This window comes from Centruroides sculpturatus, unplaced genomic scaffold (genome assembly GCF_000671375.1).
Source record: "Centruroides sculpturatus isolate CEXI.00-Female unplaced genomic scaffold, Cexi_2.0 scaffold284, whole genome shotgun sequence".
NCBI classification, from domain to species: Eukaryota; Metazoa; Arthropoda; class Arachnida; order Scorpiones; family Buthidae; genus Centruroides; species Centruroides sculpturatus.
Genome location: NW_019384469.1, coordinates 412139 through 484227, shown reverse-complemented (window position 1 = coordinate 484227; position 72089 = coordinate 412139). Strand labels below are relative to the sequence as shown.

The window sequence follows — 72089 nt, the reverse complement described above, 5'->3', positions numbered from 1 at the left end:
TAAAACAAATAAAATGGAAAATTATAAAAAAATGTTTTAAAAAATATTTGATATATATAGGAAAATATTAAATATATTAGTTTTATTGTTTGTGAACGTAACAAAATGTAAACAGTTGTTTTACATCTGTAATACATTATATTTAACAAATGATTTCCAAAGTTTAAAGTTGCATTCCAAATCCAATTAGAATAATAGAACCAAATGTAATAGTTTGAAAAGCATGCTGTTTCAAGCCTCAACTGTCTGCTAGTAGCAGTTTATTTATCTGCATAGTAGCAGTTTATTACAGGAAATTGATTTAATTTTTATCGTAGATTTTTTCCTAACAAACTTCGTTATTGCTATTTGCTATGCTATGTCATAAACATAATATTTATAGTATGACATGCAGGTTGTACACATTATTGCATATGAGCATTTGTTTGTTAACAAGCATGTTGTTTGGTGATCAAGAAGTATTGCTTTTGTCATTTTACATTCTAACATGATTACTTTTTCATTAACTTAAACACAATAAAATGCCTATATTTGTGCTGTAGAATATTAGAGATGTTGCAGTGCATTATAATGGTTCCAATTTAAAATAATGGGAAAATAAGCTGTTGATGTTTTTTCACAAAATGTTTGATTTTCAGGAATGAAATACTGATGTCAAGTAGACTGTGGTATTGTTTTTTGATAAATCTTAGTGTTTTACTTATATTTGCTTGTCTTTATAAATATGCTTTTATCTACACAAATATAAAAATAATAAAGTTTATTCTAAAGTTTAAGATATATATTTCAGAATAGTCTATCAAATTTTACAATATTTTAAAAATTTCACATTGATGTAAAGATATTGATATCCTTTATCTTATTGTCAAAATAATTTACCTTTATCTTGCAGCAAAATTATTAATGATTTTTAATTAATATCATTTTTAATAAAATATTGACTTATTAGAAATGATGTTCTGTCTAAATGTTATAGAAGTAAAAATCTACAATAATTGTTTTAAAATATGTATGTATAATATGTATTAAGTTTAAAATGTAGGACAAATATATCAAAATTTGAATCTAACATCATTGATGTTAAGAAAAAATATAAATATTAATTCTCAAATTATTTTATTAGATTATTTGCCATTGCAACTCAACTTTCTCCAGAACCTAAATCTTCAGGGATTGAAGTACTTGAAACTGATACTTTTAAACTCTACTGTTTTCAAACAATAACAGGTAATATAATCATAAATCATAATATAGATATTCTATGTAGGTATTAATAATAATAATGTATTAGTAAACCATCTGTAATAAGGGATTATATCAATTGAAAACACTTTAACTAATCTTCAATTATTATTTTAATTTTCTTTCAAAAGTTAAATATTAATATAAATTATTGATAAATTTCTACATAATATTTTATATGACAATAGTTTTCAAACTGGCTTTCACAATATTCCAGCATGTCTTATAAAGCTTCTGGGAATGTTGTGATTCTTAGATAACTAATACGTTATTTGAAATTTAAATAAATTTTTGGATATAGGGTGTGTCATACCAATCAAAGTAAGCCAGTTATGGTTTTTAATTTCATTCGAACCTTACTCTAAGAAATGTATATTTTTCAAGTGCATTTTGATTCATAATGTTTAATTATTCTATCAAATGTGTGTGATTTCAATTACATGTATAATATATTATGTAATTAAAATTGTTCACTCAGATTCTTTTCCATGTGTATTTATTGTCTTTACTCATGCAAATTTACTAATAATAAGAAATAATTCATTTTCAGTTTCTCTCTCCAGCATTTCAACATTATTAAAATACATATACTGAAATAATATAAAACATTATTTATCAAATCACATTTATTTGTACAAAAATCCATTTTATTCTCATTCCTATTACATGTATTGTAGTTATTTAGACATTTTTTTTAATATAAATTTATTCTTTAATTCCTTCAAAAATTATAATAAACATTTGAACTCATTTTATTTATCCAGTCTTATAAATAAAAATGAATAATTGACAGTTATTTATTTGCTGACCATTAAACATTTTTGTAACATTTTATTCTATGTTCTCAATAATTAATATGAATGAGCTTTCAACTTAAATTACTTTTTGTAAATTTTAAAGCATGATGAAAAGATAGCATAACAAGCTGTAGAAAACTTTGAAATTTATTTGAAAAGATGAATTCTTTTTAGAGTATTTTTGAATTGAAAATCAAGATACTTTATTTATTAAACTGATCATGAAAAAAGATAAATCATAAAATTTATTTTTATTTATATTGAGTATTTCATAATAGAAATAATGAAATACTCTTAATAATTTATAAATAAATGAAATAATTTATCTGATAATAATTGTAATAATAAATAAATAATAAGCATGAGCATAGCATAAATTATTTTTATTTATATATTTATTACAATGCTAATTCTAGCCAATAATAATTTTGTACACACATGTACCATACATATATACATTATTTAATTAAATAATAGAATTTTTTGTCTGTTGATGCTTTGAACCTAAAAATGTTTAATATGTAAAATTTAATAATTTTTGTAATGTTAATCTTAATGGTTTTTACAATTTTATTCTCTATCAGCTCTTTAATAATAAAACTGTAACATAATTATTTTCAGTTCTTTTAAAAACTTTTTAAAGTCATTCATTTTTGAATGATTTTGGAAACATTATTCTCTTATTGTTGCAATATTTTAGGATTTTTCTGAATGGTTCAAAATTTGTTTTGTAAATTCAATTAAAACTTTGTTATATAGGAATTATAAATAGAAATACATAGGGACAGACATACAATATCTTAAACATTTTCACTCAGTGTGATTGTGTGTAAATTACATTTTCACTCAATGAGACTTCAAAACTGTGTTATAAAAAATGTTTTTTTTTTTAGGTTGGATCAAAATAAATGAATAGAAACATGTGAATAGTCTAATCTACTAACACTATGATATGCAGTTAATACACAACAAATATGACCATGTTTCAAAATTATATGTTCTAATTTAATGCTAATTTTTATTTTACGATGATAATTCATAAAATAAAAATAAACCTTTAAATATCCAGCAATAAAAATGTTTAATAAAAACGTTTTCAATTGTTTTAAACGGCCATCTTCAGTTGAAAAAGAACACTAAAAAAGAACGCATGAAATATGAATTAAATAGAAACCGAAGTGCGCATGCGCAACTTATCGGACCTTATATAAAGATAATTCATATTTTGCAGTTCTGCTAATTAAAGCATTCGATATATTAATGAAAGATATGGATATGTATTTATATTCTGTAATATGATTTATAAAAAGAAATTTGTGGATATTCAATTTAAAAGCTTTATTATTATAACTTTTAAAAATTTAATAGCTGAGAATAGCTTCTGTTTTATTTTAAATGTGTAGGCATGTTAATTTTAATAATCAGTTATAATAATTTTGTATAAAATAGCATTTATTTTTTTTAATACTTGCTGCTTTATTTTTCAGGAGTAAAATTTATTATTGTAGCTGATCCTAAACAAGCAGGAATAGAAAACCTTTTAAGAAAAATTTATGAAATTTATTCAGATTTTGCTCTAAAAAATCCATTTTATTCTCTGGAGATGCCAATTAGGTAATTTTGATCAATTTGAGTTTGTTTTAAGTATGATATATTTGATTATGTTGATTTTTGACATACAGGAAAATAATTTTAAAATTGATTCAAACTTAAACATAACACACATCAAATTAACTGTATAGTTTTTATTACAGTATTCTATTTTTAAAAAATTTTAAATAATTATCAATTTATGATGATTATTTGCAGGATAATTTGCTCTTATTTTATTGTTTAAGTAATGAAATTTACATAATCGAAACCACATCTGACATTTTGCTTTTTATTAACTCAAATTCATTGTTCTGCTCAAAATTTTTTACAAATTTTCTGTACTAAGATATTGTAACATCATGTTATATAAAGAATACAAATCATTGTAAAGAATATGATGATAGATTGTGGTTTTATATTATTGAAATTTTATAACTTAAAATAAACTGTGAATTATTCTTACTAACTAGTTTAATGCATTATACTGATACTATATATAGTTTAATATCTTATACTTAATTTTTCTGATATTTTTATATTTATAGATCTTTTTAGCTTAGGGGCTGTCCATAAATGATGTCATGCTAAAATTCCACAGTTTTACTTCCTATCCTCTCATGTCATTCATTGTCATATTATGACAAATCCTCCTCATAAATCATGTTACATCAGTTATCATCCACAAAGTTTTTGCATTAGTACAATGTAAATACACTGTGTCAATTACATAATAGATCTATACTAATATTATAAAGAGGTAATNATAGTTTTACACAAGAGTATAGTTTTATTCAATCATCTGTAGCAAGTGACAACTACTTAAGCTTTATCGATATTAAATATTTTAAAGATAAAATCTCTTATTGTTTTGAAAGTAAACAGGATATTTTATAGCGTTAAACAAGCGTAGATTTAGTACATGCAAAATTTATTATCTAAGAATATGCTTAAGTTACTTACCTCCTTTCATATCAGATTTAAGATAAATTACAATAAATTCTTATCGTTTTAATAATTTTAAATGATTAAAATTTTATTTCCTTATTTGTTTTTCTCATGCTTAAAAATATTTATTTTAAGAATTTATTTAAGAATTTCAAGTTGAAAGTGTAACTCCATTCTTATAATCTTTAATTATTTTAAATTTCTATTCTTTCTTCTAAAGAACATGCCTTGATTATTCAATAAAAATAATACTATTAGTAATAGTATAATTACTACTACTTAAGTAAGAATTAATACTAGTTCTAATGCTAATATTGGCATATTTCTAGTATTAATTTAATGTAGTGATATTAATTTTATTGATTGTAAAGTGTTTTATAATCAATAATTGAATTTAATTTTCATAATTTTGAAATAAATTTAGAACTTCCCCCAGGAACTCTTTACATTTAACAAAAATGTATACAAAATAACCTGCGAACGACGGACATTTTTTATGTTTTCGTCAGTGGCCGTTGTTCGGAGGTTTGATTGTATTAATAAAAATTTTTATTTTTGCTATACCTTATGAGCAAGTTATTTCACTCATAGATTTATAAGGTATTCTTCAATTGACACAATGGAAATGCTGTCTTGTGTCATGTCTACTTCATCAACATTCATCCACTCAACATTATCTGCATTAAACTTCCAAATAAAGCATTTAAACAAATTCAAAAGCATTTCCTCCAATCCATGAGAGATACTGCAGTTTACATTTAGAAAATATCAAGAGTTACTTTTCTGTATTTCCTGTTTCTTTGGTAATATTCTGAAAATAAACTTCTTCAAATTTTTAGGAAAATTTAGTAAACATTTTTAACAAGTCTAGCACAGTAAATAACTGCTTAAACTTTTAAATAAAGTAATGTGCTGCATCTCAGTCCTGTGCTGTGACTTATATTGCTGTTCTTTGTTTATACGAAATTACCTTAATATGAAGTTAAAATTAGTAATAATTGCCAGAAATAATCAGTTATAACCCAAATTACCTTTTTTAACTTAACAGATCTTAGAAACAAAGATGACTTCATGGTAACAGCAAAATAATTCCATATTATTTATCTTAAAATTCTTTTAACTTCAGACTTCTAAAACATTGAACAGATGAGTCATTTTTAACATACAAATAGTGATAAATTACTTAGTCACAGAAATTGTGCCAATCATTTTATGGTGGTTGTAACAGACTGTGTTAGTAGCCATAGTAAAGTAGCCATAGTAAAATAACTCTGGTACACATTTACTTTTTGCTATCTTTTAGAATTCTTATATAAATTCATATATTAAACAAATTTTTAAAGAATGTTTTAAATGTCACCTGTTGTGTTAAAAGAATGTATGATACAAGTTAATATTAGATATGAAATGTGATGTAACAAGGTAATGTTCCCTCCTTCCCTTAGTATATTGTGTCACATTCTGAATTATCCTCCTCTCCCCATGAAGTGTGACATTGTTTATGAACAGTCAATAAGACTGTTATTGGTTATCAAAATGTGTTAAAAATGTTAAGTTGCCATTTATTTATATCTTATTCATGCAAAGTATATTTCAATGATAGGGAAGTATAACATTAATGTTATTGTTATATTTGTCTCTGCTTAAAACTATTACACTGGAATAATACTCTAAAATTAAATCAGCTTATATAAATCTATATGAGGATGTTTGTTTGCTATACACTACTAACCAATTGCTACGAAACTTTGCAGTTAAATTGAAATTCTTCTAACTTAGATTATTGCATACATTTCATCCCAAATTATCAATTGGATTTTTATATATCAATTAATTTCTATCTACATTTGATTTGCTGGCTTTACATGTAGCGCCATCTATTGGAAAAAATTTAACAAAATAATTAACTAAATATAATTCTTACATAAAAGGATATAATTTTTAAAAATATATATTATATTCACTGAATTACTGGAACAATGATATAGTGTGAAATAGATGCAGCATTACGCCATTAATTACTGCAACAGATAGCATGTGCCTGCATTGAGTGTAATAGCGTTTTGCTCCTGTATATTATACTTTTCCTGTTCATAATAGAGTCGTGCCAGTTATGTATCTCTGTTCAGGGGGAAATTTTTGAATCGAAATAACGTGACTTGCGGTAAAAATTGGAAGTTTGTATAATATAATTAATCTGGTCCTCTTTCTCTTACGATTTCCATGTCTGGTCTTAACTTTCATGTTTCTGATTCTGTTCTCGAGATTAAGGAAGGACAGAGATGGAACAGATGAACAGATGGATAACAGTGGGAATTTATAGGTCTACAATTTTTTCAAATTGCAGCCCAATAATTTTTATATAAATTCAACAATATTTACAAGAATGTACTTCTCACACTGTTTATACAATCTGTTTACCAAAATTTGAATACTATTATCACATAAAAGGAATTATTCTAGCATTTATACAAGATTTTTTTATTTAAACAAATTTTATATGAAGTTTTTCAGATATTATGGTTAGCAACTTTGATCACATGCGAGGCCATCACAGTCTGTTTAACATAGATCACTTTTCAAATATTAATAGTAGACCAGTATTAATTAGTAGTTGTTGACCATCCTCTATTCCAGGAGGAGGTCAACAACTACTTTGGTCAAATTACTTCAAACCCCTTCTGCAACAGTCCCTTCTTTCATCAGACTGGCGGTTTGGTGGCATTCGAACATGAAAATTGCATAATACACGGTTATTAGCGAGCAAAATATATGATTTAAATGGTTTTCTAGGGGTACTAAGTTTAAATATTTGGTCCGTTTTTGCGAAGTTTGATTCGTTGGCAGATTACCATTTGATATTCGACTGTGAATGGTACAGTTTCTTAGAGTTAACATTAGGAAAAAAATATGATATCTGAAAAAATTTAAGATATTGTATTTTCAAGTGGTGTCTATTTGACCAATGAAATTGTGCCATTTCGTACCATCCAAGTATCGTGATAAACATGACAATGGTAGGTTGAAATAACCAAACTCTATATGGTTTTTGTTTTAACCTTTCAACAGTGGGATATTCAGGTATGATGCTATTCCTAAGTAGTGGAGAATAAACGTGGAAAATTTTAAAAGTATTTTTCCACATTTTTTTTTTCTCATTTCCCTTTTGGAAAAAGATTTTGTAAACAGTTATGTCTAGTAAAGAAAACTCTTTTTTTATTGTTACATAATTCATTTTTTATGTGAATTTTTTTTCGCGGTAGTTTTTGGCGATACCCCCAAAAGAATTTAACGGATATATCTGTCCCTCACTGTCGAGTGGTTAATGTTCATTATATTATAGTATTTGATTTATATAACTACAAAGGTTATCTTATGGAAGGGTTTATCACACCGAGTGACCAATATAACACATTTTAAAAATTCTTTATTCCTGTACTGTACACAATTTAACCAATTTTTAAAATTGTTAGATTGGTCACTTGGTGTGATAAACTCTTACATAAGATAACCTTTGTAAATATAAATCAAAAACTATAATATAATAGAAGGGTTAGAAATACAAAATAATCTAATAATCTTAATCTTTGCTGCTGTTATTTTTTGCCTGAGCAATGTTAAGCTCATCTGTTTGTATACTATAAATAGAAATATATAAGCATTTTCTTCACCAAAAAATCTTGAGAGATGCAGTTTTATTGACAATACAAATTAATATCATTGATAAAACTGTCTGTTAATCAAATTTTATAGTACCATAAGCATATCTGTAATCTTTTTAATTAATGTTTAATATTAATCCTAATAGCAACTTTATCACATTTTTCTATTAAAATAAATTAATTTATGTAAATATTCATTATGTAAACTGACTAAAAATCATTTTTACATTATTTTTATTAAATATGTATATTTTTTTTAAAAAATCAATTATTTAAAAAATCTTGTTAAAAGATTAAAAGCTTCAAATGTTGATACAGAAGACAACCGTTGTTTTTTAGCTATAACCGCATTTTATCAAAGACAAAACTACTAAGGATTAGAACTGTTAGCTTTTACGTAGTACGATCCAAAAGTTCGGGGACTTAGCTTAAAATTCCTTACCTTAAAAAGTTTATATTGCCGATGCACAACCACCTTCAAAATAATCACCTTGGGCAACGATACACTTTTGCCAGCGCTAATATAACTTCTGGAAGCACTGCTGGAAGCCATTTTTTGAAACCTCCTGTAAGGCCTCTTGCAATGCTGCTCTCACCTCATCTGATGACACAAAACGGCGTCCCTGCAAATGCTTTTTCATTGATGGAAACAAATAAAAATCACACGGGGCTAAGTCCGGTGAATAGGCGGGGTGTGGAAGCACATTAATTTGAGTTTTGGCGAGAAACTGTGTGACCATTTGGGACCGATGTGCAGGTGCGTTGTCATGCAGAAGGTACCAGTCTCCACTTTGCCAGATCTGTGGCCATTTACGACGAATGGATTCCCTCAAACGACATAAAATGTCTAGATAATGCTCCTTGTTTACTGTTCTGCCTTCGGGAATAAATTCTGAATGAACAATTCCTTGAGAATCAAAAAACACCTCCATCATGACTTTTCCTTTGCTCGGTGCATGTTAAGATCTTCCGTTAAAATACGCTGGCAACTAGTCTTTGATAAGTGAGTAGCCGCAGCGATTTTTTCAAGGGTTTGGCGACGATCTTTGCGAACACATTGAGAGACCAACTCAACATTTTCCTCGTTCCGTGAAGTCGAAGGTCGGCCAGAGCGTTCATCGTCTGCGATGGATTCTCGGCCCTCTTTAAACCTTTGATTTCACCATGGTAGAATCACCGTACACCTTTCTTAGCAATTTTAAAGTCTTCATAGATGTTTTACCTAAACGCTGACAAAATTTAATGATGCAGCGCTGTTCTTGAAACTCCATTTTTATTACGTCGCAAAACAAAAGTAACTATCTCTGAAAAAAAACAACAGCACTCGCTGTTTAATCATGTGACATGGGCAAAATCAACCTGAACACGTAGGGGTGGTTTGATAGAATCCATTTCATACACTGTAACTTTAAATACATGCTTTTGTTGTCATACATTACTGCAGTTCCCGAACTTTTGGATCGTACCATGTATTACAATACAATGCATTTTGGGTGCAAAATGTTTGTTACACATGCACCTCTCTTCAGGTAATACATAACTACAATAAAGAAACATGTAGTTGTTACAAAATTATTACAAATTACATTCAAATGATTATATTTATATATCATAGATCAGTTACTGATTTTGTATAAGCTGTGACAAATTGTAATTCTTTTCCTGGAATTAACTTTGAACCATACATTATCATACTGAATTGGAAAATAAAAAAAGCAATACTAAATTTGACATTTTATATAACATGAAATTTATACTAGTCATAAAAGTAGAGTATTATAAAAATAGGCAGTCATAGTCATAAATTAGTCATAAAAGCAAAGGTTAATCATATGGAAGTAAAATTATACATACTTATATAAGTAACAGATATATATTCCAGGAAAAGAATTACATTTCGTCACAGCTTATACAAAATCAGTAACTGATCTATGATTGCTTACATAATGATGATTCTTCATTAAATGAGACATTATAATGCAGTTGATTACTATCAACTATATTAAATATCTATTATGTAGGATCTATCATATTTGAAATTTATAAAATAAAAGGTAATTTTTAATTACAAAGTTTTCAATAAGGAGTTTTATTGCTAATTTGCTGTAATAGTGAACAAAGCAACATACAGGGAAAAAAATACATGTAATTAAATTCAATGTAATAATTATATGTTATGAATTTTATATTTTTCTACAAGTACCAGGTAGTTAAACTTAATTTCAGAATTATATAATGTTTTTCTTAATACTAGTTAAAGTTGGAATTTTTGAATAAAAATTTAAGTGTTTTTTAAAAAATAAATAGCCCAATATCTGATAAACTTGTGACAGAATTTTTACAAAATTCCATTTATCAAATGATTGAGTAATTTTTGAAATATAACAAAATTCTCATAACTTCCAAAAAGATTATAAAAATTTTATTTTATTTTATGCAATATTTTTAAATTAGCAATAGTTGATGCCACTTCATCCAGTAACAAATTCCTTTAATATCAAACTTCTGTTTTGTTTTAGATTATTTATGTATAATTAGAATTGAGTTTTAAATTAAAGCAATGAAGCAACTTCTGAAATATTGGCTAAAGAACAAATTTGATCTAGTGGTCAAGCAAAAGAAAATGTTATCAAAATCATATATCAGAAGTATTATCTAATTATTATGAATAGAGCAAAAATGATCAACACTTTAATTCAACAAATTAATAAATTGAATAATGAATGTTTTTGGCTGCATATATTGGCCATCTTCATATTAGAACAAAAACAAAATTAATAGTTACACATATATTTGAGTTTAAATGATTAGATGAATTATTTAACAGCTATACTAAATATGAACAAAAGTAAGAAATAATAAATATATAAATCTACATAAATCAGTTTAATGAAATTAAGTTAATCACATAGTAACTTCCATGACTAAATATTCTATGATGTAATGATTGAAACAATTTTTCCTTATGCTTTTCTTGTATATCTGACTAATTTCCATGCATTTCATGCATGCCTCATTCCAAAACACCACATTTGCAATGTTATATCAGACATTACATTTTAAGCTACATATTTATAATGTTCTCTTTAGTAATTCATGCAATGTATTCATTTGAATGAAAAAAAAAACCTTACTAATAAAATATTGAACTATGTAATTAATCTTTGTTTAAAAAAATTGCATAAATTTTTTTCAAACTCCTCTGAGCTACTTATAAGATTGCTCTTTGGATTTAGCATTTTCATCTTTTTAAAATTTTTCTTTCAAACTAGATACTGTATATATATACAGTATTTTAAATATTAATTTTTTGTATTTTCTAATGAAGTTTCTCAAAGATACATGAAAGTAAACATATCTACTAATCATAGATCTTCATGTTTGCTTATCTTTTTTTTCAGTTAAATAATAAATTTTCAGTTTATATCTATTAATTTAAACTGTGAATAGTTTCAGATATTTTTTTCAACAATACTGTTCTGTTTTCTTTATTACAAACTTGTTCTTTAATTTCTTTGCTATTTTAAATTATAAAATTCATATACAATGAAGTACTTCTATTTAAAATTATCTGTTGTTTAAAATCAATATAATGCTAATATTTGTTTTAGATTTTGTTTGACTTTTTCAACAAAAATTTTAATTAGTATTTCCTTCTTTAATGCATACCATTTTTGTCTTTTTTTAGTAAGACAGTTTTTAAAAGTTTTACTACTACTTGCTCATGAATTGCAATGCTTATATCATTCATAAACAAAATCTTTCATACAAATATGAAGCAAGTGTTTGTGTTTGCTATTTAGATCATATTTACTTTTTTAAATGTTTAAATTTTTGTTCTAATTCTTTGACTATCTTCAAATTTCTATCTATTTGACTATCTAAAAAATTAAGGGGGACTTATTTTGCCAATAACTTGGAAAAGCAAAAACTTAAATTGCAAGAAAGTTATGCATTATTGGAATGAATTCTTTAAGTAATTTTGAAATTCAGGTACTTTCAATACTTGCTAGCTCATTTTTAAAGTGTGTAAATTATTTCAAAAAATAAAAAGAAACATCAAAATTAAATGTTAAACAAGGTATTATTCACATTATTTAAAATAAATTTTGCTTCAATAAAGTAGAATTTTTTTTTATAATTTGAATATTAAATATATGCTATTTATAAAATAACCCTGAAAAGGGACAGAATAACCACAAGTTATCATAAAGATGAAAGGCTAGATGAATGTTTATTCATATACCAGTATATTTCTGGTATTATATTCTGTATATATCATTTTTTTAATCTGGATAACCAGTACTGAAGATTCAGAAACAGAAAAAAGAATATTTTGCATTCTTAAATAGGAAGCAATTAGAACGAAACGTTTTGTAAATCATGAAAAAGCCACACAATTGTATGACGTCTGAATTTTAAAAGTTTACATCATTTAACGTCATGATATGCATGCAAATCGGCAACACATGGCATTCGTCCCATTATTTTTATGACAGACCAGGAAAGTTTTGTGCGTAAATCTAAGTCAATAAATCTTATTTGGGAAATGATTTCATAGGGTGGATCTAGTTTTCGCGTTTAGCATAATAAAAACAATAGTAATTAGTTATTACTAATAAATCACAATTAAACAAAAATTTTTAATGTATTGAAAATTACAATGTTTTTATATTCTCCGATGTAGCCAAATCTGACAATTTTAAAGTGATGGTTTTTTTGTAAGAAAAATATTACTCTGAACAAATTGATGATGAACCTTCATATATTTTGTTTATTCATTTTAAAATGTATTTTTCTTTCTTTCTAAACATCGTAACAGTAATCTTTAATGTGCAATAAAATACTGTGTACATTTGTTTTATTGAAAAATTTTTTGTTCTTTTAAACTTTTTTCGAACAGTTATTCATTTAATAAACTATGAATATTTTATTTATTAAATCTATAAATTTTTATTTTATTTCTTACTTTTTTGTGATATTTTAATAAATCTGCAATTTAGTAATTATTTTTTTCTGAACATTTTATATAATTATAAATTTAAATATGAATGCTATGAATTTAACTCAAAATATAAGGATATTTCAGTTTAATTTCCGTGATGACGATGTTGCTGGTGTAATCTGAAAGTTTCCTCTAGTAAATCTAGTTTCTACTTCAAGTATTCCGTTCTTTCAAGAGTATCTTATTCTATTTGGCCAGGTTTATAATTACAGTAATTCTATCCTAAGCAATTTATCAAATAAAATCGATTTCGTATCAAAATTCTCTGTGTTGGCGTGATGAGAAACCTGGAAATTTCGACACATACTAGAAACCGAAATTTCTTAACAATTTTTGTATTCTACTCGTTCATTTTCCGATTCTCGTTGTATCTCATTCAGTGTATTTTTTTAAAATTACTTTAAATCGATCTTAATCTCTTATTTTCGTATTCTACTTGATTAGTCGTTTTTAAAATCTCATTTCATCCATGTTAAATATACATTTATATCTCTTGCATCATCGCATGCAGTGCCATAACTAGCTTTTCACGTGCCCTGTGCAAGAGTTTATTTTCGGCTCCCTTTTTTTGGGGGAAATGCAATAGAAATGGTCCGTTATTTTTTTAACTTTAACCAAAAACGTTAACTAATCGGTCCCCACGGCGGCAAAATTTAAAATTTGAAAATAAAAATATAATGCTGATAATTTTTTTTATACCCCATTTTGAAGTCACCTTTCTCAGCTCCTGTCTGCCTGTGCACCCGTTGCACCTGCCTAGTTACGGCACTAATGTTATTGTAATAATGGAGGATAACACAATCTCCTTCAAAACTGACATTCTGAGACATTTGGGGTTATGGAAGAGATTGTATGATGATCATCAATATTTTTTAAGTTGTATACAGTCTAACATCTATATAATGCTCTCATAAACACCAACATTTCAGAATACTTGTGAACGGATTTTTCAGTAAACATAAATACTGAAAAGAATCTTTTCAGTATTCTTTGAATTACTAACTTTACGATTTTGTATTATAAACGGCGTCACAACTTTTAAGCTCTCAAACACATTATTACTCTATATATTTCTTGAACTTCATCACTTGAGTGGAACTTCAGTTTGTGCTACACTTGATTTAGCGTCAACTTCAGAGGCAAACGCGCAAACTGTGGCAGTAAATAAAGTTTGACAGTAACTGTTTATGCTAATGTACACTGTAATAGCGAGATTGCGGCCGAAGTTTTCATCTCTAAAACGTGAACGTCGAACATCGAGCGCCGCTATCTTGTAAGGTACGTTCGACGTTCACGTTTTAGAGATGAAAACTTCGGCCGCAACCTCGCTATTAACTGTATTTTTGAATTTAAATTATGTATAATAATTATGTTAAATAATTATATTGAAATTTAAAAAAGCATACAATAATTACCATTCTTTATTTTGTTTTTAGATGCGAATTGTTTGATAGTAATCTTCAAGCTGCTCTAGAACAAGCTGAAAAAACAGGAATTAGTAATGTTTAAAATAAAATGTAATCTTTGTACATATAATATAAATATATATTAAATTATTCCAATAAAATTGTTTAAATATTTTTTTTGTAAAAATTCATTATACAATACTTGAACTAAATAGAAAGCATATGTAAATATATATTGATATATTTTCTTTTAATTGAAGTTATGATAGTTATTGGAAGTTTATAATTTGATTTACTAATAAATACTAGTTTAATAAAATTTGTAATAATTTTTTAGTCTTTATTACATGACTCTTAGCTTGTTTGTTAATATTTTTATCAGAGAAGAATAAAGAACAAATTATTGTTGTTCAAAATATTATTCAAGTAACTTAACCCTTAAAAAGACCTCTCGGAAGGCGTCCCACCCAGGCAGATCGCCCAAGTGTTGCGTTGCCATAACTTAATAAAAACAAAACAGAACACCATCTCGTGTTGCTTTTCTTGTGAAACAACTGTTACTATCATCGTTTGGAGCGAATCGAGTGATAAACCATCACTTTTAGACTGAATGGCAACCTGATTGAATGTTTACAGATATCCACGTCCATTAGCATCATTGACAATGCTAAAAGACTACACCAGTGTATTTCAGCCTTTTTCTAATCGCGGGCCGGTAATTATATGCGACTACGAATTATGCTTATATAGAGTAGTTGCACTTAACAAAGTATGTACTCTAGATTACTATTTAAATTAGCCATCAATAATAAACTGCGCCAGCGTCAGTAAGATCAAATATTTTCCTGCGGATCGGTGAAATTTTATCGCGGACTGCGGTTGAAAAACTTCTTAAGGTATCAGTGATGCCTCATCACTGATATCTTAAGAAGAAATGCTGTCCATGTCTTCAGGCCGTGCTCAACAACGAAGTTCGTCTCATCGGCATTCTTTCTTTCTTTCTTCTTCTTCGATGGTGTTTATATGGAGATTTTAGCTCAATGTAGGCTCTTTCTCCGAGTAGACTTGTGTATGTGTATGATCGCTAGGCGACCGATTAGCCGGCTGTATCGAACAGCCATACGTACGCGCGGGAAATAAATGCCTTCCGGGAGGACTTTTATGGGGAACTGGCCTCCTATTCAGTCGTGATAGGCAAGGAGAAAACCCGGAAAACTCCAAGCAGCCAGCCTGTCCGACCGTGGCGCGAACCCACGACGAACCTCCCAGTCTTCTCATCGGCATTTGATATGATGTGATTCTTTATAGTGTTATGGATCGAAGCGCCATCTGGTAGACATAATTGGAACTAAATTTTGACAGAAACTTTTGCATGATTCCACGCATTTCTATACTAATCTCCTTACCACACGTCAAAAAGTTACTGAAATATCGGATTTTTCAAATGTTAACTGTCTTTTGAATCACCCTGTATAATTATACTGGAATTCAGATTTATATAAATTTTTATTTTATTTCTTACTTTTTTGTGATATTTTAATAAATCTGCAATTTAGTAATTATTTTTTTCTGAACATTTTATATAATTATAAATTTAAATATGAATGCTATGAATTTAACTCAAAATATAAGGATATTTCAGTTTAATTTCCGTGATGACGATGTTGCTGGTGTAATCTGAAAGTTTCCTCTAGTAAATCTAGTTTCTACTTCAAGTATTCCGTTCTTTCAAGAGTATCTTATTCTATTTGGCCAGGTTTATAATTACAGTAATTCTATCCTAAGCAATTTATCAAATAAAATCGATTTCGTATCAAAATTCTCTGTGTTGGCGTGATGAGAAACCTGGAAATTTCGACACATACTAGAAACCGAAATTTCTTAACAATTTTTGTATTCTACTCGTTCATTTTCCGATTCTCGTTGTATCTCATTCAGTGTATTTTTTTAAAATTACTTTAAATCGATCTTAATCTCTTATTTTCGTATTCTACTTGATTAGTCGTTTTTAAAATCTCATTTCATCCATGTTAAATATACATTTATATCTCTTGCATCATCGCATGCAGTGCCATAACTAGCTTTTCACGTGCCCTGTGCAAGAGTTTATTTTCGGCTCCCTTTTTTTGGGGGAAATGCAATAGAAATGGTCCGTTATTTTTTTAACTTTAACCAAAAACGTTAACTAATCGGTCCCCACGGCGGCAAAATTTAAAATTTGAAAATAAAAATATAATGCTGATAATTTTTTTTATACCCCATTTTGAAGTCACCTTTCTCAGCTCCTGTCTGCCTGTGCACCCGTTGCACCTGCCTAGTTACGGCACTAATGTTATTGTAATAATGGAGGATAACACAATCTCCTTCAAAACTGACATTCTGAGACATTTGGGGTTATGGAAGAGATTGTATGATGATCATCAATATTTTTTAAGTTGTATACAGTCTAACATCTATATAATGCTCTCATAAACACCAACATTTCAGAATACTTGTGAACGGATTTTTCAGTAAACATAAATACTGAAAAGAATCTTTTCAGTATTCTTTGAATTACTAACTTTACGATTTTGTATTATAAACGGCGTCACAACTTTTAAGCTCTCAAACACATTATTACTCTATATATTTCTTGAACTTCATCACTTGAGTGGAACTTCAGTTTGTGCTACACTTGATTTAGCGTCAACTTCAGAGGCAAACGCGCAAACTGTGGCAGTAAATAAAGTTTGACAGTAACTGTTTATGCTAATGTACACTGTAATAGCGAGATTGCGGCCGAAGTTTTCATCTCTAAAACGTGAACGTCGAACATCGAGCGCCGCTATCTTGTAAGGTACGTTCGACGTTCACGTTTTAGAGATGAAAACTTCGGCCGCAACCTCGCTATTAACTGTATTTTTGAATTTAAATTATGTATAATAATTATGTTAAATAATTATATTGAAATTTAAAAAAGCATACAATAATTACCATTCTTTATTTTGTTTTTAGATGCGAATTGTTTGATAGTAATCTTCAAGCTGCTCTAGAACAAGCTGAAAAAACAGGAATTAGTAATGTTTAAAATAAAATGTAATCTTTGTACATTTATTAATGAAAATGATCACGTGCCTGTCATTTAAGAAAGTTATTGCAGTAGAGAGTAATTGCACTAATTCCAGAAATTTCATAATGTAATTGTCAGTTCAATAGTGGGCCTTTAGAAGATTCTATCCTGTTTTGCTTTATTTTATACCAGTATTGGCAAGTAAGAAAAAAATATTATGGTGAAAGTTAAGAACTGTACTCACAAAAAAAATTTTGAATTAAATGTAAAATTTTCAGTACATTGTAGATTGCAATGAAAGACTGTCTACTTATTAAAATAAGCACTAATTTTTAAGTTGTTCAAATTGTGAGAACAAGGGGCATTATTTCTAATAATCTGAGGAATTTATAAAATATTTAATATTTGTTAGAAGATATAACCAAGTGTAACATTGCAAATTTCAATGAGGAAGTTAATGAATTTTTATCAACTACTAACTTCCTATCAGCTGACACACATCTTCCCTAAGTCATTCCTGTTTAAAATATTAGATTAGACGATTGTTAGGAACTGCATCGAGAATTTGGTCAGAAGACAATGTTTTTGACAAAAGGAAAGACATAAAAGGAGAGAGAGTGCCTAAAGCAGGGTTCCCTTTTCTAAAGCTTCTAAAGGCCTTCTCAGAAAGCTTACCACATTGAGCACTTTGAAGGTAAATGAGAACAAGTTCACCCAATCCTAAGATTCCCAAAGGAATTTAGATTAAATGGTAATTTTGTAAATATTAACAAAAATCATCACATACCTGTCATTTAAGAAAGTGAAATTTTAGTGCAGTAGAGAGTAATTATTCTAAAATCAACTTCAGAGTGCACTAATTCCAGTAATTTTATAATGTGAGCTGATGTTAGGGAAAGGTTGCAGGATGATTTACAAGGAATGATTAAAAGGATTGTTTCCAATCAAGTTAACAATTAAAAGACAACTGAACTCTTGTCAAGATGATGATTGAGCCTAATCAACTTTGTATGTGAGGAGGTACCTCTTAAAAACTGATTGTAACTCACTCTCTCTCCAACTTTGTGAAATTAGCAGGTGCAATTTTGGTGACTAGTTTATTTCCTTGTTTAATAATTATTTATCACTTTTAAATAATCTTTTCATTGTTATCTAATACTATATCTAAGAGATTTGCTCTCATATTGCCTATCAAATTCCTCCTCCATTCTCTTAAAGTCCCCAACTCCCAAGTCCATAACTATCATATGACCCTCACAAAATTATTAAAATTCTATGCCTTTACAATACTAGAACTGGAATTAATATTTTTACTTTGAATCTTTTTATTCTTTCCCTATAAATGTTGTTGGTTATCCAAAATTGTCCCATCCTTGTAGAGTAGAGTAAATTATTTCAGATAATTTACTCTACTCTATTCCAAATCCAAGTAATCNCAACTTCAGCTATATATATATATATATATATACAGTATATTCATTTTTATAGTCAGCTTTGTAAAAATAATAATTCAAAAGCTAATACTGTAGTTAATATTTTAAGGTGATTATTAGAATTTTATGATTTTATATATAATTATTTTATTATTATAATCATCATTGGTAAAAAGTTGTATGTGTAATTAAGTATAATTATGTGTATCAGCTGTTGGAAATTTTCCGAACTGACTTTTGTTGCATAATTATTTGAATGGTAACAACAGTACATTGCATAATAACACGTGGAAAAGACCTTAGGGGATGAAAGACCGCAAAGAGAAACAAAAGTTGTCAAGGTTATTATTTTAACATTATTTTATTCCTATTGTAAAATTACAAGTGGCTAATTAACCTGTGTAAAGCAGGTTAATACCTGTTTATAATTCATGTGAAATGATTAAATATTTTATGGACGTTTTGAGAAAATAAAGAATATCAATAGATAAATTTAACCTTGATTAAATTTTGTAATATGCTATATAAAAAGTGTTTTTAAATGTGTATTTAATATTTATGAAAGTTTTTAAATTTCGTAAACATAATTTCTCATAAATATATTTATGTTTTCCTTAAATTTAATTTAAATTAAATATGCAATACCATTACTACTACTGTTGATCAGATTTGAATTAATTGTGTTGTTACCAAGTTCTTTTTTTAAATTACTTTTTTTTACACTGTCACGGGGAGAGTGAAACCAGTTGGAGAGAGAAATCTGTGAACGTCTATTATTATAAAGTTTATTACATATCAATTAATAAAATGGGGAGTTTTGCTTAAATTTTAACCATATTATATTTATACACATTCGAAATATATCTTTTCATTTCGACATTGTTGTTGAACGGATTAACTGTTCAGTAGGTGCTCGCTCGCTCACATCAGAGGAGGATGAGAAAAATACTGTATTGATCCATTATCTGTTCTATATGCTTATGTACTGTACTATTATCCTTGTCACATCTAAAGTCTCGCCGTTGTTAACATCCCTTGTACCCTCTGAAGGTATTTCCTAAGATGACCATCATCACATTCTATTGTATCATACAATTGATCTTAACTCTTAATGACGTCATTGATTACTACTTACGATAATGTAAGTGATGTCATGCATAGCTATGACATAATAATGTCATTCGTGATAACCTTGGCTTTGTCATTCTGTAAGACATTGTTGGACATCTGATTTCCTTCGAATAAATACATTTTTTTCTCTTGGTAATGCCTGGTACTTTAGCCATTGTATAAATAAAATATAATCTGCAATATTTTATGATTGTAGTTTAAAATATATGACCTTTTTATATTTTGTATTTAATAATCGGGACATCCAAGTAGCAAATTTCAGAATACAATTTGTTTTTATACAAATATATTCAGTTGAAAACCTTCTATAACTTATTTAAATGAGAATATTAATATAAAGGTAAATTTTAACGGAAGTAATTAAGAAAACTTTTTAAAAATCTTATAATTGATGTTTTTAATATTCTATAAATAAGATAAAATAAATTACCATTTTGTATTTACAAAAGATGGCGCCAGGTAGCATTACATGCATTATAACTGGATCGTAATCGTCAGTGTAGTAATACAGTACAGGCATACCTCGACTTACGTCGTTTCGAGTTACGTCGTTCCCGATTATACGTCGCTTGTTAAAAAAGTATATGGAAAAATAAAAATCAAGTTTAAGTCATTTTATTCGACTTTACGTCTGTCCGCCACAAATATTGAAGTCGTAATATCACTAGATAAACGTTTAAAGCACATAAAATCATATTAAAATATATACAAGTATGTACTGTATTTACAGTACACGCATTCGTAAATTTAGATTACTTTTTTTGTACTATATTAAAAACTAAAATTTATTTGTTTGTAAGCTTAAAATAGATTTTTATTAACCATATATTATTTAAAATGCTTTCCTAGTGATAAGTAGATTCGGAGACAGGTAAATTCGACTTACGTCGTTTTTCGACTTACGTCGTTTTCCTGGAACCAATTACCGACGTAAGGCGAGGTATACCTGTACTTAAATTGTTATGTAGAACTGAAGTGAGAAAAATTTTATTAATGTAACGTACATTTATTACCTCCTAAATTCAATCCAATGGATTAACAAAAAATTCCAATTTATTTTTAAAATATTAATATTTAAAAGAAAAATCCTAGACACATTTAATTCATAAAATTAAAACATTTAAGATATTGCGAGTTATTTTTTAACACGTGAAATATATAGTTCGATGGCCGAATGACCAAACGTCCAGTGATTCGGGTTGGCTGATAGATTTTCTTAAATGGCTGATTCTGGCTGTTGTTGAGCCTGGTCCCTCATTACCAGCCGTACTTATAACAGTATTAAAAAGGTTCTCATACTCGTTAATTGTCTGAAGGGTGGAGAGTTAGCTAACAATTCTGAATTTTAAGACATTCTTTTATGAAAAAAATGCAGTCAGTTTTGTCCGATTTGATTACGGCAATGCGATATGTGAGCAATCTACCAAGAGGAATGCCTCCCGGGAGGATTTTTTTTGGGAAACTGGCCCCCTATTTAAGTTACTGAAGAAAACCCGGAAAACTCAACATGGCCAACCCCTTGGTAAGGCGCGAACCCATGATCAATTACCAGTGTTCGATTGTTTTATTCATCGGCTACTGGTGGGCTCCAGTAGCCGACTGAATAAACTGACAATTTTGTCCGAATTATTTATAATTTGATTCTCTGAGGACACTTTAATCAAACCCATCATGGGTTTGGCTAGGTCCATAATGAGTATGGCCGGGAGCTTGAGGGATGAAACTTAACATATCCAGGACATAACGCCCATAAAAAAGGAATAGGGTCTAACGTTCCGTGCCAGACCGTCCATAAAAAATTCTGGAAGTTCTTAATCTGTATGCGAACTCAGTTCTTCTAGTGCGACAGTCTAATGCTTTTATTACCTCGATGCTTTTATTATTTTATACTCAATATTCAAGTAGCATGTTATGTATTAGTCACATGATCACATTAAACGTAAATTTATTTATTTATTTTTTTTAATTGGCTGAGTTTTTAAAGATTTGTATTAGAGAAATAGTACTTAGATAATTTAAACGATACTTTTTTATATTATAATTTCTATAGATAAAATATACTTACATACTTATTGAAAACATTGTTTTTAATGCATCTACGAAGATGTAATAAAATTCGCAAATTCAAAAGAAAAATGTGAAATGAACACTAAACGATATACTGTACTGTTATCATCTTTAATGAAACATTCTGCATATAAAATTTAAAAAATAATAATTGATTTGAGAGAGATTTAAATTAGTTTAAGTTTAAATTTACGCAGGATATTTAAAAATATTTTTGTACTCTATAATGTAATTTCTCAATTTAAAATAAAAACGTGCGGGAATATTTTAAAATAAACGGAATTTACATTAATTTGATACCTGAACGAATATTTCTATGATTATTACTTTCCTGGTTCTATTATATACAGTATGGCAATCGGTCAAAAAATGATCACCCAAGATTTTTATACTTTTGGACTTAGGGAATCTTGATACTTCGAGAAACACAATAAAAAAATTGTTTTTTTTCCTGTATGCATGAATGTTTGTGTTTTTTTGTTCTTTGTGTGTTAGGTGTATGACACGATTTTGTTCACCCACTTTGAAGCTTCATAACTCCCGTGTTTTTGTCAAAATGTTGGAAACTCTGCAGGGAGATTTTGTATTAGAGTATTAAAGCTCTTTTGGTGGTTAAAGGTCAAGAGGTGAGGAGATAGAAGGGAGTCGTGTATCATATCTCGAGTAGGGTCGGACCTAATGAAGATTTTATTCGTTATTAGCATTTACAAACTTTTTAAAACTCATCCCTACTCTCAAAATTGAGCTTTATGCCGTTTTATAATAAATAATTGTATAAAAATTGTTTTCTAATAAAATATCATAACAGATTGTGCCATATACAGTTTTAAATGTTTGTGCCGGAAAAGTTACACAACTCGGTGCTAGATATTTTTATTCGATTTATTATAGTATTTTGCGTGATTTTTCTGGATTACTGATTGTTAGATTAGAATACACTTAACCCAACAGTTAATCATCTTAATTAATATCCTGTAAATCACTGCAATTCGGTTAATGAAGANTTACAAACTTTTTAAAACTCATCCCTACTCTCAAAATTGAGCTTTATGCCGTTTTATAATAAATAATTGTATAAAAATTGTTTTCTAATAAAATATCATAACAGATTGCGCCATATACAGTTTTAAATGTTAAGGAACTCTTTGCTGGATTTTTAAAATAAAGAATTACTATTTGCATTTTTTTACAGCATTAACAACTCACTAATTAAATACGATAATTTAAATATCCTTACACGTGATTTATAACATATTTTTCACAAATGTAGCTGTACTTTTTTTGCTTAACTATAAGTCGGAAACATGCATATTTTGGTTGAATTATTAAATTCGAAACCAGTTTCAGTAAGTCGGCCAGGTGTTAACTTATTGCTATGGGAGAATGGTCTAGAATTTAGCAGGCGCAATGCGATTAGGGACAGTGTTTCTCATTTCTCATCTATGCTAGTTGATCTCTTTGCAGGGTCAGGTTTTCATAATGAATATAACTGTGGCTTGTTATGTAGCTTTCAATTTGTTGAGTTTCCTGTTTGATTTAAAAAATTCACAAATTTTTGAACTGAGGTTAACGAGGATTCTTAATAGGAAGTTTGGCATTCAAGTGGAATGCTAATAGAGAAGGTTAACGTGTTACACCTTATATATTATATTACTATATTTCTACGTTCCTTTTACTATTTATATCAATATATTATCTCCTAAATACAAGTCACATTTTTCTCTTATTTTTAATATAATTTATATTCAATGTAATATTAACCTTCTAAAAAACCTGTTCTATTTAATGTATATAATCTTAATTTCGTATTTTTTGCTTTCTCTTTTCGATTGAAATATCTGCTAATAAATCTATATTACTTTCTTTTTTGATAATAATATAGATATCGGCCTACAAATATGGATTTCCCAGTGAAAGTACAAGTACAACTTCTTTGAGAATACATGTTTGTATTCTGGTTTCTTTGTATACTTTAATTTCTCGTTTTTTTCGTGTTTATATTAATCTCAATAAAAATTCAGTTCTAGATAACTCAGAAATCCATAATAAAGATAAATTTTGTGGATTTTCATTAGCTGTGTTGAAATTCTCATTGCTAAGACAGTAAGGTTCGCTTACCGCGTAATGATCCATGTTCGAATGTGATCAAGATCTCCATAATTTATTATGGATAATATTGATCAAGTGTCATTTTTTATTCCTCATTCAAGGTTCCCTTATCACATTTCTGGTTATTCGATAATGAGCGAAATTGTAGCCTACCATATGGTCTTAATCTGTTGATATTCCGGATTTAAAATTTCCTCATTGATGTAAAAAATTTTTGTCTTTATTTTTTGAGGTTTTCAGATTCATATTTTCATATTTTTGTTAAGAAATTCTTTTCATTTTTTTTATCTTCCCACTAATGGCCGAGTGGATCAAATCACTGAATACTGGAATTGGTCGCGGATTCGTGCCTCACCAACAGGCTAGTCACGTAGGGTTTTCTCGGTTTACTTCACTTATGTTACATCTAAATGTGGGCCAGTTTCTCAAAAACAGTCCTTCTGAGAGGCACGTTTCCTTCGCAGATCGTCTATGTATTGCATTGCCATATTCCATCAATCCAATTCTCTGATTTATCTAAATTATATTATTTTTATATTCTATTTGTAATCGAAAGTAATGTTTGTATACGTAACCAAACTATATTTATTCTAAGTTTATTTTTTTAGAATTTTACGTGGATACTGTACATTGCACATAACATTCTCATTGTTATTTCCTTGTTAAATATTAAAATTAAATGATACTCAAATCATTAATTGATGGGTACCTTGTTGCTTTCCCAGAATTTTTCTTTTCCTTATACAGTTGTTGCATCACACAACAAGAGTTTGTTTTTTCTTTTGTCATTTACATATTCTGTTTTAGGTCTTCCTCTTTTTGATTTTCTCTATTTCTCCAAAGTTTTTATAGAAAAATATTTTATATATATATGAGTTTATTAATAGAATCTGAAAGAATCTTATTAAATAATTTAATTTTAATCGATATTGAAATAATATTTTTTTCTACTGTTTGTTCACTTTTTTAAGGCATTAAGAAATACTTCGTATGTTAAATCAGTGTTTTTCAATCTGTGGGTCGCGACCCCCAGGGGGATCGCGAAGCCTTACACGGGGGTCGCGGGTAAAAGAAAAAGACAAGTGTTTGTAGGTCCTACACTACATTAAAAAAAACTACAATTTCAGCGAGAAGGCTGTACTTGTTTATTATACAGTACAGTTGGTTTTTTGATTGACATTTAGGTCCGAATGATGGATGTCGCCTGGGAGGGGCCTGGGTGGGTACGGCCCACCCCAGAAAATGATAGCCGAAAAAGTGTTGAGCTGACTTGTAAAAAGAAGTAATAAGTAGAAAAGAAAATAAGAAAAGTAATAAGTAGAAGTGAAAAATTCTCATCCTAAAAAAATAAAAAAAAGGTCAACGTCAACAGCACTCCGAACCCATTGTTATTATAAGAAGGAAGTAACGTACTATACGTGTCTTAAGTTATTGTCGATTCTTCTTAAATTCTCATTTTAGTCAACAATAATTTCTCTCAACAGAAAGAAAATTAAATACATAATTTTTTAAATCACTGATATAGTTTTAATATGGCCCTAGGGGGGTCGCCAGAATTTTTTAACTTGTAAAGGGGTCGCGTATTCAAAAAGGTTGAAAAACACTGCGTTAAATGATTACAAGTTCAATTTAATTAATTATTGTTTAATTTATTTTGTGAAATATCTAAATTAACATATGAAAATTTTACTAATTTTGGATATTATTAAACATTATTAGTTCGTCATTTCTCACGTCCATATTTGTCATTATGTTTTCAAGTAAGTTTTTATTAATGCTTTCAGTAGTATTTAGAAAAATAGAAATAAAATAGAAAAACTGATAGGAACAACTAAAAAGCAAAGGAATAGTCGGAGCAGAATACTTGGAAACGTTAAGGAAAAGAAACAATGCTACATGATCAAACAGCTAGTTGTGGAAAGGAAAATGTTAGGAAAATAACATGTTTCCTACAACCCATCGGTTGGGGAGGAAGGTTTGATATGTCGAGCTCGTTTTCATCATTTGGAAGCTCTATTTGTGGTCTGGTCAAATCCATCGTTAGCATTAAAAAATGTCTTTTATTGCCCATAGGGCTAAACGTAAAAGGAAAGTAAAAGTAAAAGACATTTTGAATATTCATTTTTCCATGAATTCATTATCATTTTCGAAATGCACATATGTATATATTGCAATATAATGAACTCATTTATGAAACTGCAGTTACAAAATTAATCAGAATTTTCTCTTACGCATAAAAATAAAACTGTTATTTGCATTTAATTTAAATTGACATTTGTTTGAATGCCTTTTTTTATAGTTATTTTTAATTTTCTAACATACTCTAGAATACAAATGAATATCGATATAAACGCATTTCATTTGTACAATTTTACATAATTTTCAGAATCTTTATTTCATGGAACAATTTAAATATATATTATTCAGCCTCAAAGCAACAAAGAAAAAAATCTTAAATAAATTGAAATCAATGAAAAGAATAAATTAAAAACTGTCAAATGAATTATAGCTTTTAAAATTTACAGGAAAGTTTTTGATTGATAACAATTCTACCAAGACAAAAGAATTATGTAAGCTTAAACATTTTTTTTTTTTTTGTTTCTTTAGGCATAAACCATGAATGCTTCAAAATAATTCATGCTAATAATTAATATATTATTAAATCGTACTTTAGAAGCAATTTGAATTTATGATTTAAAAGACTGGAGAATTAATTGAGAGCAAAATTGAATTTTTATAAAATCAGAATTTCAGCTACCCTATTAGTTACTGGCAATAGCGTATAACAATAACATATATCATAAGCAAAAGGACATTAGCCAAGGTCTAGTTCTATGGTGTCCTCTAATAAATTTCAGTTAATTCAGAGCTGTAACATGCTACTGGACTGATGATTACATAAAATTTTATCTATTAGAAATGAAGATTTATGGTTAATAACTTCCTATATTACCTTATGTGATATTCATAATAATAATAAAAGAATAAAACAAATGTATTAAGAAAATAATTTGTATGACGGCAAAAAAATAATAATTAGAATAGTAGAAACCGGTTGATTACTGAACTAATGAAACATTTCCTATAATTTTTAACTAGAACTTGTTCTGAGAATTACTAAATACTGTATTATGAATATTAATGGAGTAATGAATTTTAAACATTATACAAATATTTATTAAAAACAATTCAATGTTTATTTTAACCTTTACTGGGAATTTCCTTAATTTTGTTTTTGATTCAAATTCGAAAATGCCACGCATCATGCATTTAGATTTACAGAATGTTGTAATTTTATTGGTGACTTTTGGCAGTGATTCAGATGAGAAAGTAGTAAAATATATGAATAATTTTTTATATATTTTATATTATTATAAAATATTTAAATATCTTATAATAATGTTTTTATACTATCATAATATAAAAATATTATCATAATTGTCGAATATTTTTATATTAGATCTGCAGAAATTCAGATATACAAGTATATTTTTGGTCGTGATAAAATCGAAGACATTTTTTTAAGGATCATGATCAAATGAACACAATAGTGGGTTTCTCTAACTAAACATCATTAATGTTTCTCTTCTTTAGCCTAATTTATATCAATATTTATATAATTTCCAAAGAAATTATAGTAATTTTTGACAATAATTTTTGACAAGAATATCTGAAAATTTTTGCAATTACAGAATAGTATAAATGTATAATCTCTCATAAGAATGCAACAGTTCGTACATATTGTTAATTTGTTGTCATAAACGTGTTGAAATATTGATATTTGTATATATACTACTGTATTTATATATTTTAATCAGGCAAATGTCTATTTAGAAAATTCTTATATTTGACTTAGATATCAATATATTTATATATATTGATATCTAAGTCACGCAATTAGGTATATGGATTCTAATAGCGTGACTGCGCGGTTATAAATTGTCAATTGTCCATCCTATTCGAAATTACTTGTAGGAAAGGTCGCGCAGTATCTCGTGTTTTTAATGCGTTCTTGCATCCTTGTTATATGTTGCAATATAATTTATCTAATCTGATAAACACAAATACAATTGTGATAAAGTAATTCCATCAATATCCTTCAGTATTAATATCTATAATTGAACTGTACCATTAATCAACGAGTTACGAAAACCTAATTTGCATACATTCGGTTAATGCTTACTCACCTTTACATTGCTATTCTTTCTTTCCGTGTGTTTTTCTTAATATACTGCCAATTTATGGAACTTTTTTTGAAAATTATAAGTCTGTTTTTTTACGAAAATTCTAAAAAACTTATAAGTTAAATAAGGTAAGGGATCCTATTAAGGTCCATTCTAAGTTTGGACTATTATTTTGATTAACTGAATTTTTTTCCAAGAACTGACTGAGCTATCACCTAGAGAGACTAATTGGGCAACTAAAAATAAATACCTGGTTCTCATGACTGTTATGTAAAAAAATGCAACAAGATCAAATGTGAAAAGTGACAGGCGGCTCATATTAGAAACATCCTGTTCTAAATACGGCCCACTTTAAAAATCATAAAAACAAATGTATGGAAATGACAAAGAATCATTTTTTAATCAATCAGACACGTAAATGTTTTACTTAACGCTACTACAACTCGGAAATAACTGACATACAGTAAATAGATATTCTCACAATGTAAATGGAAGTCTAATATATGGTAACATTTGTTGGAATCCATGGCAAACTCTGAAAAATATTGGGAACACTGCCATTATGGGATCACTACCTTATGTAAATAAAGTATAAAAAGATATAAATTTATTGTATTTGATATATTTCTATTAATTAAATTTTCAAGTCTACACGAATCAAAAGTTATTCACTATAAATAAAGTTTGATCACTTTAATTTGATTAAAGAATGTGTGAAAATACTGCGTTCGATTTTTAAAGTCACTTGTGTTACATGTCAATAAATACTTTATTGCTTAATAAAAATGTATTTTTATAATTATTTTATTAATATTTAACATCAGAAATCAGAAATATATTGTTCTTAGTTCTCAGCTAGTAGGAAAGTTTTTCTTTTTAATTTTTTTTAAGATTGGTCTTTTATTTTGATTTTTTAGACAAATTTAGAAAATGAAATTTTGTGTAATTTTAAATATGGAAATTGTTTAAATCAAATAAAAATTATATAATTTAATAGATACGATTAATAAATTATCTTTCTTAATTCATTGATTCGTATTGTATTAAAGTACTGTACTATCATCATTTACAATAAGGAATAAATTTCACAATTACATATAAATTGTGGTAATAAATAAAAAATTTATTTATAATAATAAATAAATTATTGGCTACTATATAGCATGGTATAATTAATGGATTGTACTTTTAATTTATTGATTCATACAGCCCCAAATTACTGTAAACATTTGCCAAAAAGTCGATCTACATTCAGATTACCATTATTTAGAATCACGAATAGCATAACCATATAAAAATGTACAAATTTTTTTAAAAGTTAAAGAATAAAATGTTTTCTCCTTAAAATAATGATTAATAATTTAATTATATTTTATGTTTTGATTAATCAAGTATGTAAATTTAATTCATTGATCTGTATCACCCCAAAACATATACTTACCGAAATTTTATCATTAGAATAAAACAAACAAATTTTATACTTATGTAGAAATTATAGGAATAAAGAAAATTAAACACGGATTATGTTCTTTAATTTTTTTATTAATGTTTAATTAATATGTCCTTTAATTTTTAATAATAATAATAATTAATTAAATTATTAGCAATTGTCCTATCATTAAATAGACCTAATTATTTTATTGGCTGCGAACATTATTTTGAAAATATAGGAAAAAAACTATTCGTATTTATTTTAAAAGTCATTAAGATTTCTTAGAATCAAACATATTGTTATTGAAAGTCACGCGAATAATTGATATGGCAGCAAGCCCAAAAACCATTCAGAAACCTGAGGCAAATTTATATTTTCTTCTTGTATAAAACTGTACATAATGCAAAAATAAGTTTGAAGTGAGTTAAAATTTTTACGTAATATATTGCTTAATATTTAATTTAAAACGTTAAGAGAAGTCAATACTATAAATTCTACAAAACTTATTAATAATCTGACGTTAAAAAATAATTTGATATTTGATGTAAAGAGTTTTTTAATCCTGAAGAAAAAAGTTAAATAAAAATGCTCTTTCTTTTAGATATTATAAAAATTGTATAAAATATAAATGACAATTTAATCAAAAAGTAATTAAATAAATACCGTATTTATTTAATTACTGATTTAATTAGATTATATGACCTGCTATATATATGAAGTTGTAATCCACAGGTTAATGAATTCCCAAACGGTCTTCAGTAGGCTACAGATAACTTGTACCGGTACCTAGCCCAACTCGAATAAAAATATTATTATTTAATTAATTATAATAAATGTGTTATTATGATGATTTTTTAAAACCAGAATATCATTTTTAAAAATTGTTCTGACTGCCAAAGCTGCAAGATAGCAAAAATACACTAGTGTTTCCTAAATATTCTGAGTCCACCATGAGAGGATAAAATCCCGAACACCGGTAGTTGGTCGTTGGTTCGTGCCTCGCCAAAGGGTGGCCACGTGGAGTTTTCCGGGTTTTATTCACATTAGTAACACCTAAATAGAGATTATTTTCCCATAAAAGATCTCTAGGGAGGCATCCCCCACGCCCATGTGTGGCATTGCTCTATACGAATAAAGCCAAACCAATCGCAAATATTCTGTGCTTCTTATATGTCGTAAAATACAGTAAATCATTGAAGCTATGAAAAATCTCAATTTTTAATTTACAGCATGCACCAGACTAGAATTATATATATAGTGTAAGTTAAACAATCTACAGCTCAGGCACAGTTTAGGGCAGGGGTGGCCAATAGTTTTTGCCCCTGGGCCGAATTGGAAAGAAAACTTTTTTTCACGAGCCGAACCGAACCACAGGCTGCCGAACCGAACCACAGGAGATTTTTAAAGGTTTAAAATCTTTACAATCAACGTTTTTCTTAAAGAGTAGGTAAATATCTCTTTTTTTAATATTTAAAAATAATAATACGTAAATATTTCACGTATTTTTTAAATTAATAGCAATTTTGAATACACTACATTATGACAGGACATAGGAAGATTTTGAGGTGGTGCGAGATCTCATTGTGGTGTCACCCCGTAGAGACTAAATTGTACATAGAGATTACAGATACATTTTTCACATTATCATGCATTATCAACAATCTACGCTGTACTTAAGAGATTTGTAATGGAGCGTTAATTCTAAACGCACAGCCAGTTGTTGATCTTTTTTTATTTTTAGGTGTCAGAATTTTTCATCGAGCTATTCGGACTTGAGTAGCTAATATTGAAAGATTAATCGCAGGCCATATATTGGCCATGCCTGGTTTAGGGTCTCGCCTTTGCAAATTTATTGTTTAACTAGCAGACCCCGCCACGCGTTGTTGTGGCTCAAAATGTATATATTATCAATGTATAACACTTCCCCGTGGGGGGAATTTTTCGAAAAATCCCTTCTTAGTGTATATTCTCTTGACTTACCCTATTAAAACGCAATCAAAAACGCAAAAAACCGCATCTAAAATAGTATAATAGAAGCCAAGTTCTTCACGGTAAGCCTTAATCCTGTCCCTCTCCCCTCAGTGGGGGAATTTCGACACGTATATTATATAAAAACACGTGCGTATTCGAATGCAGCGTTGTGTCAAAATTTCAAAGGAATCAGTTGGAACAAACGAACATTACATTTTTATTTATATACGTAGTAGATAGATAGAAGATGATCTGCTTTAGTTCATTCTCACAGGAAAGCATTATGCTTTCCTGTGAGAATGAACTAAAGCAGATCATCTTCTATCTATCTACTATGCCTCACAGAAAAGCAAACTTAGGTCGTCGCACTCGTAGCGCCATCTGTTGGACATAAAAGCCTTAACCTAGATTATTTCTTTTAATTTATATGAATGTTTAACGGAATAATACATAGCCTATGTCCACCCTGAAGTTCCATTCTAAATATTGGTGAAAGAATTTTTGAAATCGGATGAGTAGTTTCGGAGATTACCCCTACATACAAACTTACAAGCATTACCTCTTTAATATTGGTATAGATGGAGGTGCGTTATGGATCGTGAAGACTTCGACAAAATAAATTTAGGCTCATTCCATGATATTATACTTAAATATATATATATATACTTAAAATTATATTTGGATAATTATCAAATACGTTTTAATTCCGAATAATGTCACTTGCCTTAGCATCGTTCTTTATTATTATTTTTTTTTTCTCAATTATAACAATAATAAATAAATAAATAAAAATTTGGGTTCTCTTAGAATGAAATCCTACACAAATGCCTTGTTTTTTTTAACGTCTACTGCATAAGTTGTCATTTGTGAAGGGCTTTTTTACATGATAGAGCTTAGGCTTACAATAAATCTAAATCTGATCCGGTGTGCATGTTTTCAACTAAAAAGTATTTTTATATAATTATTTTCCCAGCTGATATGTAAATAATAGGGAATGTATACCGGTTTACCGATTTACCGGTTAACCGATAAATTGACAAAAAAACATTCGGTAAACTTACCGGTAAATTTCAAAAATTTACCGGTAAGTTTACCGAATGTTTTTTTTAAGATTCGGTAAATGAAAAATTCATACTAGAAATTTTTATGTAGAGAATATTGTGTTTATAAATANTGCTATTCTGGGGGGGACACGGGTTCAAATCCCAACTGGGTCGAAAAATCCCCAGAAATTTTTCGGGGGTTAATCCGATCGGATATGTTCCTCACAATCCGGCCACCCCATTGTGGGCCTGGCCGATCCCATAATGGGTTCGCTAATAGAGGTACTCTTAGTGCTCACGGGGTGGAAAAAATTTTAAAAATATCATCACTATTTCTTTAATAACCAGATGTCGCGCAGGTCGAAAAATTGGGAGGGTTGCGAACGGGACACAATCGCAATGGTTTAAGGCGGTGAATCCATCTTTGTGCTATTGGAGAAAGGATAAGATGTAAATGAATAAAGTCTCGGTGGTTATCACATTCCGGTTCGGATGGCGGCACACACGAAGTATTCGTGTCGGAATTGACGCCCTCAGTTTTCTTACGGTCTCTATACAATCTGCATCGTTCGGTATTAGTCATTTTTGGCTTTTCTCATTCCTTTTCAATTTTTCTTTCCAATGATATACGTTTCTTACATTCCTGTTCGTATTTCCTTTGCAATTTCTTCGACATTACGAAAAGTTTCTTATACTCGCGCACTTATCGACTATAACTTTACAAATTCTATTTTATAGGTTATTATTGCTAAATATTAGCGAGGTTGCGGCCGAAGTTTTCAACGCGAAAACGTGTACGTCGGACGTTCGGCGCCGCCTTCTTGTAAGCCTAGAAGTTTGACAATGGTGTTTGGATAGTCAGTGAAATCATGCTCGACATTCCAAACACCATTGTCAAACTTCTAGGCTTATAGGAAGGCAGCGCTGAACGTCCGGCGTACACGTTTCCGCGATGAAAGCGTCGGCCGCAACCTCTCTAGTAAACAATAAAATGGTATTAGGTACTATATATTATTTCTGTTTTATTTTTATTTTTCTGTATTATTTTATTCGTGTTTCTAAAAGTTATTATTATAGTTTGTTTAGAATAACACTTTAATTTTTATATTTTTTATATTATATATCTTTGAAATAAAAAATGTGAAATGGAAATCAAAATTACTTATATTTTTTATCACCTTAATTTTATTTTTCAGGAAAAAAATTTACCGGTATTTTAATTTTCATTTACCGAATTACTGGTAAATGAAAAAGTCGGTAAATTTACAATCCCAAGTATATAACACGGGTTGGTATTGGAATCGTGTAAAATTTGACCCTTCGGGGTTTTTGCAAATCCAAAGTTTTTTTTACTGATTTAATTAATTTGATTGTTGATTTATTTAATTTGATTATATGCCAAGCTTCTTGTATGTGAAGTTGAGATCCCTTACCTCAAAAAAGTCAAAAAAGAATTCCAGCAACGAGTTGTGTAACTTTCCTGATTTTATTTTAAAAATAACTTTTATATTATTAATCATAATAAAAGAAAAGTTGTGTGTTGCGCCATCTCTTATGAGATTTTGTTATAAATATTTTTTAAAATTATTATTATAAAATAGCCAAAAGCTTAATTTTGAGAGTAGTGATGAGTTTTATATAAAAAATAAATTGTAAATGCTAATAACGAGTAAGTAAAGTCTTCATTACTTTACTTACTCTTGAGATATGACACATAACCCCCTCCTTTAACCACCAAATTATCTTTTCACTCCCTTGATCTTTAACCACCAAAATTTAATAGCGTCAGTATCCCTTATATACAAGTTACCATGCAAAATTTCGTTACTTAATTTACCCCATCTTGAGATATTAAACGAATAAATACAAAACCACACGTACATATCACAGAATTTTTCGCCTTATTTGACTTTATGAGTTCAAGGGGTCTCAAAGCGTGGAAAAAAACTCGGAGAGTAAAATTTGACGCGGTTCCAACACTTTTCCTTGTTGGGTATACATGACAACCGGGAAAGTAAAACGGGAAAAAGTTTCATGTGTGTGTGTTGATGTCTATTTAGTTTAATATCTCAGGATGAGTTAAATATTAAGAAACGAAATTTAACATGACAGGATAACTTGCTTATAAGGGGCGTTGAAGCTATCAAATTTTGGTGGATAAAGGTCGAAGGATGTGAGATATACGGGGTTATGTGTCATATTTCGAGTGGAGATCGGACTTAAAGAAACTTTTACTCGTTACTGGAATTTACAATTTTGCCTTTTTATAATAATTAATAAAATAAAACTTTTTAACAGGTAGCGCCATACATAATTTTAACTTTATGTTAATGTGTCTTAATATTTCTTAAACGTAAATATAAAAAAAAATTCTCACAATTTAACAAAATTACTCCTTCTAAGAATTTGCCATTATTTAAATTTAAAATCGTAATATAATTGAAAATTTATTCCTTTACCTCCTGTTTGAGTGCCTGAAAAGTCGAGTAAGAGCTTCGTTTTGTATAATGTAGTAAATATAGCCTAATAGAAGCTTTTGTCATTGGAAAATAGTATTTATATTTTACAAATTTACTGAATAAAAAATAAAATTAATTGGTATTATTTTTAACTCTTCATTTATGCTGTATCCTTGTTAATTAAGTTTATATTAAATATATTCGTATATTCGTTTAAATATTTAATAAACTTAATGTTATCGTTTAACATAATCAAGTATCGTATCTTCGTGACATATTTGTAAATATTCATTAGTATCATAATATAAACAACTGCCTAATAAATATAATGCTTTAAAAATTATAATATAAAAGTACATTCTAGTTTTTGAATTATTGTTAATGAATTCTGGATTGCAATTTTGAGTAAATATTTTAATTACATCTTGGATTTTTGAGTTTTCGCAAAAACATTATTAGAAGTTTGGATGAAAAATTTATATATTATTGCTAAAGAATACAAGGGAATAATATACTATAATTTTTTAAATTATCTCAAACTATTTTAAATTTAACAATGGCAGAAATCTATCTAGTTCTAGATCAAAGCCTCTTCACTGTTGGTTGATAAGAATCATTAAATATTTTGAATATCATTTCAGATAACAAATATGCAAATTATTCAAAAAATTAACGAAATTTAATTCAAATTAAAAAAATATAAAGCTATTTGAAAACGTATTTTTAACAATTTTTCCAATTTTTAATTATATTTGTTTAATAAAATTCGATGTTTATGATATATTTTATCGTTATTCATTTCCTATTAATTTATCGTTTATATTTTATCGTTATTCATTTCCTATTCTTATGGGGAACTGACTTAAGTCAGTTCCCCATAAGATTCTGTTCTTGCATGTTTTGTTGTTAGACAAAGTTGAAAAAATTGCAATTATCCACGTGGATTTTCTGGTTAAGATTTTACTCTTCATGTCCAGTTAACCTCGCTAAGGATTTCTCAAACGGGATCCCGGTTATTTTTTTAACCCGGGAAATATCCCGGGAAATTCTTCTTATTCCGGGAAATCCCGCAAATTTCTTAAAAATTTACGTTTTTCTTATTTTGTGTTAAGGTTGAGGAAATTTTGCAAATAGAAAGTATAATTAACTCATAAACTGTCAGAAAACATTTGTATTTATTAATTTTAAATCTACTTATTAGTTGTTTTTAATTTTTCTTCGTTATGGCTAGGGTTTCTCATTTCCCGGTCTTTTGCTTGTCCCGGGATCCCGGGATAAAAGTGAACTGTTTCCCGGGATCCCGGGAAATCCCGGGATAGAATTAATTATTTTTAAGGTATACAAAATATCTTGAAATCAAATGATATAATTATTTTCCATTTTTTAAAGTAATTTTAAAGTTCTGTAACCTCCANTAGACTGATTCGTCTCAACATTTCCAAAATACGTATATTCTTTTGCAAATAATCCGTATAAACAAAAAATTGTAGGATTACTTACCGAGTGTGCCCCGTTCGACTACTCCGTTGATCAAGCTTAATTTTGTCGCGAAACAGCGCAGCAAACGGCGGCAGCGATTTCTGATTGTTATTTTTCTGCGAAAACTTCATTGAACTTTGAAGACATCATTAATATAAACAATATTTATGGCCGTTGAATAAGAAATGTATAAAATTACAGTACTGTATTAGACTTACGGTACCGAATTTACATACTGTACAGACAATAGTTTGCCTAAACTCTTCGTAGCGTGGCGCTAGACGGCGGAAAGTATATATATAATTATAATAAAGTTACAATAAATTAAGTTAATATATAATTATACATACAGTATCTAATTTATATATTATTTATATATAATTATATGTACAGACGATACTAAACTCAATTTATCTGCCTAAACTTTCTGTAGTGTGGCGCTGGATGGCGGAAAGTAGTTCGGCTGCCCGATGACGTTATACGTAATTATAAGAGTTATTTTACTGTTGTTTACGGATACCGCCACAATTTCTTCGCAGTCTTACTACAATCGTAATTATAAGAACCAGTCTTATAAGGGGATCTACTGTATTTTATTCAAAATCGAGCTCGAATGAACATTGTTGATTGTCGGCACTTTATTTGAAGTGTACTCCGGAGACAGAACTGCTTTTAAGCATATACTGTATTTTTCTCGTTGCTCGTTAAAAAATGAATGATGGCGACTAGGGTTTCTGAAACGGGATTCCGGGATCCCGGGATCCCGGGATCCCGGTTGTTCTTTAAACCCGGGAAATATCCCGGGAAATTTTTCTTATCCCGGGATATTTTCATACTCGGGATAAACCCTAGTTATGGCATATCACAAATGGTCAATGATCAATATGTAGCTTATTTGTGGCAGAACTCTGAAAATTTTTTACTTGTCAGAACCTGTAATATCTGGAATAATTGTGCTTACGCTGTCTTAATTTTTAACCATGCCCAGTAGCTTCAATAATTCCATTATGCCAGGTTGTGCAAATTGGACAAAGATACAAACGAGTATGAAGTATACAAGTACGAAGTTTTTCTTCATAAACCTGATTATTAAAGACAAACGAACTGCCGAATTATTGGGCTATAAGCTTGATGTTTCTGTTAAAGCAGCCGAGGTAGACAAATCAAGAATACTACACGGCAAAAGAAGTACTACAATCTCGAAAACGAACTACAGGCGAAAAACACATAACATCCAGGCTACAGGCGAAAAACACATAACATCCGTCTCTCATAAATGCATTAATTAAAGACGATTCCATCCACATCAATTGAATCGGAAAGAGCATTTTCGGTAGCGGAACTTTTTATTACTAAAATAAGAACCAGATTGAGTGATCCTAACCAATCTGGTTTGACCATCTTTGTTTTTTAAAATCTTATTATAAAAATTTACAATAATATTTTGTATTATGTTTTATTTAAAAAACGAAAATTACGTTTTAAGTTTGAAGTTTGATCTAAGTTCATTGATCTAAGTTTATTTTTTAAAATTTTTAACTCAATTCAAAGCTATCACCTCTTTCTCAGCAACTGCAACTAATTATATCAACACACCTGAGCTAAATTCTTTTTATTTCTCAAACGTTTTTAACCTACTTATTACAGACCATTTTTAAAACATACGCATGCTCCCCTATATATACCATCTTGGTCCAACGATCCATATAAATACAAGTTATCAGTATTCAAGGCACTTATTAGAAGAGCGGTTTTATATTGCTCCAACATACAGGATTGCCTTAAGAAGATTAGTAAAAGAATTGAACTAAAAGAATTAAAAAAGAACTAAAAGAACTAAAGAACTAAAAGAATTGCAACAAATTTAGGCTACAAAATGCATTGAAGGCCTGGTCAAAAGTTACATACAACATAAAGGCAAAAAAGATACTAAAGTAGATGCAATTAACAAATTCACATAAAATAAGCATATAGGGGAAGTGATGAATGAATTAAGTACATACTTATAAAAACGCAAGAATGGTATATAAAAGAGCTTCCAACATCTATAGCTTACTAAGGAACGATAAACACAGCGTAAAAATGCAAGAGAAAGCTGGAGTTTATAAAATACCATTTGAAAATCGACAATTAGGAGTAGCAAAGGATTATGTTGGTGTAACCAGAAGAAACTTAGCAATACGTATGCGAGAACATAAATACAACGTTAATAAAAGGCACAACAACACCATTTTAGCAATCATGGCGCAGACGGAAGGAGCAAATGTAAAATGGGATGAGTCAAAAATCATTAAAACGGTCCAATCTCCAAGAAATGGAAAAGATGGAAATATATAAAAGTAAAATAAAAAATCGTTGCCTAAATGCCAAAGATGGTAATGCGCTTCCAACAGCATGGAAGTACAGTACATGATAAAAAAAAAATCATGGGGGATTAAAAACCTTTAAAGCTTGCAGTAGTTATATTTAGCCTTGTTTACTGTGTTTATTTATTTATGCTATTTTATTTTATTTACTGTTATTTATTTATTATTTCATATATTTAATATGCACAATTATTGTAAATCTTTTAAATTTAAAATGAAGTGTATTCGAAAAACGTTGCGTTTCATTTTGGAACGGTAATCGTAAGCCTGAAGATGGCCTATAATAAGTAGGTTGAAAACGATTTGAGAAATTAAAAGAATTTATTCTCGGCAAAAAATTCAGGTGTGTTGATATAATCAATTTAAAGCATTTTGTTGTTGTTGTATGCTGTTTTCAGCAAACTTTAATAAATGTTTTCTATTTGTGAAAATTTCTACGTAATTCAAAGGTAGACTAATTTTTAATGTATATATCTTACATAGCATTATTAATATGATTTTGGAGGTTGCATAACGTAACGTATTAAATTACTTTAAAAAATGAAAAATAATTATAACATTTGATTTCAAGATATTTTGTATTTCTTAAAAATAATTAATTTTGTCCCGGGATTTTCCGGGATTCCGGGAAACAGTTCACTTTTATCCCGGAATCCCGGGACAAGCAAAAGACCGGGAAATAAGAAACCCTACGGAACACCCATTACAGTGAGTCACTATAATGTGTGTTCCTCAATGTTGGCTGAGCATCTCGGACACAATTCACAACACTAATATCTTAAAATAATTAAAACTTTATTTGGTATTTTAAAAGCATTATTCAATAACTAAAATTTATCTATTATTTGAAATTTATTTCGTCATTAAATTATTAGAGAATTAATAGAAATTTATTTTATTTAATTTAAAATTTTAAATAAATTTAACTTGAAGATTTGAGGAATCAATTTAAATTTTTTCTTTATTTCTTGGCTAAGACATGTTGCATTATTGCAATTTAATTTTGAATAGTCTTACTGTAATTATTGTTTGAAAATAAAAGTAATTTACTATAATTTAACTTAATTTATATAATATATTCATTTAATTTCCCGTAATTTAAAAATTCTTAGAATTTATTTTTGACAGTTAAAAAAACTTTTTGCCTTAGAAATTGGATAGAGTACGTGTACATAAAATGTTTATTTACAAATATTATCCATTTATTATTATACAGTACCCCCTCGTTACACTGCGGATTCGAATATATCGCGCTTTTTTTATCCCCAGATTTTAAAAGCTATAATTTTGTATAAGTTTTGATGTTATATTATATGTTTAATGTTTACTTTTTTAAAAATTTTCAAATACTGTATTTATAATTTTTATTGAAAAATATAAATTACACGAATTTTTAATAAGTGATTTATTGTGAAGTATAGAAGTGTACAATAAAATCGCAACTGATATTTTGTTTTTATATCGACACTATTTTTCTTTAAATGTCATTGCTAAAGAATCAATAATGCTAAATGGACGTTCGTGGTATCTATGTTTACGTGAACGTTATTTAATACGAAATAACCAAGAATAAAATTCAGTATTGCAAAACTAAGCTTATTTTATATCGGAAACACTTGATGATGAAAGAATAGAAGATAGAGATTCCATAGCATGTATAATCTGTTTAGTATAAACCCAGAATTTTTAGTTCTCGGTAATATCTTGCCGTCGGATATATCGCGCTTTTTCTTTGTCTTCCGACAAACGCGATATAACGAGAGATTACAGTATTATAATTTATAACATTTGAAACTTTGACACATTTTATAGGCCTATTAGAATATAATTAATTATGTAGATTATAATGGATGGTATGAATCTAAATAGCAATTGAATTGAATAATGCTTTAGCAATTAGCTCCTTTTCTAGTAGTAAATGTACATAAATTATTAATATAAATGCGTTAAATACTTAAAAGTACTACCAATTCCTCTTATGAAGGAAAATGACAGTTAAATTATTAATGTATGGAATTTTATATGGTTATTTTTCCTTCCATTGTTATTAAAATGAAGTTTATTGTGTAGATTTTTGAATATATTACACCTCCTATTATTAATGATAGTAAATAATTGACACTAGATATGCACAAAAACACCTGTGTACAAAGAATGACTGTTATTATGATATTGATATTGCAATAATGCCATTTCTTTCACAGAATCAATTATCAATCAATCAATATTCAAATAAACAGTAATAATCTTTCATATATTTATTTTTTTACTTAAACAAATTATTTTAAAATTCTACAGTTTGGGTACGCATCAAAATAGACTGTTAGCGCATATCCTATAGAAATGTATCAGACCAATGCGCAAGATTTTTAAAACGGTAGGATTAAAAAATTATTTTTTCATAATGTAATAACTTATATTAATTTTTACATTTTAGGTATGCAAAGTAACACAAGACAGTAGATTAAAGAGAAAATGAATAGGCAAAATACATTTAAGTTGTATACAATCAACTGTTTTATTAACTTAGTAACATTTTTCTGTTTGAATTTCCAGATGGGAGAGGTTAAACTCTTAAAATCTCCTTGTGCATATCCACGGATGTGAAAATGTCAAGTGGAAAAAATTACAATTCACAAATATTCTTATATATCCATTTGTGAAATTACATTTTTCTGAGTTTGATTTTTTTCATATAATATTTTTTTTTCATTTTAGAGAAAATATTTAAAGATATTTCAGGTTTAAGAGATATGATTTAAGCTATACTCCTAAAATAATAGTAAATGTGCATGTTGATTACGTAATAGCTATGTCATCAGGTGGCTTCTTCAAGCTGGCAGACTGTATTTTGGCATGCGCTCTCAACAATGTATTTATCCACGTTGCATTTGCTAATATACTGTATTTATATGTATTATGTCAAGATTTTTATTTTGGAATGTTTTGATAGATTTTATGTAATAAAAAATTATAATTATAGTTATGTCACACTTTGAGTTCGTATCGTTTATTAATTAATATCATTTGTATCATTTATTGTATGAAATACACACACGAGAGCATACGGATAATATTATTATTACTAATTTCCTATTTACTATAAATATGTAGAATGTCTTCCTATAAATAGGGAAAATGCGTATTATGTTTTCAACAGGAGGACAGTTTGAATCTCTCTTGGGTCGTACTGTAAGTATAGTACCTTTCTATTCTCGGATGGCTTTTGAAGTGCACTGCATGAGAAAGTATACAAGTTTAAGTTTATTAAACTAAACCTCTGAATCGCAATGCACACAGATTTACATTTAAAGTGTTATATAGTGACAAAAATTATGGTATTTCTGCATGACCTTATGAGGAATACAAAGTATGAGGATACACTAAATAGAATTAAAGAGATGCCGAAATTCGGTAGTAATTCGATTTTTTTCGCTACAATAATGGTTTATTCAAATGTTGGGTGTATTTTAACAAATAATAATAATAATACAATTGTAATAACATACTTCAAGCAAAATCAATTTAAATATAGCACTAGAGACGTGCCAACAAGAAACGAACGTGAGTCATATGCCGAAAAATGTAAAATATGTATTTTTATTTATACTATATGTACTTTTAAAAATATACTAGTATATAAGTCATTTAAATAATTTACATATTTTTTTAATAGAAACGACAACCTTCCAGAAAACCCACTTTTTTATCTCCTCTTCTGACCTTATAGAAAAGGTCAGTACAGAAGACTTACTTTCATATATTCATAAATTATGTATTTTACATTAAATTTCAGACTTCAATTGGATTAAAATCAGAAATTGATACATCAGTAGGAATTTTTAATGGACAATTTTAAAATTTATTTTAAAAATTTAATGAAAAAATGAGGCAAATTAAAGACGAAAGTTAACTCTTTGTATCAAGGTAGAATCTCAAACCAATAAAAAAATACCTTAATTTTGGTTTAGCATATCAAATGAGGATGATTTTATCTGAGTTTTAAACATTGAATTTTACATATTTACCTGTTATAAACATTTTATTTTTACTATAATGCATATTATTTAACTCAAAGTAAAATTTGACATTTGAATCAGCATAATAATCGCGTATTGATCAAATAATAAAACTGTATTATTAATGTGAAATTCTAATGGAAAAATAGAGTGAGATAGATCAAGGCAATCAGGAAGAAATAAGGAATATTAAATGTAGAATTAGATAACTCGACAAGGATAAATTAATTAAAAAGACAGATAAATAAAATCCAAGGATTTTTATATTAATAATAGTAATTTCTCCTTAGAAGAGTATTAGTTCATGCCTCAATAGACATTACTTCAATATTATTGTCTAATAATTCATATAATTTAAGTCACGTTTTCAACTGTGGAAATCACAAATTTGTATAGATAATTTTCATAAATATTAAAGTAGAAGAGTTAAAGTATCTGGAAGTAAATAAATATGCAAAATCATTTAGATAAGTGATTCAGAGAAACCTTGAAGATTCGAATCTGAGGAAAATAAAAATATGTAAATAAATTTTACGTATTTTACAGAAATTTGTATATTTCTGCCATATTATTAAATAATCATCTAACATGATGAAAGAGGTGTTACAAATTTATTTCTGATTATATTTATTTGAAAAGCTATTATTGTTCTTCTAAGAAAACTAGTGAAGGTTGACGATGATGTGTTGTCTTCAAATTACATAAAATCGAGACAATTTTTTTCTATTTTTAAGAAGAAAAGGGAAATTTTTAGATCGCATCACTATTTTCTATAATTTTACAAACATTTCTAATTTTTTTCTGGATACTTAAAAAAAAAATTTATATGCATCCATTTTTTCAAAATCCTGCAACTACAGAGTTCGGAAGAAAAATGAACGATTATAAATAGATGGTTATTAATGTTTGAATTTTTATATACAAGATTTCAAAACAACATAGTTTGCCATTTATGCTTTGAAGACAACATCTCTCAACTGACCCGCATTCATGTGCAAACATTCTTCATATTTTCGAAGTATGTCATGCATAGAGCGGCGCAGGATATTTTTGCCTTAAGAGTTTCATATTTTGTGGTTAAAAAAATATAGTATATGAAGACCTCCCACAAAATATTGAATAACCAGGATAATGTCGAATGTTTCGTTAAAACTTATGCAAAATATATAGTGTCCATAAAAACAGCGGTAGCGTGGCATTGTTTCCATTGCGGTTTAACCGTTCAGTATAGTTTGTTACTGTTTTATATGATATTGACAATGAAAATGCCACATGGGCAATTTTATGAAAGGGATAATTATTGGGAAGTTAGAAGCAAGCCATTTTTCGACAGCTATATCCACGACTGTAAATATGTCACAGAGGCTATAATTATACTCTCTGTGGCACATTTACAATCGTGTAATCTGGCCCAAAGCCTGGTTATAACCAGGCTTTTGGCCAGATTACAAAGTACAGAAGATGCTGGATGTCCAAGAATCACCATTCCTTAACAATGTCATTTGTTAACAGCACACCGTAACCGAAGAATGTCTATTAGGCAATTCTATAAAGAGTTGTCTACGCTATCGACAATAAAGTTTTACGACAATCTGTCTACAGGAGACAGCGAGTGGATGATCTGTCCAGACGTTGGTTTCATATACTCCTGTACACATAAGTATATTTAAAATGCTATAAAGAACAACAACATTTGACTTTGAATGAATAGTGCAATGTTACATTTCACAGAACGATTTTTGCCGATTATAATCTGGAGAGAACGGAGAACCCGATACAATCCTATGGACATCGTGAAAAGAAACTAGTTTGTAAGTGGTGGTGGTATCATTATGCTTAATGGCTGCACTGACTTCGCGTTTGTGCGTAGATGCCATTACTACTAGAAAGTATAGAGACGTGACTTTGGAACTTTTCCGAAGTAAAGACCTTTTCCCCATGTAAAGACTTTTTCGAAGTGCCTTGGAAGCAGATTTCATTTTCATGGACGATAATGTCCACATACAGTACATGAGGCTGCATTCGTCAATGACATTTTTGGCAGTGAAGATATTCGCTGTATGGAATGGTCAGCAAGATCTCATAGTACATGTAAATGCTCTAAGGAGACCAAGATTTAAAAAAAAAAGTATTTATCTAGTGCTCCTACTAACAAATTGCATCAATTTGAATGACAGTGAACTTTTACCTTGAGAGTTTTTCTTTGGTAAAGATAAGCTTGACGCTTGGAAGGAAAGTGTAAAAAACATTAATACAGATAAAAAATCTTGTGGGCAAGTTTATCGCTTCGAAATGCCAAGCCTATCCTTACCAAAGAAAATATCTTAAGAAAAAACATTTGACTGTCGTCTAAATTGTCATAATTTTTTACTTGGCTCAATTTATTTACATCTCAGATGCTTTTGTTCGAATATGAATTGTTTTTTAGTTAATGATTGCGTTATTACATCAAGACTTAAGACAATGACGTACAGTTCGGTCGGCGCTTGGCGACACGACGATCATTTAGTAAAATCCATTTAGTAAACCATTTAGTAAAATCGTTATAAAAAGTTTTAATTGGCATAAATTTGAATTTTTGTTATTCTGAATAACGTTTTGAACAAAAACCGTTCGTTTCGAGATTTTTGCACTTTTTGAGCTTATATTTCGGCAACCTCTTTATAGAAAAACTTGAAATTTTGCACAGTACCTAAGAAAACAAGTATTTTTCGAACGAAGTATTATGATTTACTATAGACATTAGGGAACGGAGAAATCGAACCCGAAAATCAGAAACTTTGATTCCTGTATATAGTCAGTCAATGATTATTTTTACTTGGCGCCGAGTTGCTTCCGTGCATGAAGTGATGAATGAATTAAGTACATACTTATAAAAACGCAAGAATGGTATATAAAAGAGCTTCCAACATCTATAGCTTACTAAGGAACGATAAACACAGCGTAAAAATGCAAGAGAAAGCTGGAGTTTATAAAATACCATTTGAAAATCGACAATTAGGAGTAGCAAAGGATTATGTTGGTGTAACCAGAAGAAACTTAGCAATACGTATGCGAGAACATAAATACAACGTTAATAAAAGGCACAACAACACCATTTTAGCAATCATGGCGCAGACGGAAGGAGCAAATGTAAAATGGGATGAGTCAAAAATCATTAAAACGGTCCAATCTCCAAGAAATGGAAAAGATGGAAATATATAAAAGTAAAATAAAAAATCGTTGNTCTAACCCTTCCATTGTATTATATTATAGAATTTGGTTTATATAACTACAAAGGTTATCGTATATAGTCGATCTTACCCGTTTTCACTGGGTGCAAGAATTACGTTCCCCTTTTTCCGAGGCTAATTAGAGAATTTTTAGATGGGTCTAAAATTTTGACGAAAATCGACATTTTTTTATATGTCGATTTCAGTCAAAAACGCAAAAAAACCGCATCTAAAATAGTACAGTAGAAGTCGAGTTCTTCAGGGTAATCCTTTACCCTCATTTCTCTCCCATGGGGAAAAGTTCAAAAAAATCCCTTCTTATTAGTGTACTGTACATTCTCATGACGTACCCTAACTGTGTAACAAATTTCAACTTTCAACTCCTAACCGTTTGGGCTCTGCGCTTAATATTATTATCATTATTATTATCAATCCATCTCGATTATATTATAAGATTATGCACGAGTTATTCTCTTCAACACTCTTTCTTCGCGTGATAAATAAATGTAAATATATTTTTATCAATATTGAAATGTTCTACTTTATTTAAATAGAAAGCTTATAAAAGTAAAAAAATATATATATATCTAAATTGGAATTTATGTTTAATTATTCCATTCTTATCACTTACATCTATCATTCTTGAAGTAAACAATATCTATAACAGTGAATCTATCATCTTTTTAGAGAAAAATTTTAAAATTTTACTAATTTGTAAGCTTTAAATGCATTTAAGTGATTAAAATTAATTATTGTATTAATATTTTTAATCATTAAACAATAAATGTCTTTCAATATTACACGAATTTTATGCATTTTAATAGGATAGAAATCCATTTTTGGAAGGTTATCAGGAATTGTTATCAGGAAAGTTAATATTATTCTTGTGCATTGATCTTGATTTAGGAAATTTTCTTTATTTTAAACAACGATAACTTATTAAATTAATAATTTCAACTTGCTTGTTAGTAAAATGTTAAAAAAGTTAAGATTTACATTCAACATACACGATCCCATAAGCGAAAAAAGAAAACAATTGCAATTGAAAGAGGGATTATTTTATCAAGTAAAATTTTAAAAATACTTATTATTTTTAATATTTATAATAAAATAAATGTTATAAAAGTGGGCCAAGTACATAAAACTATTTTTTTAAGGTGGAATGAAGTATTAAGAAACTTTCTAACAAAGAAAAATTCAAGTGATAATATCTAATTTTTTCTAGATAAATTTCAAAATTTTATAAAGAAAATAATAATTATAATATATACCATTGGTTTAATGTAAAAATAATTTAAATTAAAATAATTATAATTAAATCATTAACATTTTCTTTATATCGACTTTTGTAATATGAAATTTTGATTGGAATTAAATTAATTACGATCAAATTTCATAAAAGTTAATAAAATTATCTACAGAAATTTTAAAAGACTATGATTATTTTCCTTTAAATATAATTTAAAATTTTAAGTTTTAGAAATGTTTCTGTAAATGTAATAATTTATTTATGAATTGTTTATTTATTTATTTATTAAAAATACAAATTTAAATTACTTTAAAGGTGTATATGTAGATAAAATATATAAACATTTTTTTAAAGTATATAATTTATAATTATAGATTTAATAAAATTATACCGGGACAATAAGTAAGAAAATTTACAAAATATTCTCAATGGACGAACTTTAAGTGTCCTTTACTCTTTGTTCCTTAAAGTTATATATAAATCATTGCAATTATAACAAAAGTTGGATTTTTATTTTCCTTAAAATTTTCCTATAAATCGCAGTTAAAAACCTTAAATTTTATTTTATACGAAATGGAAAACTTTGAAAGGAAAATTTGACATTTTATTCCATTCATTTTACTCCATTCAATGATCACAGGAAATGACTTTTTACACTTTAAAATTCAATACATCATCTATCTCGAGACACACACACTTCTCTACAGTTGAATAAGGAAGTTGTATATGATAATAAAAATAACAATGCCATAGGAATGTTCCTATTTCATTCAGATTGTGAAAACGTTTTTATTGTTATATTATATTTGTTATATTATATATTGAGATAAAATATTTGCTTTTGTAGTATTTATGTTATAATTTACTCTTATATAACATGGGGTAATCCAAAAGTCGGTTAACCATGCTTTGTTTCTTCTGTTTTAAGTATAGTCTTAAATATGAATTATAACCATGCGTTGAGAATAACGTGTTTTTTTTTCTTTTACGAAACTGATAGAAACACGATGAAAATATGAATATTTAAATACGACAAAAATTTAGTTTTTACAATGGTTAACTGACTTTTGGGCCATTCTATGTAATTTCGTTACTGGCATAGATACTGTTGCAGTATTAAGATTTATTCAGAGTTAGTGCATGACATTTTATTTTATAAAGTAATTTTCTTTAAAATATTTAAAGTCTAAAATTAAATTTTCTTGTTAATCAGGAATTCTATCTTAATTACAAATTTATATTTTTAATTTTTTATTTTTATTTAATTAAGATATTTAATTAACAAAAACAGGAAATGAAAAGTTAGAAATATTGCAAAATAATTAATTTTTGAAATATAATAATGAATAAATCTATAATAGTGTGTTTCATTTGTATTTTTTTAATATTTATTTTACTTAAAAATTAATTAATTAACGAATTTCTTTGAATTTTATGCGTATTTTTACCATAATTACTGTAAATCTTCGATATTTTAATTAAATTTTATGATAATTTTTAGATTTATATCTTTAGTCTACTGTATCTTATGTGATATACTAGATGTAAACTTAAAAAATCACCAGAGGAAACGTGGTAAAATATCATTAATTCGAATTTGAATAAGACGGAATTTAACTCTTTACAGTGGTAACTAACTTTTGGGCCACTCTGTATATATGTATTTTTTTAATTTACTATCATAAAGATGAAATTATATCTTTTTTTTAAGGCAGAAAAATAAGAATTTTTAGAAAAAAGAAATCACACAATTTATCATAAAATTCACACCATGATTTCATGTTAAAGAAATATGTTACTACAGTAATGAATTCTTGGAATTAATTGCAAACTTTTTAAATTTATTAAGAAATATTTTATTGTTGCATTTTTATCTCATTTAACAAAATTTATAACAAAGGAATACATAATTTACATCATGTTTTTTTTTTCTATAATAATAACAACAATTTGATAGAAAATACAAAAAAGTATCAAATTTCCATTTAGTTTTTTTAAATCACAAAACTATTAGAAATCCAGAATAATTTTAATTAATGATTATGTTACTACCTAGGGGAAAAAACTACAATTTATTTTCTATGAGAAAAATGCAGATAACACTTCTTAACTTCCGAGGAATGTAGAGAGCAAACGTACAATTTGTAATTCAGATTCAGATCCAGCGGTTTTGGTACCCGGAGGTGGAAGGACAGCTCTACATTTATCAGATTTTGGATCGAATGATTGACATGCAGTGAATGGTAAATCGCTTATTAAACTCCTAAGCATCACATCCATTAAATCTTCAGCATCTTTAGAGCATTTTTCTGATAAAAGATTTCCTAAACATTGACGAATGTTCGTGAAGGTACTAGAGGAATAAAGAAGAGTTTTGTTAAACATTATACTGTTTAATTTAATTAAATCAAAATAATAATTTAAAATTATTGCCTCGTAAACTTACCAACATAAACTAGAAAATCGATCTTTTGGTGGAACTTTGGTTAAGTATTCTAAAGCTGTTAATCCATCATCTATACATGGTCTTGCATCATCAAAATGTTCTGCTAAGCATGGAGCGTGTTGCAACCATTCTACAAAAAAAAAAAAAAAATACAAAATAAATTTACTTTTTAGAATTTTAATTGATCGTTAAATAAATTAATAAATTACTTTTTTGCGATGCAGATCCTTTAGTACAGAAGTCTTGAGTGAACTGTACTGTTGGCTCAACAAACAAATACAATAATTGTCTCAATGAGGATGACATACATTTTGTTGAAAAGTTGCCTACACACGATTGCCCTTCTTGAACAGTGCTATTAATGAATGAAATTAAATATTTAAAAGGTTAATTTGAAAAACAAAATTAATTGTGTAAAATGAGGAAAATGTTTCAATATGGTGACACTCATACAATCGTTACACTTTTATGTGCAATTTTGTGATATTTATAGCTTAAATTACCTGCAGAATAATTCGACATTTTCTTCATTTTCTGGAATTATATTTCCTCCAGTTCCATAAAGAGCTGCAGTTGCCAAACATAAATCGATTTCTCTCCAGTGGCATTCAGCTGCATAACTTTGTTTGATACCTAAAATTCAGTAAAAAGATTAAGTAAATTTTTAAAAATATAAATTATAAAATAAATTTATTTAAATTTCTTCATGAATATTTTTTATATAATTATTTATATTATTATTTAATCTACAAGTTTACAGTTAAAATATCGATTAAGGTTAATTTAATTGCTAAATATTTTAAGACTATAAATAATTTAGTAAGAAAAAATTTTTTAAAATTTTTTCAATAACTAATAAATTTTTATAATTAAAATAAATTTTTAAGTGACATTTTTATAATTTAATTACATTAGCAACTGGCTATTTCAAGGTCGTTCCTAAAAAAATAATTAAAATCTCTGTAGGATAACTCATTTAAAACTTTTATAATGAGAAAATAGGGGTATAAATTATTATTTTTTAATCATTAAAATTTTTATTAAAAATTTTTCACAATTGAAAATATGAAGAAATGAAAATATAAATTAAAATTAAATAAATTTACATTATATTTTTAAAAAGAATATTTAAAAAAATTTTTAAACTATTAAATATAAATTTGAAGTTTTCTTTAAAAATTCAAATTTCTTTAAACGTATTTCTCGTTTTTCCAAAATTAATTCTTGTAAAAAAATAGAAAAGTTTCTTAAAAAATGTTGCTTTTTTAAAATAAATTTTTCAAGTCCATTTATTCCAAAAGCAGAAAATTTTTCTAAAAAAATTCAAATTTACTAAAATAATTTTTCGTTCTCAAAAACGCACTTTTTAGTCAATAATTCCAAGAAATTTTTCAAAATTCAAATCCTTTAAAATTGTTGCATTTTCTAAGGAAACATTTTAAAATTTCTTCTTAGAAAATGCAATAATAAGTAATTTCGAATAAGTAATCAATTACTGAATTTTTTTAAAATTCAAACATTCTAAAAAAATTTTGCCTTTTAAAGTTCAAATTTTAAAAAAATGCGTTTTATAAACGCAAAATTTAGATTAATTAGTTCAAAAATAAACTTTTTGAAAGATAACGTGAAGATATTTTCGGGCCTCAACTGGAATTTACAGTAAAAACGATTATATCTTGTCTAAAAAGTTCTTAGACATTAGAAATTTTAAACTTTTTAAATATAAAATGTTAAAAATAATTTTAAAAAAGTCAATAAATCTGTATTTAAAAAACTGTTGAAATGACAAAATTAAACTTACCGAAAACCAGAGCGATTGCAAAGAGAAATAACTTCATTTTTCTAGTGTTTTACTGTATATTTAGTCTTGGTGTCTTCTTGTCTTTATATATACTGAAAGATTATTTTAAATACTAGAAGCTTTATTTTCCTGTATTTGTAGTCTGCAAACGGGAGGCCAGGGGGTGGATCCTTGGAATGAATTATCGAATGAAAATGCTTTCTTACCTTATACAAAATTCCCCTACAGCTATAAGTGACGCAAATGTTCATTATTATTCCATTCTCAAGATATCCTTGAAAGTTTAATATGTTTTTTTTAAATGTATATATATATACTTGGAAATGTCTACTTATCAATCTTATCTGTAAAACTTCAAATTATTTTTTACAGCTTATCAAAAATTTGCCCGAGGGCTTTGCTGTTATTGACTAAAATTATAAAACTTAAATACACCCTACGCTTTTCGTTCTAAAGAAAGTGATTTTTATAACGGAAAAATTGATTAGAATTTCATTCTTTTTTAAGGGAAATTAATTAAATTTTATAAATTATTGCAAAATTTTATTTAAATTTCGACATTTCTTAAAAAGATTTTATAACTGTAACGTGATTTAATATTATTTTAAAGACATTATTTTGCTTTATTTTTTAATGTATTTTTGTGGTTTTTAAAGTAATTTAACTTAATATATTCGTACTTGAACGATGTAATTTTAATATTTACTGCAAAATTTTTACCATTTATTTAGAAGCAATTTGATTTAATTTGCCTATACTCGATGGTAGTTTTTAACATATAAAATAGTAATTTCGTTGTTGTATTTTTTAAAATACGTTAAATAATATAATAATTTTGAAATTTAACAATCAAAAATATATATTTTTTCTTTTTTATATAAATTTGATTCAGTTTCTAACTTATGACTATATAAATTGTAAGAACAATAACATTGAGACAACAGAATAGTCAATAATACTTTATAATGATAAAAATGGAGGAAAAGTTTTTACCTATTGTTTAGGCAAGATTGTCTTTTTAAAATATATAAATAAAAAAAGTTTAATTTTTTAAAAAGAATTGTAAAAAAGGAAAGTAAATTCACTTCATCTTAACTCAAACACACGAAGAATCATTTAATGACNTGTTTGTTTATAAGCTGTAAGGTAACTTGCTTTTGAACAATGTAAAAAAATTATTCATGGTATTGAGATGACATAAATAACTTCAAATTTAAGGAACATTGTTAAGTTATTTTATGAATATAGTTTATTTATTTTGTTTTGTTTTATTTTAATGAAACAAAATGCCAGATTAATATTTTTCATGTTTACTTGGTCTTTTTTTATATGATAAGTTTCTTATAATAGAAAATAATTAATAGAAGTATATTAAAATGTTTACAGGAATTACTTTTTAGTTTAAAACTTAAATTTTTAAATATAAAATTGCGTAATATAAAATCTTAATTATGCAATTTTATTGCAAATAAAACATTTATAATACTAATATTAGGATAAACGTTAAGGGCAATACACCGAGAAGACATTATTTTATAGATATTTGAACAGTAAATATCTTTAAACTGTAAATTCTGACATATATAACACGCATGCTACTTGACTTTCCGGAGAGAACCAAAGACACGAGTTTAAGTAATATCGAAGGCAACGGATATTTTAACGTACTACACAAAACAGGTTAAGTAGTGTTAACAGTTAACACTTAATTATTATACAATAACACATACAAAACATTTTAAATTAATATTATACAAGCATAAAACTGTTTAAGTAATAATATTAACAATTTTTAACGTTATTACTTAAATTGTTTTGTATGTATATGTGTAATCCATGCTGTATTCGTCTCGTGGGTTCTATTTCCTCTAAAAAATACTAATTATTTTTAATAAAAAATATAAACTGATTTTATTTCTTTAACTTATTTAGATTGTTTCTATATCTAAATATATAAACTAAGTTTAAGTACAGGTAAAATATAAGAGATATTATTTTATATATTTTCCTTGTTGCAGCATTAATTTTTTTAATAGTTAATTCATTCCTAGTTTCTAGCATTATATAATTGTTTATATATTTTAATATCTTATAATTATAAAAATTGAGAAATATGTAAATTTAAGATTAAAATAATCATGTAGATGACAGAAAAGTATTAGGAACTATCATTTAAACACTAAATTATGGTGTATATTGTATAATATAATTAATAAATAAAATAAAACCAGAAAGTAAATACAGTAAATAGATATGAAAATATCTATTTATTTATTTTTATAAATATTCATTAAAGCAGCTTGAAAGTAGGCTTTACAGTTTAAATTTTTCCAACTAACATTAACAAGGAGGAAGAGTTTGTATAAATTCTGCTTAGTTATACATTTAAAATTCTTTTATTTGACAATATAATTTCAGTAACATATTTTAATAGGCCTTCTTATGATAGATAATACCATTAGCATAACAAGAGAACGTCATTATTTTGAAAAGTTTTTTTTAAATTTGGAAAAATTACTCATTTAATGGAATTATTTAGTAAAAACTCTTATCAATAAGAATCAAGAGAAATTATTAGTGAGAATGTCCTTCAGAAAACTAGTTTTTATGCTACTTGTTTGATTTGACATAGTAGTCGTGTTGCCTATTTATTGTACTGTATACTGATGCCTATGCAACTGTTCAAATCAATAAATGATTCATTTATATACGATTTATTATGCAATATATACTTTGCATATAAATTAAATAAACTTCATTTATATTCTTTAAATAGTGTATTAAAAATTAATTATTTTAAGTTAATTTATAATCATAAAAAAGGCCTGAACTTATACAAAAAAGTAAAAGTATTTGAACTTATTTTTTAAATATAAAATTGCGTAATATAAAATCTTAATTATGCAATTTTATTGCAAATAAAACATTTATAATACTAATATTAGGATAAACGTTAAGGGCAATACACCGAGAAGACATTATTTTATAGATATTTGAACAGTAAATATCCTTAAACTGTAAATTCTGACATATATAACACGCATGCTACTTGACTTTCCGGAGAGAACCAAAGACACGAGTTTAAGTAATATCGAAGGCAACGGATATTTTAACGTACTACACAAAACAGGTTAAGTAGTGTTAACAGTTAACACTTAATTATTATACAATAACACATACAAAACATTTTAAATTAATATTATACAAGCATAAAACTGTTTAAGTAATAATATTAACAATTTTTAACGTTATTACTTAAATTGTTTTGTATGTATATGTGTAATCCATGCTGTATTCGTCTCGTGGGTTCTATTTCCTCTAAAAAATACTAATTATTTTNGGGTTATTGTTTATTGCTTTTTTTTTAACAAAAAATAATATTTTTTATTTTTTAATAATTTTAACAGAGTTTAAGCTCTGTAAAACGGTTGAAGAAATTCACCAAGGAGATTATTTTTATATGTTCCTTTTAATGCTTCTCCTGATGGTAACTTGGGGCATCCTTGCTTGAAATCCTCGTACGAAGTACAGATTTGTAATGCAAATTCCGTAGCTACAAATTCTAATATTTTATCTATAAATTCCACCACTGTTTTGCTACAGGCAGGTTCGAAATAATCACCAACACATTTTCGGAAACGGTTAACTCCACTGTAAAAAAGACAAAAATTAAGTGCTTCGTTACATAAATTGATAGAAAAAATAATAATAATAATAATTACCAGCATAATAAATGTATTCTATCTGTAGATTTTGATTCTTCTAAAACCTCAATAGTTGCGAAAGCATCATCGAAACAGCTCTTTGTTCCTCCATATTTGTCATTAATACATTCAGCCTCTTTTAGGAAATCTAAAATAAAACATCTTTGAATTATACTTCTCATTTTAAAATCATTAAATTAAGTCGAAAATATTCTTACTTTGATATAAAGAATGAGAAGGATTGCACATATCTTTCATACTTTGTGCTGTTCCTGCTAGAATTAAGTCACCAAGAGATCTTTCCAGATCTGTCATACATACTCGACTATAATTATATACACAGTTTCTCATGTCCTCTAAGTATCTAAAAAGCAAATACATAAATAAGTATAAATTGTAATTAAATGTATAGGCTATATAAAATTTTGTGCATTATTTAACTTACGTGCATTGTATTTTAAGTTCTTCTTCATTTCTTGGGAAAGGTGAGTCATGCTCTTTAGCATAAGTTGTTAAAATGAATAGACAATCTTGCAGTTTATTAGAGTGACATTTATCTTCCTGATGACTTAAATCTATTCCTGAAAATACATAATTCTATTATTAATATTTTAACAACAAAAACTTATCTAAAAACTTTACTTTCTATAGAGTTTAAGGTAATTTTTAGAATAAAAATGTATAAATTTTATTTAAATAATCATCTTCGTACTCACCTACAGCTAAGAGCAACACGATAAAAAAATATTTTTTCATTTTTGGAATCTTAGTGGTGATAATTCTTGGTTGCAACTCGAACAATGATAGCTTATATTATAGTATATAACCTCTTATATACATTCTGCATATTTATAAATGACATTGAATCAAACGGAAGAAGTGAATTGGTTGTTGAAAAATTGCTCGAGGCATATAATAAAACCGGTCCAATCATATTAGGCAAGATATTTTTCAACAAATGATAAATAAAAATTCAAAGTCAGATTTATCCACATTCAGGGCCAAACTTATCTCTATCTTCAACGTTTCAAAGTTGAAGTAATTGTTGCTTCAACGTTTAAACTTTAATAAAATTAAATTTGGACATTTTCCAATTCTTATCTTCAAGATCTGGTTTGTTTTTCCTGAATTAAAAATTTTATATTGATAAATGCGTACATATTTAAAAATTAATTCATTAATCTTTACATAAACAGATTAGCATATAGCTCATAGAAAATACATGTATGATTTCCTATGAGCTATATGTTCGATGTAATGGCATATATATAAATACAAATATAATGCAAATAAATATAATACATATAATTTATCGATTAAAAATTTTATTTAATAACTGATACAAGAATGAAATAAAAATTATGCTTTTAAAATTGTTTTTAATATTTTTATTCTTAAACCTTTGTTACTAATACAAAAGCCTTCGTCTGTGTATGTGTGAATTCCATATAACTCCTGCAATTTTTATCCAATCCAGATGAAATTTTGGTTATATTCGTTTTATGTACTATGTTATATAGTATTATATTATCTATAGAATAAAGGTTTTGCCGATTTCGGATCGGTGATCGCAATTACGTCACAGTGACGTTCATGCCTGACGAGGAAATTTCCCGTAAGTTGCAAAATATTTTGGCATATGGCATATTTTAAACTTACTTCATTAAATTTACTTTAAAAATGATAGTCGCATTGTGTCACTTCTATAATATTTTTTTCTAAAAATCTTTTCTTTCTGACTACGTGGCTTTCTATTATCCAATCGGAAGTAACAATCTAACGACCCTTTATTTAGAAAGTGTTATCGCTCATCTAATTAACGTACGTACAAGTACGTACAATTATTTTATCAACGTGAAATTAAAAAGACTCGCTATTTTGTCGGGGGGGAATGCCTAGGGGAAAGTGTAAGAGTAAAATTGGTCAAATATATTCTAGATCTAAAAGAACAATAACAGCTGAGACCCTGAAGGCCGTGAAGTCTGACTTGAGCAATATCGAGTAAGAATGGCTTTGTCAAGGGCTACAGAAACAGCATCACAACGTCGAGCTCGACTTGAAGCTCTTCTCAATTCTTCAATCTCTACTACTTTCTCATTAAAAAATATTCCGTCATGCTTAACAGGCGAATTTCTAGTTTAATATAATTTTTTGGCATATTTTATTCCAATGTTTATACTGTATTTTTCTATAATGCAAATTTCTACAGAAATATTAAAATTTTTAATTACTTTACAAGGAAGAAAATGCACTCTTTTAAAAGAGATATTTACATTGAAAGTAAGGAGTCCGTTACATTAAGAAGAATTATAGAGAAATGTATAAAAAAAAATAATAAGCAACAGTTTGAAACCTGTTTATATTGATATGGATGAATCTGATTATGAATCTTGTATCTTTATTTTTAATTATCGTCCTAACATATAATATATAACAAGATTCATAATTTATTTAAGAATCAGAAGCTGATATCTAATTTATTCACATAATTACACATTTAATTGCTGCAGTAAATTGACATCTGTTGCAATAACGGTTACAAGTATACAATATTTTGGTCTAAGAGAAACCATGCTGCTTAAAATACAACTTATATAAATAATATATAATATATTGCAAATAATCTACGTTTAAATGATATACTTTGAATTACCTTAGTAATTATATTATGTATAATGTACATTTTTTATTATATGATTTTCAGTAATATGTTAGATCGTAAACATCACCTTAGAATGTACTATGTGAATATAAGCTTGTAGTTACATACGAGGTACTTATGTACTAATGAACACCAAGTTATATATAGGAATTTTTTATAGTTTATCTTATCTTAGTTTAATTATAAAATAATGCAAAAAAATTGTATAATTTGTATATTTTATAATTTTTTATTATATTTAAAAATTATAATCAAATTATTATACAAATTAATTATTATAAACGATATTGAATTGGCACAAAAAAAGTATTTGGTGCATTGCCAACAAAATGAAATTTTCTTAGCCTGAAGCAAGTAACAGGGAAATAATACCTATTATCAGATAATATATTTTTTGACAAGACTCAAAGAAAGTGATGCAATTATTCTGATAAAACGCTTAACAACATTGGCAATGTTTTTTTTAAATTTAAAATCTTATTTAAACTTACTTTTTACATAAGATTAACTAATTTTCAACGGTCACACTTTTTATTTAAAGACTATAATTTATTTTAATAATATCAAAGCTAAATAGGCTAAGTATATTGTAATTCAATAATAAATATTATAAAATTAATATTTCGATNTACTCATTATGGATTCATCAGACCCAAAATGGGGATATGGAAGACGAGGCCTGGAATATCCTGGATAAATTTATCCATAAAAATTTTTGAACTTACTCCAGACTAGAACTAAAATTTTTTGAAGAAGCAGTGTAGTTAGTTTACATAGTCGAACGGTAAATATCTCAACTATGCAACCAATACCTGTAATAAAACGATCATTTTATACTCTTTCGACTTCCTATCAAACAGATAAAAACAAAATTAATGGATTCCATTTGAAGATCTAATCTTTTGCTATTTTATAATCTATGTTGGTCCGCATTTCGTTCTTAATCAAGTAAATAGGTTACCATGTTGACATTCTTAGAAAGTGAGCGTGTGAGAAGATTTATTTCGTAAGAAAAGTTAGACATATTAGTAGTTATTGAAGTTGCTGAATAAAAATTACTTTTAAAACAATATTTGATACAATGAGTAATGTAACATTTTAAATTTTCTTATTGACATATTTTTACTATCCATAATAAAGAAATGATTATGGATAAATGGGTTAAAGAAATATTTATAAATGAGAGATTACACACAAAGACAAGTACATATAGGATCGTATGCACACACATACACGTAGGAGAAATACGAGATGTCAATTCAATTTTCCAGTAATGCTAAATTTACAAAAATACTCATAATGTTCTAAATCTCATGCCACAAAATTAAACTAAATACATGAATAAGTTACTTCAATTAATAGTTTATTGAAGATAGAATTCAAATGAATAATATTTAGGAAAGTTTTCTGATAGCATCGTAAAACGATGAAAAGATAATAAGTCAAAATTTAGTTTTTGCTTTGCCATCTTCGTTTCTTCGTATAAAATATGATTTGTAAAAATAATTATTTATAATAAAAGCATATAACTATATAAAGAATAATAATTAGCTAATTGGCCAGACATTGTGATTGATTCAGATTCGAATCCGATCCAGTATAGTTTCTTTTCTGCTTGTGAACGTCATTCTGAGTTTAACTGACGGAAAATAGAATATTAGACCTTGCTATACGAGCTATATTCTGTGCAATGTGTGAGCAGTAACAATAGATAAATACACCAAAGCATAAGAAAATTTAGAAAATAAAATTACAAATCCGATGAAATAAATTAAATCAAGCAATAAATCATTTCATTATTGATAAATTTAGTCTCGTGTCGTAATGACAAAAAACTATCAAGTCTAAAATTAGCATAAGATCTAACGTGTAAAGAAGACATTTCAATTTGTCCATGACAATTTAATCATTCATCTGAAGAAACAATATTCATAATATATTTTTTCTTTTTTTATTATCAAAGAGTTTAAAATATGATTTTTTTAATATTAAAATAAATAAAGCAACGTAGACGCATTTAATTGGTTCTTTTAATAATGTTACGATTATTATCATTATCACGATCAATTTAAATACTGTATTTTAAATTTGTCTTATTTAGTTGTTAATTTTTCGTTCAGATGGCGCTAAAAAACTATTCATATACAGTCCTTAAAGAAATAGGATAGAGCGTTGCTTTGAGACGAAAGTTCACCATATTTAGTCCATTTGTTATTATTCAATAGAATAGTAACAAATGGACTAAGCTATTATATTATATTATTACTTTTTATGATATTTTATAATTGAAAGCACTCATTTGTCATATGTCAGGAGTATTTATCGGATAGAATACTCCTACATACTAGAGATAAATAAAAATTTCGTATTAAAAATTGTGAACGTATTACAAATAAAATAAACTAAATATGATAACATTTTCTTTGAATTGTACTCACTGTATCGATGGACTTTATATTTATAATTTCAAATAGATAATTCCCAGATTTATTTTACTCCCGAAAGACTTTCAGAGGAGAAAATATTTCAATTTCCAGTCTTAAAATATATAAAAACACTAAAATTAAAAATTAAAAGAAAATTATATAAAAGTTATAAAAATTTTAATCTCAATATTCCTGTTTATAAGAAAAATTGAAATAATAGTTAAATGCAAGAAAGATTTATTAAAATTATTTAATTATAGAAATTATCAATATTTCCTAATAATGAAAGATTTCATTTTAAGATAAAGTTATTATTTATTGTATACGATTAATCAATTTTCAGATGTTTCCTTCATAGATTATGCTAAATAAAAGTCAGTAGTTGTTCTAAGCAGCTAGATAAAAAATTATATGCTTTATTTAATATAGTTGCTTCAAATAGTGTCTATTAATTAAATTAAGAATTCGAGGATTCAAATACTTTTAATTAAACTTTAATTCAAGTAACATTCGTAAAATATAGATTTATAAATATAATTCAGGTTTTTTTAAACTATCTAACAGAAGTAAAATGAAAACTATCATAAATATTTATTACTTAAAAAGTATTTTTTAAAAACTTTTTCCGCACTCTTTTAATACTCATTATGGATTCATCAGACCCAAAATGGGGATATGGAAGACGAGGCCTGGAATATCCTGGATAAATTTATCCATAAAAATTTTTGAACTTACTCCAGACTAGAACTAAAATTTTTTGAAGAAGCAGTGTAGTTAGTTTACATAGTCGAACGGTAAATATCTCAACTATGCAACCAATACTTGCAAAATATCGTAATAAAACGATCATTTTATACTCTACTGCATGTGTATTAATACACAGACATAATAATAAATTTGTAACTTTTCATAACTTATCTAAAATGAAAATTATTGCAGTTTTAAGTGCAATGTATTAATGTTAACAGTGCTAATCTTCTAAAATTCAACAATAGGAACCCAAGTACTGTATTTTCATTTTGGTTCTTATTTGTTATCATTGATTAATATAAATTATATAAAACAATTCCTTATATGAATTCTATTCTTCGAACAATTTCTTTCAAAGAATATAAATAATTTATTTCTTTTCGATTATTTTTAGCGACAGAAATCCCAGGTATATTTAAACTTAGAACATCTGTTGTATATACTAGGAAACATTAAAGATAAAATACAACATAGAAATATGAATGCCATGTAGTCAGATCATTCCTTACAATCACTGTCAAATCCTTGAAAACAATACGTGATTATGAGTAATATTTCCTGTAAGCGATATGTGATGATTCATCTGTATATGCTATAAAATCAGCTGTAAGATCAATATAAATTTTAATATTTTTTTATTTAACGTTACTTAATTATTTAAATTAATTTGTATGAAATTGAATATTTTTACAACATTCTCAATATATTCAGCGATAATTTAACAGCTTTTCTAAAGATAAAAAATAAAGGTTTCTAATTTGTTAACAGGCATCATATAACTGTTTTGTCATTTAAAATGCTCTTTTCTATTGCTGTCAAAGCAGTATATAGGCCTATATATCTGCTATTTAATATTTTAATCATAAACTATTTAGTTTTGTTTAAAATTAAAAAAATTATTTAAAAAATGGAAGATCAGGATTATTTTCAAGACAATGATTTTTCGTTTAAATAGCTCTAAAAAACTAATCATATACAAACCCTAAAGAAATAGGATAGAGCGTTGCTTTGAGCCGTATTTAGTCCATTTGTTATTATGATATTCTATTGAATAGTAACAAAGGGACTAAATATTAATATTATATTATAAAATTAATATTTCGATACACGAAAGATTCGCTGAAAATTAAGTGTAGAGTTGTCATACAAAGAAAAAAGGAGGTAGATTTAGACTTGTGGTTCTAAGATATAATATATAGGACCTTTTCATGCCACAAAATAATATTACGTATAAAAGTGTGAAGTCCTAAGTTGTATCTTTTTATTGAAGCTTGAACTATTAGACAGTAGAATATTCAGCTTATTGTAAATTCAGCTCTGATAGAAAGTGTGAACTAAATGTGGATAATAGCTAATTTATAAATTGCGTGATTTCCTCATATATAATTGAAGTAATGCTTAGATATGTTTTTATCTGCATATTTATTTATTTAATATTCCATAAATAAAATTTACAATTGTGAATTTATTTAAAAAAGAACCAATGTTAATTTAAAATGACAAATTTTCCAAATTTTTAATTATTTATAGCTTATAATGCAAGACTAAACTTTATAGTTTAAGTAAATACAGTAGAGCCTCGATTATCCGACCCAATTGGGGACTGAGGTTGGTCGGATAATTGAAAAGTCGGATAACCGAAAAGTATGAAAAAATCCATTATTAGTGTAGTATATTATTATATCCCATGTAATTAGTATATTAGTATATCGCTATTAACCTACTTCGCGTTGAATTTTCATCGATGTTAAGCCTAACAAAAATTTTTTAAAATAATAATCGTCGCTATTGTATCGTTAAAAATTAGAAAATTAAGCCTCGTTTAAATACTAGCTCCCTTTCATGGTCGAATGAGTGTTGCCAGCTAAAACACGTAAAAATAATATTAAAGTAGCCAAGACATAGCCAAATATTGTAGCGCCACATCACTAGCGGACATTTGAAATTTTCCGACTAGGACGGTCGGTTAACCGAGGTGTCGGTTAATCGGGGGTCGGATAATCGAGGTTCTACTGTACTTGCTTACAACGCGAGTATTTCGAGTCTGAAATGATATTAATTAGATCGTGAGTGCTTCAGCAAGGATTTTATGAGTTCCAGATCGTTGTAAATCATTCTGAAGTTACAGTCCAAAATTTATTTCAATAGTACCAAATTACGGAATTTAGTAACCGTTATTATCAGGCATATAAAATCTGTATTCCGTAACATTGAAACCATATTGCTGCCACTATTTTGGGAGTCAATTTAAATTCTCTGGCGCCATCTGTTATCGCTTCTATAAACAAGATTTACGAAATAAAACTTGATTATGGTCAATATAATTCAGTTAGTTTGTAAGTCACGCCATCTGATGTTCAATTTTTAAAATAAAGTATTTAAAAACTGCTTTATTGATAAATATCAATAAATTGTTTTGCGAATGAGAAGTTTAAGTGACTTATTTAAAAAAGTGAATAATATAAGATAAATATTTCATCTTACATATTCATTTCCCATAAGTGAACAAGATCATTTAAGACAAAAAAATTAATTAATTACCTAAAGTTAATTAGGACATTTTTCATTAACTTCTACAAGAAAAGTTAATATCCAATTCAAAATAAATGAATAAAATATTAAAAATTTCAAAACTTTTTTACTGCCAACATTAATTTCTTTTAACTGTCTAGAACAGGGGTCACTAAACTATGGCCCGCGAGGTCAGTTCATCCGGCCCGCCACCACATTGTGCCACAAGTGAGATAAAATATAATTGTTTACCTTGTTATATACCTTGAAATATCATAGTTTGTACATAAACTTACTATATATAAAAAATTAAAATACAGTGGAACCTCGGTATACGACCTTAATCCGTTCCTGGTGTTTGGACTTATACCGAATAGGACGTATACCAAACCAATCTTTTCCATAAGAAGTAATGTAAAAATGATTAATCCGTTCTCATGTAAAAAATGGCTGGCTTTAAACACCTCGCTTTCCTCGCTAGTTTCTGCTTGATTTTCCATGAGATCAGCATGTATCCTTTTAACTTTCTCGCAAATAATTTCTTCCGATACGCTGTCGCCGGCACACTGTTTTTCAGTTATCCAAAGCAAAAGCAATTTCTCGACATGATCTAATGTCTTCGATCTCTGTTTAGAAATTGATTTAACCCCTTTCGCAACGTTAGCAAATTTAATAATGTCTTTATTTTTTACGATTGTCGATATCGTCGTTCTCGGAATACGGAATGCAACAGTTAAATCTCGTTAAATCCCGAACACGCTTGCCACCTTCATATTTCTCAACTATCTCTTTTTTCAGTTCCGTTGTGATTCTAGTCATTTTTTTATTTTTCTGTTGCCCTTTTGCAATTCACGATAAATAAAAATAATAAAATGTTGCTTACAAATTAAAATCAGAAGAAATTTAACAGTTATAAACCGTAGCACCGCGAACGTCTAGTCTAGTGTAGTACACCGATAGTGCTACTTGTTCATAGATGGCGCGTATAATTGAATTAAGTCGTATACCGAACAAAAGTCGTATACCGAGCAAAATTTGTTTCGTCCAAACAGGACGTATTCCGAATTGGACGTATTATAAAGCAGACGTATACCGAGGTTCCACTGTAAGTGTAAGTGTAAATGCTAGAAGTGGTCCAATCTGATTTTTTTCATCTGACAATAATATCAATATACTTTTTAGGAAAATCAGCGAAATAAAAATTTCTGCGACATTTTGTGGCTTTGGTTGTCAGAGCGCTTTTTGTGTAAGTACAGTACCTGCAATGAAGTTTCTAACAAAAGCGATTATGAGCTTGCTGCAGCGATCGTGTTTGTATATTGCTAAACAAATATGTTGATTGTTTTTATTTTTTTTGTGTGTATTTAGTGTGCTGTATCGAGCAAAATGGCTATGTGCCCCGCTATCGTAATTCTCTTAGTTATCTGGCCCGCTGTGAAAAAGTTTAGTGACTCCTCATCTAATTAGTTTGCAATAAGCCCTCATGAAAAAGAAATATGTAATTTCAATAATAATTATCTTAAAATTTTGCTTAGAGGAAAAGGTGGTATTATGGAACACTGCGGGTATTATGGAACCACCCCATTTCGAACTGATAATAAAGGCGAACTGTAGCGGATTGTGGATGAACTGAACTAGACAGACATCCATAGCAAGGAGAAAACCCGTTTTACTTCAGTTAAACGGTTGCCTGTATTTAATCAGCAAATTTGTTTTTTTTCAAAATTCGCAAGTTTTGAATGCTAAGTGAATTTAATTATTTCTAAAATATAAATCGTGTAGTTTAGGTTCACTGGTGCATGTATTCCGTTCCAGAGACTTAGGGGTACATATTAATCTGTGTGATGTTCACGTTTTTTAAATTTTGGTCTTAACAGACATAAGTTAATTCAAGATGGCGATGCGTGAAATACGGACCCCATTGGTGCTTTTACAGTAATATGGAACTCAACTNTTCCAGAGACTTAGGGGTACATATTAATCTGTGTGATGTTCACGTTTTTTAAATTTTGGTCTTAACAGACATAAGTTAATTCAAGATGGCGATGCGTGAAATACGGACCCCATTGGTGCTTTTACAGTAATATGGAACTCAACTCCTCCGAACTCTCTCTTTGCAAGCAGACATTCTTCCAGAGCAATTTGTCAAAAAACACTAGGTAGAAAGTCAATTCTTCCTGAGAATATCGAAAAAGAGCCGCTGGAATATATATTGTAATGGAGGTCATATTTTTCTATTATAAAAGCAATTTTGCGATAAAATACATTGGAGTAAATAATTTTATAATTATTTAACATTCTTTGTACTTTCCTGTTTGTTTTTGGCTACATTAAAGCATTTTTTGAAAATATACAGTAAGGTTCCATATTACCACCCGATTTTCTCTAAGCCTATTTTCTGACTTTTTGTACAAAAGCCTTCAAAAACCATACTTATAGTTACACTAGCGAAAAATCCAATTAGGAACATTTAGTTTACTAGTCACCAGTACTTTTCGCACAAAAAATGTGGGTGTAGTTATGTTACCTTGTTTACAATTTACTAAAATGTAATTGGGTTTCCATAATACCACCTTCTCCTCTACTAATTATAAAAAAAAATCGTTTTGTTAAAGGACTTGTCTGTAAAAAACATGTAAATATAGACTACTTTTTCGTAATTAATTCTTAATTTTCTTCTGTTGAGGAATAATTCTATTTACGTGGAGCGTTAGCCTTGGTCCTTTCCGCTGCCACAGTATCCCTTGAATTTTTAAAAATGCTGTCTCGCACTTTCAACAAAATTCATTAATTTTATTTAAGGATATAAGGTATATTTTCTTGCATATATTTTACCTAACTTAAATACAGCTTAAACGATTATTCTGGTGCAAAACTCAAATAGATGTAAAATTAATAGTTGGTTTTAAGGACGTAGTAAGGAAAATAATAAGTTTTGAGGAATTGTTTTATTATAAACTTTATAAGTTTACCAATATTTTTGAACAATATTTTTGAATTTAACACGCAAATCCATATACTTTCTCCAAATGTTCTCGTAATCAAAGGGAAGTAGAAACTCCTTCAGAACATGAAGTCTCATGACAAAATGTAGTCTTTTTCTCCACCAGGACTTGATTATGTACAGTACTAATCTTACATGCTTGTTAAGATTTTCTTTTGAGGAGAAGTGCTTATCGCAATAACAACTATTTTCTGATATATCATCCAATGCAATATTCTCCATAACGATTTCTTAGCAACGTAGCAGGAATACTTATCAATGATAAAGTATGGTTTTAAAGCTAAAATATCGACAAAAGAAAATTCCAAGCACACCGTACAGTACGAGGTAGAGGGCTCTAGTACACAAGGTCTATATAAGAAGGTCAAGACACGCTCCCGTGATTCTACGCGGCAGCGGACATTTTGGGACTCATCGATAGACTACACTCCACGCGTAGGTCCTGCGCGAGTCAACTATTATTACTATATAAGTACTCAAACCTTTAAACAATAGGTTATTGTGTGGCACCAAATTGTAAAAGTAAATCTACAGACGTTCGATTGTTTAGATTTCCTGAAAATAAGCAGAGGAAAGCAAAATGTAGCGTAGACATCAACGGATAGTTCATGCTACAGTTCAAAGAGTTTATATGTGTAAAGTTTACAAAAAATTTAGTTTATAAGTAATTTATACTTAATTCAATTTAAATAAATTTTGCATTAATTTTATTGTTAGAATTTTTATTTTAAAAGACGTGATGTAAATCTAAATTTATCCAATTCTTATAATCTAGAGATTCCATAATATTTAATTGATTTTATTTATATTTAATTTTTTCGTTTGCATTTCAATAATTATTTGCCACTGATCATTCATATCTTTTATCCTGAACATTTAAAAACAGATTTTAATTGAATAACATAAATTGTTTTTTCTGGAGAGAAAAAATGTAAGGATCAGGTGCGTTTAAAATGTTTGTGTGTTCGTACACCCATTTTCAGAATACTAGTAAAAATAATTTAGCTGAATTGTGCATTTGATACATTTTTCTGGTATGGATTTAAAGTGTAATGATTTAATATTTTTCTCATATTTAAATATATCAAATATAATGCAAAATACTTAATATTTTTACATTAGTTTTTAGTAGTAAACTTTAAATTTTATTATTAATGCAGAACACAAACAACATTAAATTGATATTTTTTGTTTTATTTAATTAAAGTAAAATTGACTATTTAATTGTAAAAAAGAAAATTTTAGCATTATTTTGTTACGGCAACAAATATTCATATTTTGTTTGAATACATTGTATTCTATTCAAGTATTATTTGTCAGTTTAATGTCAAATAATTTAATTTAAAACTTTATTTTTGGAATCTTTTGAAAGCTATTTATAAATTAAAAATATATCTACACATCTATTACTTATTATAAAATGAGCATTACATTGACAACATTTATTAATAATACTATTGAATTTCATCTTAATTTTATAGCCAATCGTGCTTTAAAAAAATAATTATAAATTTGTTATATTATTTTATTCTTTATTATACTTTAAATTTTTTTGATGTTATTGCATCACTTTACGAAGTGTCTATATACGTAATTGCATCAGTTTTAGCACCTATTTAATTAGTTTCAATCGCGACAGAAAATGATATAGATGATTGTTTCTTTTAAACTATTTGATCGAAAAGTTACATAAAATTGGGGTTGCGTAATCATCCGAAATTATTATTATATTTTCGACTGAAAATCACTGGATTTATACAATTTTTGTTTAATTAATGTCGTATAAAACAGACTGCTTGTACAAGTTTGCTTAAAACATGCGACGCAAAATACCCCAAAATGGCGGCTCAATAAGTAGGTCACACGTGTCCTGACCTTCTTATACAGACCTTGCTAGTACGAGGTATATGCTAGCGGCATCTCGTAGTAAAAACCAGAACTACGGCTACTGAATCGTTCTGTAATTAGCCACCAGTCTTTATAGACATCCTTGATAGCAGGTTTAGACGCCATTTTACTTGAGTAGAAGTCGCTATATTCATTTTTTTGTCGCAAAGTTTATGTTATAATGGATATTATTCATTTAATATATATTGTAAACGGGACGAATCAAGAAAATTATTCATCTCGACAATTACGAAGTGAGAAAGAGAGAGTAATATGAGATCGGAGTAATCCTTTGAAAATCTATTCTGAAGACGATTTTTGAATTCAGTAGAAATTTTCTAAGTCTGGATTTTTTTCCGTATTTTAAATTGTATTGGTGACGAAATTAAGCATCTAAATGGAAGAGGATTGCCATTAACTACTGCACAACAGTTGATGACGGCCCAACGATTTTTTGCCACCAGAAGCTTCCAGAGGGTGGCCGCTGATCTTATCGGAGTTCACGTCTGTACGGTATGCAGTAGTGCTGTGCGATGCATCGACCTACCGATGTTTTTGAAACATCGATCCTGAATCGATGTTAGCAATATGTGAATTTTGATTCATCGATGCATGCAGTTCATTCTTTGTTCCTAGTGTTACCACCTGTTCGGTTTTCACCCGGACAGTCCGGGAATTTCGTAGAAATTGTGAAATTGCGATGGTTCTTGCAAATATGTTTACAAATTTACACTATTTTAACAGTGAATGAACTCACACTCATTGAAACTCATCCACAACTCTGCCATGTTAGTCTGTTTACCCCGACTTGTGGCGCGCAACCTGTCGACTTTGAGGCCGGATGGCCGAACGGTCAAGGTGGCAGCCTACCGCTCTGGGGAACCCGGGATCGAATCCGGACGGGTCAAGGAATCCCCATGAATTTTTTGGAGGTGGTCTGTTCGGATATGTCGGGCCCCGTCCCTCACCACCCGGTCGCCCCATTGTAGGCCTGGCCGAACCCATAATGGGCCTGCTATAAAAGGCCCTCTTAGTGCCCACAGGGCGGAAATAGTAAAAAAACCCTGTCGACTTTTGTGCAGGTACGATCGTACACGTATCAAATAGAGCTAAGTTATCTGTATCTGTTCTTTCTTAATTTAGGTTACTTACGTTACTCCTACGCAAGTCCCTAGTCCCTAACTGTAACTGATTTAGAACCGGCATGCACGTTATTCTTCGCATTGTAAAATGACATTGCGCATGCGTCAGGAACTTCTGTTCGAACAAACCTGGTTTTGTTATTTTTTAAAATTGTTTGAGTTTATCTTGATTGAACATCGATCTTCCAATGGGCATCGATCAAGCATCGATGCTTAGGCAAACATCGATGTTAAAATTATAGACATCGCACAGCACTGGTATGCAGGTATCTATCAAACTACCATTAAATAAATTTAAAAAGTTTTTTGTATAGTGATAGAGACGTTTACAATAAGAATAAGATCTTGTTTAACGAATAAGAATAACGTTTTGCTGCGAACAGAACGACAAGGAAACAACGAAGAAAATCCGTTCTATAAATCTCCCGTGCGGTTTCTTCATACCCAGAATACGATTGTTGTAACCTTTCTCCTCAACTGCAGGATATTTTTAATAATTTCTGCGAAGACAGTTTTTTATTCTACGGAAAAATTCTGACATAATTTGAAGACGTTATCGTTGCCAGTTTTCTGATGTCATAAAGTAATGACCTGATTGGTTAAACGAAAACCTCCTGAGAAAGGGGAGTAACAGCGTAAAAAGTAACAGCCAACGTTTTGCCGAGGTTCGTTTAGATCAGGGGTGTCCAACCTTTTTGTTTCTCTGGGCCGTATTGGAAGAAGTCAAGGAGTTTTGGGCCACAAGTATATATTAAATATACTTGTGGCCTAATATACAAGTATATTTAAGGATTAACACGTCTAGATTATAATAATAAGTATTAAAACTTTATCACGAAATATATTTTAAATTATATTTTAAAAAATTACTTTTACAGACACTTTCAATTTTTACTTAGAAATGATTAAATTCATTTATTATAAAAGAGACAAACGAAAATTTATTTGAAAAACATAAATAGTTGTTTTATTTGGATCTCTGATTAATAAAAAGCGACGAAACACTATTTTAAAGTGCATTTTTATTCAACTAATATATTTATAAATAATATGTAGCCCAAAAAGTAGCCAAAGCGTCAAATGATATTTTTTACGTCAAACTAAAAAAGTAGCCACATTTGGCGCAATGTAGCCAAATCTTGCAACGCTGGAAGGAATACTAAATAAAGCTGGAGTTGTGACTCAAAGCATTATAGACTCAAATGCGCGGAAAGGTCAGAAAAAACAAAAGATAAAGAAGTGAGATAGATTTGAAAATTAATGGTCAATATTTACATAACAGAAGATCTATTTAATCTTTCTCACTACTTTTTATCTTTTGTCCTTTCTCTCCTTTTCCTCCTTTTTTCAAATTTGGGTCTATAATGCTTTGAGTCACAACTCCAGCTTTATTTAGTATTCCTTCCAGTGTTGCAAGATTTGCTACACTGGAAATGGTTCATTAGTTCGGCGTAAAAAAATCATTATCACATTGGCTAGTTTTTATGTTGCATATTATTTATAAATATATTAGTTGAATAAAAATACACTTTGAAATGGTGTTTCGTCGTTTTTTATTAATTAAAGACACAAATAAAACAAATATTTGTGTTTTTCAAATAAATTTTTGTTTGTCTCCCTTATAATAAACGAATTCATTTTATTTCTAAGTAAAAATTGAAAGTGTCTGTAGATGTAATTTTTTAAAATATATTTTTTCGTAATAAAGTTTTAATTCTTATTACTATAATCTAGACATGTAAATCATTACATATACTTGTATATTTAGGGATTGGGCCAAAACTCCATGACTTCTTCCAATGTGGCCCAGAAAAACAAAAACAAACGAGACAATTTTAATAATTATCGAAGCCTTTTTATAGAAATAAAAAATGTAATAATAATAATAATAAAATATTTTGAA

At 28.0% G+C, this 72089-nt stretch overlaps 3 protein-coding genes and 1 long non-coding RNA gene across 4 annotated transcripts in view; 2 read left to right on the top strand and 2 right to left on the bottom strand.

Annotated features, from left to right (window-relative positions):
• The window catches only part of LOC111621117 (trafficking protein particle complex subunit 4-like), a 24247-nt gene extending 9351 nt beyond the window's left edge, over positions 1 to 14896 (top strand). The window contains exons 3-5 of the mRNA XM_023363184.1: positions 1124 to 1227; positions 3527 to 3653; positions 14681 to 14896. Of these exons, the coding sequence (XP_023218952.1) occupies positions 1124 to 1227; positions 3527 to 3653; positions 14681 to 14753 (304 nt within the window). The 3' untranslated portion in view covers positions 14754 to 14896. The remainder of the gene's footprint in view (positions 1 to 1123; positions 1228 to 3526; positions 3654 to 14680) is intronic.
• Positions 14897 to 39599: 24703 nt separating this feature from the next.
• Positions 39600 to 41856, top strand: LOC111621112. The gene is made up of 3 exons (XR_002756003.1): positions 39600 to 39716; positions 41672 to 41750; positions 41811 to 41856. It is a non-coding gene; the product is annotated as an uncharacterized LOC111621112 (long non-coding RNA).
• A 7980-nt stretch (positions 41857 to 49836) lies between these two features.
• Positions 49837 to 52250, bottom strand: LOC111621116. The gene is made up of 5 exons (XM_023363183.1): positions 52101 to 52250; positions 50803 to 50932; positions 50509 to 50654; positions 50300 to 50429; positions 49837 to 50206 (listed from the first exon to the last, which is right to left on the bottom strand). The coding sequence occupies exons 1-5, from the start codon at positions 52135 to 52137 to the stop codon at positions 49960 to 49962; spliced, it is 690 nt and encodes a 229-aa protein (XP_023218951.1). The 5' UTR covers positions 52138 to 52250; the 3' UTR covers positions 49837 to 49959.
• Positions 52251 to 55457: 3207 nt separating this feature from the next.
• On the bottom strand, positions 55458 to 56681 carry LOC111621115. The gene is made up of 5 exons (XM_023363182.1): positions 56521 to 56681; positions 56250 to 56385; positions 56023 to 56168; positions 55823 to 55952; positions 55458 to 55751 (listed from the first exon to the last, which is right to left on the bottom strand). The coding sequence occupies exons 1-5, from the start codon at positions 56558 to 56560 to the stop codon at positions 55511 to 55513; spliced, it is 693 nt and encodes a 230-aa protein (XP_023218950.1). The 5' UTR covers positions 56561 to 56681; the 3' UTR covers positions 55458 to 55510.
• Between the last annotated feature and the right edge of the window lie 15408 nt (positions 56682 to 72089).

Excerpts from the sequence above, each read along its gene's own strand:
- LOC111621115 (XM_023363182.1), bottom strand. The coding sequence starts at position 56,560 with ATGAAAAAATATTTTTTTATCGTGTTGCTCTTAGCTGTAG. Across the intron at positions 55,953-56,022 it reads TTCTCATTCTTTATATCAAA|ATTTCCTAAAAGAGGCTGAA; the intron begins GTAAGAATATTT and ends GTTTTATTTTAG. Across the intron at positions 55,752-55,822 it reads AGAATACATTTATTATGCTG|TGGAGTTAACCGTTTCCGAA; the intron begins GTAATTATTATT and ends TCTTTTTTACAG.
- LOC111621116 (XM_023363183.1), bottom strand. The coding sequence starts at position 52,137 with ATGAAGTTATTTCTCTTTGCAATCGCTCTGGTTTTCG. Across the intron at positions 50,655-50,802 it reads AATGTCGAATTATTCTGCAG|CACTGTTCAAGAAGGGCAAT; the intron begins GTAATTTAAGCT and ends ATTCATTAATAG. Across the intron at positions 50,430-50,508 it reads AGGATCTGCATCGCAAAAAA|AATGGTTGCAACACGCTCCA; the intron begins GTAATTTATTAA and ends TTTTTTTTGTAG.